This window comes from Sorex fumeus, unplaced genomic scaffold (genome assembly GCF_029834395.1).
Source record: "Sorex fumeus unplaced genomic scaffold, SorFum_2.1 ptg000003l, whole genome shotgun sequence".
NCBI lineage: Eukaryota > Metazoa > Chordata > Mammalia > Eulipotyphla > Soricidae > Sorex > Sorex fumeus.
In genome coordinates this window covers 31,252,548-31,324,636 of record NW_026606060.1, presented here as the reverse complement: position 1 = coordinate 31,324,636, position 72,089 = coordinate 31,252,548, and positions in this window count along the sequence as shown.

Sequence of the window (72,089 nt, the reverse complement as noted above, 5' to 3'; positions counted from 1 at the left end):
AACAACTTCTGATTTTACTGAAATTATAATTGTGTCCACAGTCAAAGTGGGAGCTGCAGGTTAATCCTCATTCATCTATCCAACAATGTAACTGAAATGTTGATGAAATAAACATACAGAACCATGTGAGCTTTCTTTTTACTGAGGTGAAAGAGAGTGTATACCTATCTGATGGGGCCACTGAAATCTCATGGGAAGTGGGGCATTCCCAGATCATCCTTCACGCCCTACCGAGGTCATGAGTTGCCCTTCACGAGCGGCTCTCTGGCATGGCCATGGCTCCAGAAGAAGCACACGGACTTAATGCAGAGCCCCACAGCTTGCAGCAGAAAAGTGGATGGACTATGTACTGATCCACAGTACCATGCCTGCCCGGAAGGAAAAGGCTGTTGCTCCCTTCCGCCTTTTTCCCCTTGGACAGTAAGATGGCGGCCACCTGAGAGCTTTTTGGAAAGCCAGGTATGAGCCGGTGGTGATGGGGCAACTGAAACCTCATGGGAAAGGTGGCGTTCCCGGCTCATCCTTCACGCCCTACCGAGGTCACGAGTTGCCCCCACAAGCAGCTCTCTGGCACGGACATGGCTCCAGAGCTACAGAAACCAATCTCATAATCATCTGGCTTTCAGCAGAAATACTTCCAGGCTTAATAAGTAAAATATCAGAAATCTAAAATCACTACATCATTTGGTTCTTGTAACCAGCTGTAGAAAACAAATTATTTCACAATGCCTTTTCAGCAGGTCTGATTTTGGGGTGTAAACTCTAAACAATAATGGTGCATCTTTTGTCGAAACAATGAATCTAATCAAAGAAGATAGAGTGCTGATTAGAATTCATCCGCCTCACAGGTATTGGGAGGGGTAGGAGGAGGGTATATTGGGGTTCTTGGTGGTGAAAAATAAGTACTGGTGAAGGGAAATGTGTTTGATTATTGTGTGACTGAGACTTAGACCTGAAAGCTTTGTAACTTTTCCCACAGTGTTTTAATAAATAAATGAATAAATAAATGAATAAATAAATGAATAAATAAATAAATAAAAAGAAAAAAATGAAAGAAAGTGTATACCTATCAGTGCTCAGGAATATTGCTCTGGGATTCCAGAACAATATCTGTGCTCAGAAGTATTAAACCTGATCTTGCATGCATGCATTCCAGCCCTTTCACCTATCTCCCTACAGAACCTGTTTGTACAAGGATTTAAATGTGGTTAACTGGCAGCCTTATGAAGAACAAATTATGAAATTGTATTATTGTACTCATGAGGAGAGTTTAGGCATTTGTGAAATATAAGATGCGGTCCTAAGGTGCATTTATCCTGATAGAATTTTTTTCTGTGAGCAATGATTATAAATTAAAACCTAATAGCAAAAAAAAAAAAAAGAAAAAGTAGAAATTAGCATTGGAAATTGTATGAGTGTCTATGTATTGTGGTTGAGCGTCATGAGGAAACAACTTCTATGTAGAAGTGCTCCATATCCATGGTTAATTGTAAGAGACAGGAGAGAATACAGCCCTTTCCACAAAGTGAAAATAATTGATCACAGATGGAAAATAGGAGTTTGGAAGTAGTCAAATAAGCTGGACAGCTATGGTAAGTGGATCATTTCTCTAAGAAACAATATCTCTGCAGTCAACCTTCCTTTCTCCTCACTATTTATCTTTACTCTTCTATTTAGATTGGTCTGACTCTTCTTTAAAACACCCACTTAGAGTTTCCTCATTAATCTATAGTTCCTTTTAAAGTGGATACAATGATAACTTTATGACAAATTTAAGCGTGTGGTTCTTTGCCAAGTCTGGAAGACTTGGCCCTAATGTTTAGCATTACAAAAAGGATATGTGTAATAAAATGTATGAAATCTGGCACCAGAAAATGGAGGCTGTCAAGTTGGTATCTACTTTTAATCTACTTTTAAGTAAACAAAGAAAAGAAATACTGTCTTTGTCTTTGGAGCTTATGGTAGCAATGTTGCTTTTTGCAATTCTTATTAACTTATCCTGTAAGAGAACGAAGCTTAGAATCAGACCAAACGGAGTTAAAAAGTCTCAGCTTTATTTCATGACAGCTTTATAGACATGGTTGAGTTACTAATTCCTTTAACATTTATTTGTTTCATTCATAATATTGGTGATTTAAAGATGTATCTTTGCATTGCTGATGAGATTAAAAGTTTTCATTATTTAAAGAAACTTTTTTATCAGTCAGCTGTGCTCAGGGCTTACTCCTGGCTCTGTGTTCAGGGATCACTCTTGGTGGTACTCAGGGGACCAAATAGGATGCTGCTGATAAAAACCATATTGGCTGCATGAAGACGAGAACCTTACCTGCTGTACTTCATTCTGGCTCTCAAAATAAGTATTGAAATATATTTGAAGAGTATTTAGCATCTGGGACTAAATTCATGATACTATGCATTTTATGTCTAGATTCTTAAATGGTATGTTGTGGTGGCTGTAGGATAACAATTGAGTTGTCTTTTCTCCCTTGCCACAAGGAGCTTAGGTTTATCAGGTTATCATAGTGTTCCTGAGTCACTCCCATCTGTTTGTTTATCTGTAACCACTTCTCTATGCTCTCTTCCCCAGCCAGTAAATCAGCGTTTTCCCCTAATAAGACTCTATTAATTTGTAAGGTCAGATCCTTCTAGGACACTGAACTTGTATTGTAAGTTATATATTGTCTTTCTCCTCTCCTTATGTCTTATGAATAGTTTACTTTAAAGCAATGTACTTTTTGTATAGATATAGGAAGAGTTAATATTATGCTTTAGGAATTTAGGATTTAACTGGTTTTGAATACTATTCACTCCCGGGCATCTGCTTTCTCGACTTAAGACTCAGTTGCCCTTATTTCCTAGCACCCCAAAAGCAGGGTCCTGACGAGGGACTGAATGGACCCAGGACAAGCTGTGAGCTACCCTGGCATCGAAATGGACCAGGCCAAAGTGCTATGATTCTTAACTATAAATTAAGAACTTGATCATGGACAGATGCTCTCATGATCCAAAAGTAACTATGAGACTTGGACCCTGCAGGGATAGGAAAGATTACCTAGCCTGAGCACTGTAGTCTGAGATCGAGATGGCCCTAGGAGAACAATTCTATAAACCTAATGTATCTCTTATTATGTCCATATACTGTCCTCCCATTGTTCATCAATTTGCTCGAGTGGGTCCATTAACTCCAGTCTCCATCATGAGATTTGTTGTTACTGTGTTTTGCATATCAAATACGTCATGGGTAGCTTGCCAGGCTTTGCCATGCAGGTGAGATACTCTCGGTAGCTTGCCAGGCTCTCCAAGAGGGGCGGAGGAATAGAACTCAGGTTGGCCATCTTGGCTGTGTGCAAGGAAAACGCCCTACCTGCTGTGCTATCTCTCCAGCCAGTGTCCATACAAAATGATTAACATTATAAATGCTTATATGTTTGTTGGACAAGGAGAGGAGAAACACACCCAGGGGACTTTGTTCTATGATGGGTTGTCCTGCTGAGAGTTTCTGTCCTAGAAGAAGTACCCCCTGAGGGAAAGAAACCCCTATTGATTGTGACCACACCTATGTGTAAGCCCCAACCCCTCATGGTTTTGGGATTTAAGTAGGCAGTAAGAGGGGGCTGAGGTGTCCAAATCCAGACTTCAGAAGGAGAAGGAGAAAGGGGATCCAGATTCCAGAGCCAGAAGGAGAATGAAGGGGGATCGAGGAGGAGATGAAGTAGCATGGGAGAGGAAGAAGCAGGAGGAGAGTGACAGGAGAATGGAAGTAGGAATGGAACAAACTGCAACTGGCACCAACCAGCCTGGCCCTTGTTCCTTCCCTCGCCTGCCCATCGCCATCGACCTCCCCGAAGTAGGGGAAACGGCGTGAGACTTCTGAACATGGGCAGCGGGAGAGATAGACCTCTGCTGTCTTTTTGAATTTACACAGTGGCTATGGTCAGGAATTAAAGAGACATAAAGGGATCAGGACTGTAGTACTGCAGGTGAAGCACTAGCCTTGCCTGCAACCTGATTGGATTCAATATCCTGCTACACTAATAGCCCATAGGTCACAGGCAGAAATGGTCCCTTAACCAGGACTAAGTATTACCTGAGCACAACCCAGTATGGCACATATACCCGATGTCCATCCCCATCCTAAGAGAGCTGTATTGAATGTCCATAGATATATTTAAATATTCCTGCAAAAATGAGTATTCCTTTTTAGGCTTATTGCATGAAAATGGTTGCATTAGTGCTGACCATATTTTTTATTTGTCCAAATATCTTTGAAATGGTAAATAGTATATGTAAACATATATAAAATATATATGTTAAATAACTAGGTTGTTTAAGTTAACTTGGTAGTGCTTTTTGTATGAATCCATTTGTATGAATTCTTACACATTTAGAGAAACTGATTAATGTAGCTCATATATAACAAAATGTCTGCTAATCATCTTTGTGTTGTTTGAAGATTATTAGGAAATAAATAACATGTTTATTAATGTATTATTTGAAAATATTTATATCAGTGCCAACTAATTTAATTTTTATTATTTTTTAAATTAAATCACTGTGAGATTAACAGTTACGAAGGTGTTCATGATTGGGTTTTAGTCTTACAATGTTTCAACACCTATACCTTCATCAGTGTATACTTCCAACCACCTATACCCCCAATTTCCCTCCTCCCACCCCCCAATCCCCAGGTTGTCTCTACAGCAAACACGTTTCTTCTCTCTCTGTCTCCCTCTCTATCTCTCTTCTCTATATCTCTCTGTTTCTTTTTGGTCATTATGGTTTGCTACAGGTACTGTAATGTTATCATGTATAGCCCTTTAACTACTTTTAGCACTCAGTTCTTCTTCAGAGTGATCATTTTCAACTGTCATTGTCATAACGATCCCTTCTCTGTCCTAACTGCCCTCATTACCTTCACCCCACTTGTGACAAGTTTCCAAATGTGGGACAGTCCTCCTGACCCTCATTTCTATTGTTGATGTGTAATAGTCTCATATTGAGCTTTTGATATCCCACAAATGAGTACAATCATTCTATGTCTGTACTTCTCCTTTGATTCATTTCACTTAACATGATACTCTACATATCTATTTATTTTTAAGCAAATTTCATGATTTCACTTTTCCTAACAGCTGTGTAATATTCCATTGCGTAGAACTACCATTGTTTCTTTATGAATTCTCTGTTTATGCACTCAGGTTGTTTCCAAATTTTGGCTATTGTGAATAGTGCTGCAGTGAACGTACAAGTGCAGATGGTGTCTCTGCTGTGTGCTTTTGGGCAGTATTTCTGGGTCATACATCAGCTCAATTTCTAGGTTGATAAGGATTGCTCATATTGTTTTCCAAAAAGGTGGAACAGTCAGCATTTCTAACAACAATGAATGAGATTTCCTTTCTCCCCACATCCATGCCATCAATTATTGTTCTTGTTCTTTTTGATGTGTGCCCGTTTCTATGGAATGAGATGACATCTCCTTGTTTTGATTTGCATTTCCTGATAATTCACAATGTATAACATGTTTTCAGTGGCTTTTGGCCATTTGTATTTCTTTTTTGATAGAATTTCTGTTCATTTCTTTCAATTTTGATAGGTTTGAATTTTTTTCATGTAAAGTTCCAAGAGTGCCTTATATACCTTTCATCAGATGGGGAAATACTTTTTTTTCCCATTCTGTGGGCTAACTTTGTATCTTGTTCACTGTTTCTTTTGAGGTTCAGAAACTTCTTAGTTTAATGAGTTCCATTCTTTTATTTTTGCTTCCACTTTATTGGTCAGTGTGTCTCATAATTGGTGCAGGTAGTCCATCAACATTGAGAGAGAGGTAATTTTTGTGCCATCTTTTAATAGAAGTTTGTTGTGCTTGTGTTATTTGTCTTGCCTTTTAATAACCTCTTCAGTTTTTCTTTTTAAGTTGGTTTTGAGTCTATGAAGTTCCTAAGCTGCTGTTTACCCATGAAGTTGTGTATTTTGACTTTAAATATTAATGAGTTTCTAGCCAGGTAAATAATTCTTGGTGAGGTGTTCATTTAATTGAGTTTTTTTTTCTCTTTCTGCCACCAGTTTCTTCAGGCCTGAAGGTTTCCATCTGGTAAGTCTACTGTAAATCTAAGTGACACATATTTGTATGTAATTTCCTTCTTTGATCTTGCTGACTCAGTGAAAGTTCTTTGACCTGGTTTGTTATTTTTATATTGGGGTTATATTGTTTCTTAGACTCACCATTATTTTTGTGAGCTTTGTTGGGACTGGAGGAGGGGCAGCAGGATGTTAATTGGAATAGGGACTAATAGGCTATTGGCCTCGTATGTTATATGTTAGGGATATCCAGGCTGCACTGCTGAAAGTTCAGTATAAGAGTCTGAGATGAATGCATGGGCTATGGAAGGGATGATTAACTGGTGGCCATGATAGTGGCAGGGCTTTATTTTTTAAAATCTTTCCAACAGTCCTGCTGCATGGATGCCACCAAGAGGGGTCTTGCACTGAACTAATTTAATTTCTAAAATAAATAAAAATCCTTAGTTTATTACCTAAATATTTGTATCTTTTACTTACTAAAAGCTACAAATACCTAAATATTATGGTTCAACATCAAAGTTACAAATGGAAGTGTACAGAAGATATATCAGAATAGAGATAAAATAATTTTCTTTGTTTTTTATCAAGATGATTATCCATACATTTAGGATCACATTAAAATTTTTATCTTACCAACAAATTCATTATTTTCTAGGCTTTTGGATGTCCTCTATCTATACAACAATAAATCTTGGTCTTTATAAACCTTTCATATATTAAAAAAACACAAAACAGGCTCAGAGATGGAAAAGCAAGCAAAGTGTTTCATTGCAAAAAACCAATCCAGTTCAATACCTGGCACTATATATGACCCACTGAGCTCTACCAGGAGTAATTTCTGAGCACAGAGCCAAAAACATATGTGCAACACATTACTGGGTTCCCCCCACCCCAATAAAAAGAAACAAAATAAAACCCACAAAGGTGGCAGTAGAGATCCTATAGAGGGATAATACTTGCCTTGCATGTGGTTGATGTAGTTCAGTCTTTGACAGTGCATGTCCCTGAGCATCATCAGGAATGATCCTTAGAACAGAGACAAATCCAAAAGCATAGATTAAACTCTTTTTACTTAGTACTATCTGTCCTAGAACATTAAATGTTTTAATGTGTCAAAGACTAGAAAATTTAGAAAAAGGGTTTATTTTATCAATATTTACCATGAGAAGATATGGAAATAACAGCATTAGAAAGGAAAGCTAAAATTCTTGGGAAAAAGAAAATGGGAGGAATCAACCTCCCTAACTTCAAACTCTACTACAAAGCAGTAATTAAATCAGCGTGGTACTGGAACAAGGGCAGAACTGCAGACCAATGGAACAGGGTTGAATACACTGACATCTCCCCTCAATCATATGATCATCTAATCTTTGATAAAGGAGCAAGAAATGTGAAATGGAGTAAGGAAAGCCTCTTTAACAAAGTGTGCTGGCATCACTGGACGGCTACATGCAAAAAAATGGGCTCAGAACTCTGCCTAACACCATGTACAAAAGTAAGATCAAAATGGATTTAAGACCTAAACATCAGACCAGACACCATAAGGTACATTGAAGACAAAGTTGGCAAAACCCTCCATGACATTGAGGCTAATGGTACTTTCAAAGATGCCATGCCACTGGCCGAGCAAGTAAAAACAGAGATAGATAAATGGGACTATCTTAAACTAAGAAGCTTCTGCACCTCCAAAGAAACAGTGACCAAAATACAAAGACAGTCTACAGAATGGGAAAGGATATTCACCGAATACACATCTGACAAGGGGTTGATATCAAGGATATACAAAATACTGGTTGAACTCCACAGGAAGAAAACATCTAACCCCATCAAAAAATGGGGCAATGAAATGAACAGAAACTTTCTCAAAGAAGAAATCTGAATGGCAAAAAAGCACATGAGAAAATACTCTACATTATTAATCATCAGGGAGATGCAGATCAAAACCACAATGAGATACCATCTCACACCTCAGAGACTGGCCCACATTCAAAAGAACAAAAGCAACCGATGCTGGCGTGGATGTGGCGAGAAAGGGACACTCCTTCACTGTTGGTGGGAATGCCGACTAGTTCAGCCCTTTTGGAAAACAGTATGGACGTTCCTCAAAAAATTAGAAATAGAGCTCCCATTTGACCCAGCAATACCACTCCTGGGAATATACCCCAGAGAGGCAAAAATGTGTAGTCGAAGTGACATCTGCACTTGTTTGTTCATTGCAGCCCTCTTTACAATAGCCAGAAACTGGAAGAAATCTGAGTGCCCAAGAACAGATGACTGGTTAAAGAAACTTTGATACATCTACACAATGGAGTACTATGTAGCTCTTAGAAAAGATGAAGTCATGAACTTTACATACAAGTGGTACAATATGGAAAGTATCATGCTAAGCGAAATGAGTCAGAAAGAGAGGGATAGACATAGAAAGATTGCATTCATCTGGGGGATATAAAGCAACAAAATATGAGATTAATACCCAAGAATAGCTGAGATCAACACCAGGAGGATTACTCCATAGCTTAGAGACCAGCCGGGTATTCTAGGAGAAAGGGCAGTTCAGATAGAGAAGGGAGCACCAAATAAAGGGTGTTTGGAGGATCCTCCCAGGAGGGGAAATGCATGTTGAAAGTAGACTATGGACTGAACATGTTTGCCACTCAATGCCTTTTTTGCAGACCACAACACCCAAAAGGAGAGAGAGAACAAAAGGGAATGCCCTGCCACAGAGGCGGGGTGGGGGGTGGGTGGGGGGGGGATATTATCCATGGTGGTGGAAAATGGGCACTGGTGGAGGGATGGGTATTTGATCATTGTATGGCTGAAACCCAAGCACAGAAAATTGTAAATCTACAACTGTACCTCATGGTGCTTCACTAATAAAATAAAATTTAAAAAAAAGAAAGGAAAGCTAAAGCCATCTAAATTACCCTCAGTTTATGCAAATGAGACATCCGATTTTCCATTCATAAAGAAGGAGCAAAGAATTTCTTAATATGAGTTTAATAAAAGTAGAGAATTAAAATATATAACTCACTTTCTTAAGTTATACATTTAGTTTGAGCTAATACCTCGCTCTAATATGTTTTGTTAGGTGAATATTTTAGTCTACATTATACTATCCAAAATTGTATAATGTAAGATTCTTTAAAAAATCTTGCATTTTGAAACAATTATGTAATTTAGAAAATTGTTTTGTTTATTTCTGTACACTAGAGGGCACTAAAATATCCTAGGATTAAATGTATTCACGTTGTTATAGAAGATCTAATTGCAATTTTTAAATACTTTAAAAGAAACAAAAATATAGGATTGATTTATCATTATAGATATTAATTTTGAAAAAAGATAGTAATATTTATTTTTATTTTTTAAATTTTTATTAGTGAAATACCATGAGGTACAGTTGTAGACTTACAAATTTTTTTGCTTGGGTTTCAGTTATACAATTATCGAGTACCCATCTTATTTTTAAAGAAACAGCTCCATCATATATCTTTAGTGTGTTTGGAACCATAATGGGCAGGGCTCAGAGATTGCTCCTAGGGGTGGTAGGGCATCATAGGCAGTGCTGGGGATAAAACGAGGCCAGCTGTATGCTAGGCAGGCATCTTAGCCATTGACTTTATATCTGCATCTCCACATCAAATATATTTTAAATAATTTTCTTTAATCAATCCATATTATGGATTCCTTCGTCCCTCTCGAAGAGACAGCAGGCTATCGAGAGTATCCCAGCTGCACGGCAGAGCCTGGAAAGCTCCCCATGGTGTATTTGTTATGCCCAAAACAGAAACAACAAGTCTTACAATGGAGATGTTACTGGTGACTGCTCAAGCAAATCAATGAACAAGGAGGACAGTGCTAGAGTGCGACAATCCATATTATAGCTTTTCTGCCATACTTGTATAATAATGCCATGTGTTATAATATCACAATGGTGCTAATAATATTATAGAACTATCTGATGCTGGTTGAGCCACTTGTATTATTATTTTCACTCATTTAGCTTTATAGGCTTCTATGCAACTTTCCCATGAAATTTGATGTGCTCCTAACTGACTATGAATATTGTGAAATATAAAGGCAGTTTGTGACTTCCCTATTCCTAAGACCATCTATGGTAACTCACAGTTCCAGAAGGCCAAATCTAAACATTAGACATGGGTGTCTCCGGTGGACAGTTCCACAACAAAACTGATCACATCATATTCAATCCATAGTTTTGCTTGACTGATGTCGCTGTTGTCCGAAAATTCCAAATGGAATAGGACCACCGTCTCCTTCATGCAAAATTCTATTTCACGGAGCAGGGAGAAAGGGCTGCAAAGTTTAAGAAGAGAATTCCCAGAACAACCACCAACTGAGAGCTCTTTGGCACTATTGCGGCAACATAGGAAGATGCCGTCATTGACAACATTGATGAAGAATACGATCAACTGGTTCAGCACCTCCATGATTGTGTAAGGAACGCTGAGGGAGAGGAAGGCACAAAAAGACGCCTGTCTTCAAAAACTCTTGAGCTCATTCGCCAACGTGGCTGGGCACGAGCATTGGGCAACTACAAGCTAAAGTTCAACCTTGCAAAGCAGTGCAGAGAAACGATCATGGAAGACCTCAAAGAGAGAAGAGCAGCAGCGCTGGCAGATGTGGCAGAAGCCGGGAAAAGCATTTGTGATAACCGCCTGTACTTAGCCAACTACAAGACCAAGATGACTACCCTCTGACGTCCTGATGGATCTATCGCATCTTCCAGAAGGGGAATGGAGAAGATTATCCACAACTTCTACCTGGATTGCTTTGATAGCCATGTCCACCTGCCCACATACTAAATTCCGCAGGATGTATATGTCATCCTCAACGTTCTCCCTTCCGAATTTCAACATGTCATTTCATTGGTAAAAAAGTGAACAACACCCAACCCAGACAAGGTCAGACCTGAACATCTGAAGGACCTGCCTTCAGTACTCATCAATACATTGGCTACTTGTCTGAACGCAAGGATCCATCCCATTGAAAAACCAGCAGGGCCATTCTATTGTAAAAGAAGACAAACATCCACGATATTGGCAACTATTACCCTATCTGCCTGTTGTCTGTCGTCTACAAGCTATTCAGTTGAGTAATGCTGAATAGGATTGGCAGAACACTAGATGAAGGACAACCATGCGAGCAAGTCAGATTCTGAAAAGGATTCAGCACAATTGACCATAACCACATGATAACCAAACTCACTGAGGTTTCTCGGGAGTTCAAGATGCCCCTCTGTCTAACGTTCACTGGTTTAAAGAAGGCCTTTGATTCTATTGAGACTGAAGTAGTCATAGAAACCCTAGCCAAACAGGGCGTTCAAACTCAATACATCAGGATCCTCCATGAGCTGTATTATGGATTCACTACCAGGACCTCACCATTCTATAAGGAAGTGATCATCCATGTCAAGAGAGCGATTCAGCAGAGTGATACCATTTCACCAAAACTCTTCAGTGCCACCCTCGAGTATGTCATGCGATGACTGGAATGGGAAGGAATGGAAGTGAAGATAGATGGTTGGCAACTCTCCCACCTCTGTTTTGCTGATGACATCGTTCTAATAACACCAAACATTAGGCAAGCAGCACAATTGCTAACTGACTTTGACCGTGAGTGTGGAAAGGTCAGACTGCAGCTGAATCTCACAAAGACAATATTCATTAGAAACGAACTCATTCCTCACATTCCATTCACTCTCAACAAAACAAACATCTCAGAATGCAGCAGTTATGTGTACCTAGGTCGAGAACACAACATAACGAACAACCTGCCATCTGAGCTGCGCAGTAGGAAGAGAGTGGCATATAAAGCCTTCAAGAGTGTCAAAGAAATAGCTAAGAGGATGAGGAACGTCTGGCTCCAAGCACCTCTCTTTGACTCAATCGTTCTTCTTGCATTAGCATATGCCTCAGAGACCTGTGTCTACGAAAGCAGGACAAGAACATTATTTGGGTATCCCAAAGATGAATTGAAAGATCTATTCTTGGAGTGTCACACTTCACTCAAGTGAGAGAAGTAACCTGGAAGTCAGACCTCCGTCAACGATCAAGAATCAGGGACTGTGTCTTGTTTGCCAAAGTGTAGAAAACCAGATGGGCTGGACATGTAATGAGATTTGCAGATGACTGCTGGACTAGAGCTGTTATAGACTGGATTCCACGGTACGTCAAAAGATCATGTGGCTGTACACCTATGAGATGGTCAGCCTTCTTCATCAAGACCCTGAACGAACGGTTTGAAGTTCTTTGTGTTCCTGGAGCGAGCAGACACCATTGGGCTTCACTAGCACACAGCAAGGATGAATGGAGACATTACTGGTGCCCTCTTGAAGAAATCGATTAGTAATGGGATGTCAAGTGACCAAGTAATAAAGTGAAGATTTTCTCAGTTAATTATAGAATTTTAATATACATACAGGTCATTATTTTATTTAATTTATTTTTTGCAGCATTCCCATATGCATGAGCTGGAGCAATAGCACAGTGGTTGGGCGTTTGCTTTGTGCACAGCCGGCCCTGCTGAGCCGGGTTCAATTCCTATGCTCCTCTTGGAGAACCCGGCAAGCTACCGAGAGTATTTTGCCTGCATGGCAAAGCTTGGCAAGCTACTTGTGACGTATTCAATATGCCAAACACAGTAACAACAAGTCTCACGATGGAGACGTCACTGGGTCTGCTCAAGCAAATCGATGAACAATGGGAGGACTGTGACTGTGACCATGATCCCTTATGCATTAAAAATTTCTTTCAGCACCTTGTTGTTTGTCCTTAGATAGCTCCTTATGATATATTTAGTAGTGCTACAGAACTTTTTCCCTTTACCTTTTACACATGTGCATTGATGAGTTCTCTAATTCCTTGGCCCACAAATATAAAAACATAAGTCCCTTCACTTCTTCTTTATTTTTGAGCTAATAAGTGTCCTTTTACTTTTTTATTAAAATAATGTGAATGCTTTTTCTCTTGCAATCAATGAATACCTCAATCTCTTTGAAAAAAAACTCAAAGAGGGGCCAATGAGATACTACAGCTCCTATGGCACTTGTCTTGCATCTGAATGACTAGGTTCAATCTTGGGCACCACAGATAGTCCCTGAGCCTACCAGAAGAGACCCATGAATGCAGTGGCAGAAAAAACTCTAGTATAACTGAGTGTGGCCCCAAAACCAGAACAACAAAAATTCAAAGAAGGGAGGGGAGCACTCCAAAATTCCACTAAACATGACTAATATTACTTTGATCATAAAATTAGATAAAATAGAGTGCACAAAAACCCTAAAGACTGATATCTTTGATAAACATGAACACAGAATTGATAAGTTCACATCAAATTGAACCAAACAACATATCAAGGGATTCAGTCATCATGATCAAGTGGTAGTCATTCCAGGGATGTGAGAATAGTTAAATGACAAAAATCAAACAAAAATTCAGATTATTACATCAATGGATATTAATTGAATATTTAAAACACTAAAAAGTATTTTATTATAGACAACATTTATTTCTGATTTAAGAATATACTCAATAAATACAGAAAACTGTACAGTGGGCAGTGTGCCTGCCTTGCACACAGATTAACTGGGTTTGTTTCCAGCACCTTGCAAGGAATCTGAGCTATCAGTGATGTCAGAGTTCAGAATCAGTAGTCAGACCTGAACACAGCTGAGAATGATCCAAAAAAGGGAAAGCAACAAAAATACATAATTAGCAATATAAATTATACAGTTAGATTGCACTCAATAGCGAAAAAAATGAAAGCTTTTCCATTAAGATTTGCCTGAAGAGGCATTCATAACTTCCAGAATGATGATGATGACCATTGGCAGATTTGTGGATTAGACTTATATTTACTATATTTAGAAGCTAGTATTGCTTTTAATGAAATAATTTTATTTGACAAGTCTGGATAACTTCACGAAGATTGAGCATGATAGACAATAGTCCATCTTTGAAACTATTGTCAAATTTGCAATTCTAAGGGAGACTTTTTACTACTGCTTCAAGTTCTTGCAGTTGGTCTTTACAAGTCATCAATTCATTCAAGATTCACTTTCGAATAATTAGATGATTCTTTAGCATTTTCCCCTAGACTTTCAATTTGTTCTCATACAGTGGTTCATAGTTGTCTATAATGATCCTTGTATACCAACAGTCCTACATGTAACTTCTCCTTTTTAAAAAATTATTTGCTCTTCATCTTTTTTCTTAGGGAGTCTTATGAGGGATTTATTAATATCTGTGTTTGTTTTGAGCCCACACTCAACAGTGCAAAGGGCTTACTCCTGGGTCTGTGTTCAGGGGCCTTGCCTACTATAGTATGTTTTCAACGCCTGGGATTTATCAAAGAGTGAGTTCTTGACTTTGCTGCTATTTTGTGTCATCTTTCGGTTCTTATTATATTTTCTGCTTTAATTTTATGTCTTTCTTGTGCTTTATTTATTTTTATTCTTTTCCTTTTTCTTTGTGCATAAGGTTCTATCATTTCTTGAGACTTCATTAGTTTATTAATATGGACTTATGGAATATTGAAATTTCCTCTTAATACTGATTTTTGTTGTACTCTGTAGGATCTAATGCTTCATCTATTTCTTTATATCCAGATTCCTTTTTATTTCTACTTTGACTTTAGTTTTGAACTCAAATATTATTCAGAAATATGGTGTTTATTCTCCACAGACTAGAGATTATTCCTGTTATCTTTTTGTTGATTTCTAGACTCCTTCCATTGTAATAAAAAAAAACTGAGGCTAATATGAACTGCTTCCTGTGTTCTAACATATGATTTATCCTTCAGAATGTTATACATGCACTTGGGAAGAATGTGTGTTCATTTTGGGGGCGTGGGTAATGAACATTTCTATAATTCTATTATTTATCAGGTCCTTGGACTGAAGCCAAATCACTGAGCTATTCCCTAAAGGAGAGGGTTGAGAGAGCTGGCGCAGCTGCCACTAGACAAAAATGCGAGGGATTAATTTTAGTTTCTTTCTGTATGTGCATGAGTGCGTGTGTGTGTGTGTATGTGTGTGTATGTGTGTGCATATGTGTAAACACAAGAGCCAAGTGTGCCTAAGAGCTCAGTTTCAGGGTTTCTGCCAACTCAGAAACTGTGTCTTTCACAGCTGGAAGGCCTGAAAGGTCACTGATTTTATGGACTGTTATTGAAACAGTCTCTGTCCTCTTCCAGCTTGATCTGGTTGGCCAATAGAAGTGGTGTTGCCTTCCACGCATAGATTCTTTCATTAATTGGTTTGCCCTTCTATGTTGTGCTACAGTTGCCCTCTTTCCAATATGTGGAAGCATTTGTCTCTGAGGCAACCTGGAGTTTCAGCTGTTTGTGTTTCCCTATGCACGGAAGCCAACTATAGATATACAGGACAGGAATTAAAACAATCATCTTTTGTTGACCTTGAGATTTCTCGTAAATTGCAAAATTTAGAATTTGGAAAATATATTTCTTTTAAAAGTTATGTAGATTATGGATGATATTTGGTGAATTTAATAAGCATGCAGCCCTTAACTTAATGTGAGAAACATGACTTTGTAAAGTTTTGATCTATAAACTCATTGAAGTTAAAAGTAATCTTGCACTGCCAGTCTAATAGTAGGTTGTTTTGACTGCCAAAATAATTCAGGACTATTCTAATTCAAGTGAATAATTTAAGCAACTGCAACTATAAATATAAAATTATATCTTAATAAAATTAAAGGTTGAACACAAATGGAGCATTTTGTTCTAATTTTCAATTCAGAATTATTCGTGTTACTCTCAAGAAATTTATGAAGGATACAATGGCTATGGATAATAGCTATGTATCATATCTTTATTGTTTCTAATTATGTAACCTCTAATACTGTTTGCTGATGACACTTAAATATTTATGAAACAATGCTTTCAATAAAATAAGATAATTCAACAAATATTATATTCAAAATTATGCACTAAATGCATATTCTGTCAATTCCAGGATGTGGCAATGTATTAGCCAGCAAAGCAAACTTTCTGATCGATGGAGTAGAAAAATTCTTAGCATTAGCCACAAACTGAGCTAAATATTTTTTTTACATTTCAACATCAAAACAGTAAGTGGTGGAATTTCTTTAGTACTTTCATGTTGGTGGTAGGATGCAATAACTGTAAATCAAAACCATAACCATTAATATCATCATGACCATTTTGTCTAAACTTTAAAATACAATATAATACCTAGATAACACAATAGTGCAGTTTCCAAATAGAAAACAGTATTGTTAGGGGAAACTAATTTTAGTAATAGACAAAGCCTAAAAATTGTCTCTGAAGGCCAATGGTAATATACATGTAATATAAGTAATATAATATACCAGAGATTATAATATAAGTAATATCGTGTACCGTAAGATAATATAGGTGTAAGGTATTGTCTTACACATGTTAAACATGATTTTGATCCCCGGCACCACATGTGTTCTAGTAAGCCCCTTATGGAATGATCCCTGAGTGCAGCTAAGTATGGCCCATTCTTCCTCCCAAAGCGAAAGTAGGTTAGGGCAAAACCTGGTCACAGAATCATATTTTAAAATATTATTATTTAACTAAGAAAATTTGTGTCAGAAATAGTAAATGATATAAACGATTTAAATATTAATATATCAATTTTTATGTAGTAGAATTAGAACTTTTTCTAGATTTGAGATTGAATAGAATTCTTTTTATTACTTTAGAGGATAAATAACTACTATCAATAAAATTGTATGTAAAGAGATGATAATATCTGTTTGTACTTACTATTTTTTCATATATTTTATGAACTTCCATCTGATAAATAATATTTTCATCCAATTATATACCTGATCTACTTTCCATTATAAGGATATATATCTAAATATTAAGGTTCTAGCTATTTACTTTTTTGTTGATAAAAATTGTAAATGATCCAATAGGATATTAAAGTTTAATTTTTTGATGTTTAGCTTATTGCTCTAATCCTGATAACATGGTCGAATTAGTTAAAAAATATTTTTTTAGTCAAAAAATAGTAAGTAAATCTACCTCATTATTTAGTAATGCAACACAAATATGTTTGTTAGTCTTTTACCATAACATGACCTCTACATGTAGATTTTTTTTTTGGCTAATAAATATCAAAGAATTTAATCACAGATTGTATAATAAAACATTTTTTCTAATATATTTACCTCTATCAGTACCTCTATCCAGTGGTATATGAATTGGCCAATTTTTTCCTATCAATGGCCAAGACTATAAAACACAGCTTCCAGAAGAGAACAGCACAGAGTCTCCTGCCCCCGCGCCTGGCTGTCCTCACCAGGGTGCCTTGGAGGGGAGCGGGTTGAGTTTCCTTCCCAGCCCTGAGCAGAGCTCCGGAAGCTGAAGACCTCCGGAACCAGCCACAGCCATGCTGAGACCACTCTCCAAACGCATGAAGGAACCGGCAGAGGAACACAGGCATGCAGGTCGCGGGGCTGAGATCTCCAAGCCTGCTTTTATCGGTACTGGGCCTCCTCCACCCAGATCCCCTATCTTCCAGTAGGTAGGCATCACACCCACCAACTGCCTCCAGCACCAGGCAATCCCATCAACGGCCATGACCCAGACAGTATAAAACCCAGCTCCTGGCAGCACACGGTCGCATTCACAGCGTGCGACATCTTATTATCTAGTTCTTACTCTGGAGAACCTGGCAGGCTACCGAGAGCATCCTGCCCGCACGGCAGACTCTGGCAAACTCCCTGTGTCATACTCAATATGCCAAAAACCAGTAACAATAATGGGCCTCATTCTCCTGACCCTGAAAGAACCGTGAATATCTAAAACTTTCTAAAATCTCAAAAGATAGGACGAAAATCGATGATCAACAGGATGATCATGATTGTGATAGTGATGAATTGGCAGTCTTTATGTTAAAAAAATAGTTTTCCCCACACTTTGAAACAACCCAGAATTATTATTTGTTTGGCCAATGCCTAGAATACTGTGGAGATGATGCTCTTCATGTGGATTACACCTTAGGTCTTAAAGGTTATGATTGTTTCCTTTGATTCCCTTCTCTCTGACCATTGTTACCATGAGAACTTGGCTAGATTAGTCCGCTAGAGGACAAGAGACATATGGAGCAAATCTGACTTATTCCAGACACCCGTGCAGATTTCAACAGCTAGATAACATATTAAAACGAATTGGCACTGTTGACATCACTTGTTCCATCTAGCTAATGACCACAGAAAAATTACTAATGTGCACTTGCAATATAACACTAGAAATTTGTGCTCTTTGAAAATTGGTAAAGAAAAAGTATTTAAAAGATTTTCAAAATCTACTTTAAAGGTGGAAATAGTGAGCCTAATTGGAGAATATTTAAGTTTCTGAATAATAAGAGCTTTAATCATACTGTTACTTACTTGTGATTTAAAGATTTGCAGGAAAAATTTTACAATAATATTGAAGAGGTGAAATAAGATTTCATATGAGAAAATATAAATAAATTTATACGATTATGAATTATGTTCTATCACTAGGACTGCCTCTGAATAAAATAATTTCCTTTAGTGGAACAAAGCCTAGTGATTTGAATTTGCACTTGCTTTTAGTGAAATATTTTAAAATTTATAGACAGAACTGTGTGTTAATACATGTGAATATGCTTTAATAAAAATTATTCTAGGAAAGAAAACCCAGTTGTAACTTAGCAATCTCCTAGGATTCTTTTTTTGCTTTTTGGGTCACACCCAGTGATGCACAGGGGTTACTCCTGGTTCATGCACTCAGGCATTACTCCTGGCCATGCTCAGGGAACCATATGGGATGCTGGGAATCAAACCTGGGTTGGGCCGCGTGCAAAGCAAACGCCCTACCCGCTGTGCTATCATTCCAGCCCCCAATCTACTAAGATTCTTTTTTTTTTTTTTGCTTTTTTTGGGTCACACCCAGCAATGCTCAGGGGTTACTCCTGGCTTTGCACTTAGGAATTATTCCTGGCAGTGCTTGGGAGACCATATGGGATACCAGGGATCGAACCCAGGTCGATTGCATGCAAGGCAAACACCCTACCCGCTGTGCTATAACTCTGACCCCTTCTACTAAGATTCTTGACAAAAAAATCCCAAGTTTAACTGATATAAAAATAAATTGAATTTTACTTAATTTTATCCATATATATTTTTTATTTTTAAATTTTTTTTTTATTTTTGGGTAACACTTGGCAATGGTCAGGGTTTACTTCTGGTTCTGCACTCAGAAATTACTCCTGGTGGTGCTCTGGGGACCATATGGGATGCCGAGGATAAAATTCTGGTTGGTCATGTGAAATGAAAATGCCTTACCCATTATATATTGCTCCAGATCCTATGTCATTCATATTTGAATAAGATAAAGCATAATCATAGAAATTTCCAGATAATAGACTTAAATGGCATAAAATCTACTGCAGTTCTTTGAAACAATAATTATAAAGGTGTTACAAAAGTAATTTCCTTCTTTTTTTTTTGCTTATGATTTTACTTTTGTTTATTTGTTTCGGATTCATATCAAGGTATTCCCAGGGCTTCCTCCTGCCTATATGAGCAGGAGTCACTATTTGTGGCTCTTGGGGAATACAGGCTATTCCAAGTGGTATAACTCCTGTACTATCTCACTGGCACCAACTCCTCTTAATTTTGGATTCAGCCTGCTTGAAGCTATGTTAAATCCGTAATTATAGACAATGTTCTTGTAATATTTCAATAACATAGTCACAATTAACTTATTGGAGTTTCTTTCATAAAACACGACCAAAAACTGATGGCAGAGTTAATCAATGTTAACTCCTATAATTCTATGGTAGTGAGGTTAAGTGCTTGATTTTCATTTAATTCAACTGATTACATCACAATAGTCAATCAGAAATATATATTAACGCACTGGAGGAGCTTTTCCTCTGTATAATTAAAAATCTTTTCCCACTTCTTATTTTGGTAAGAAGCCTGATGCTTAAGGGTTGATATTCGGTACTAAAAATAGTAGATGATAAAAAATGTTTTACTTTCAGAGACATACAAATAAAAAATAAATTTTATCTCCAGACTCTTTAATTTATCTTATTCTTTAACTTTTGGCTTCAAAATTGTTTTCATTTTTCTCTTTTTAAAAATAGCCATCTCATATGTATTTGTTTTCCAGCACTTTCAAGGCATTTGCCAGTTTCTACATTTCTTTGTGATTACCCCCTCTGACAATTTCTTATTTTCCCATTTGAGTATGCTGGAATGTCATGCTTTACTCTACTGCCTTAAGCATAGTGTGGACTAATTAAAAGACTATGCTATTTTTGTATATTAGAAAAAAATAGAAAACTGAATATGAATCATAATGCCTTGGCATTTAGAGAAACAATTAATTTTATTGATCACTTAAGTTGTTAGTTTAAGTAAGGAACTATTTCAATACTTATGTTAGTTTCAATGATGTCCTAGAGGGCATTTAATTCTATAAAGATAGTCAATAATAATAGTTAACATTTACTATTTTCTTAATCTATTCCAAGGAGAGTGGTAAAGCTGTTATCCAATAAAGCTGATCCAATGGAATTCGCTTTATTTTATGAATGTGACAGTCAAAATTTTGAAAAGAAAATGAAAAATTTTACAAAAGTTGTGGAGCTAATCACTATGGGAACTAGAATGTCATTAAACTGATTTTGATTCTAGAACCAATTTGCAATGCAGTCAGTAGCATTTAATTTCCAAATACTTTTCTGATAATGTTCAGCATTTTATGACCTTGAAACATCAGCATGTATGTTCCTTTTTTTGGGGGGGGGTCAAACCTGGCGATGCACAGGGGTTACTCCTGGCTCTGCACTCAGGAGTTACTCCTGGCGGTGCTCAGGGGACCATATGGGATGCCGGGAATCGGACCTGGGTCGGCCATGTGCAAGGCAAACACCCCACCTGCTGTGCTATCTCTCCAGCCCCAGCATGGATGTTTTTCTAATGAATTTTTATCTTATAAATTATAGCAGACTTTATTTTTGTTGTACCTTTCATATAATATCACAATAGAAATCTCAATTTTAGATTAGGGCTGAGAGTTTCTGTTTTATTTCAAGATGGCACTATTCAATGGAAAGAAGTCAACTGGACCTTGTGAAATGGTGCTTATTAAGAAAATGTTTAAATAATGCTTATTGCCCATATTCAAGAATATCTTTGAATGTTAACATTCAGTCAGCCCAGGTTCAATTCCTTTGCCCCTCTCGAAGAGCCCAGCAAGCTACCTACAAAGAGTATCTCACTCACATGGCAAAGACTGGCAAGCTACCCGTGACATATTTCATATGCCAAACACAGTAACAAGTCTCACAATGTTACTGGGCCCACTCGAACAAATAGATGAACAACGGGAGGACAGTGCTACAGTGCAGTGCAGTTAACATTAAAAAAAAAATGGGTGTATGGTGCCACTCAACCTGGACCTGTGGATGAGTGCATGAGCAGCGCGATGGTGCTTTCAGGAATCCTGCTACCTCAGAATTGAAGCTGTACCTTTGGCCAATCACCAACAACTTGGGATCGAGTTTACCAAGAAACCTAAAGGCCAAAAATTAGATATGTGGAACAGATACCCATAAAATATACAAGCTCATTTATCAGCCTTATTTCAGAGACCCATAAATAGATCTCGAAATAGATCAAAGGCCACAATTAACCTCGGATTCATGCATGGCTGAACAGACCTGGGTTAATAGAGGGGGGGTGGGTGAGTCTGGAGCCCACCCAAGCAGAGCCCCAGGAAGCCTCTTGCTTCCACAACCCAAAATCACCACCATACTCCATTCTGACTCCACTGTCTCAGCATGGACCTCATACAATCTTCTGAAAATTTAGGTATTTGGGTTTTGTGACTAAAATCTCTGGGCTTTTTCAGAGGTGGAATGGGCTACCTCTCCCCACTCCCAATACTCCTGGAAGCACTAGCAGTAACCCCCATGAACCAACTCCAGTGCAGTGCCGCCATGTAAGCTCTACTACTGGCCTTGTTTCAGAGATCAATAAATAAATATTGAAAGAGATCAAAAGCTGGGGACCAGAGAGATCGTACAGCAGGAGATCGTACACATGCCTTGTATGTGGCCAACGTGGATTCAATCCCCAACATCCCAGACCGCAAGGACCGCAAGGAGTAATTCCTGAGTGCAGAGGCAGAAATAACCCCTGTGCATTGCTGAGTCTGACCTAAATAAAAAAAAAAAAAGAAAAGAGAGAGGTCAAAAGCTGCAATTAATCTTGGAGCCACACAAGGCTGAACAGACTTTGGTCAATCAGAGGGTTGTAGGTCAGCTGGTGCCCACCCAAGTAGAGCCCCCTGCAATTTCTTGCTTCCACAATCCAAAATTGCGGTCATGCCTTGGCCTGACTCCGCTGTCTCAGGACAGACCTCACTAAGGCATAATCTGCTGAAAATTCTGGTATGTGGGTTTCGTGACTGAAATCTCCAGGCTTTCTAGGGGTCAGGATAGGCTACCACACCCCAACTGCCTGTACTTCTGGAAGCCTTGGCAATCACATCCATACCCCAAAGCTATCACCCAAATAAAATGCTACTCTAGCCTTACTGTCCTGATAAAAATACTGAATGTCCTGAACAAACACCATGACCCTTAGTATCTGTATTGCAAACCATAATGCACAAAAAGAAAAGGACAGAGAAAGTAAGAAGGAAAGTGCCCTCTGTAGAGGGAGGCTGGAAGTGGGGAGTAGGTTGTGGGGGGATGGTGGTAGAAAAACATTGATGGTGGGAAATGTACACTGGTGGAAGATTAGGTGCTGGGTCATTGTATGACTGAAATCCAATCATGGACAATCTTGTAATTGTCTATCTCATGGATATTCAATTAAAAACATTTTTAAAAAGACGAAACCCCACACAATCAACACAGTATCAAAGTGACAGTGTTTTAGGTTTTTAAATTATTGATTTCCATACCCAATTTATTTTTGAATTTCAAAAATAAAATTAAATAAGAACTCAAGAAAGATTTCTCTACTCTTAACTTTGTTATGAACAAGTTATGGTGAAAATAATTTGATTTTGTTAGATCTTCAAGAATCCCATCAATAAAATAGATGCTTTTGTCATTTCTGTACTCAATTATGGCCAATAATGCCATCTAATCAACTCAGTAGCATAAATGCTCATCTACCACGTGCAAGGTTTAGGGCATATATAGATGAATTTACCTCTACTCTTAAGTCTCTTACTTGAAGTAGATTTTAGTGTTTTGCATGGTGTCATAATTTCAGCACTATTTTTTATATTCAAGGTATATCAAGTAAACTGACTGTATTTGGCAAGGTAACCTGAAAATGAGTGATGTTTTAATAAACTACCAATTGTAACCCAAAATGTTTTATTAATCCTAATGATATGGTCTCCAAACTGCTGCAATGGATCCAAGAACCTATTGTATGAGTAGCAGTATTAGTATGAACAGTTTCCTAACACCGCTAAACTGCTTCCTTAAATTTTTCTATCTTCTCTTTCTTCATATTGGATTGTGAATTATCTGCAAATCAGGATGGGCCTCATAGAACAGATTGAGGGCTAATGAATGGTAGAGAGAATAAAGATTCAGATACCTCATTCCATGGGGTATAACTGTCTCAGTAGCTTAAACAAGCTGGGCTATTGTTACATGAAAAGAAATTTACTTATTTATGTCTGTTATGATTATATAACTCAGTCTTTCCCTCAACTGACAGAACATGTGAGTTAGATCTATTCTTACTAGAGGATGAAGAGCAGGGTAACTGGAAGATTAAAAAGGTAATAAGAAACCAAATCTGTAATAGGCATAAATTTCATAAAAAGATATTCAAAGTGATAAAAATAAGATAATGCCAAAAGCTAGAAAATAATTTTCCTATAAAAATATATTTTTCTTTCATTGTAATTTACTTAAGTTGCATAAAGTCATCTGCTAGGTCAGACAATTGTTTAGAAACTTAACAAGATAGCAGCTCCTTAAATCAGGCCTGGGCACACCATCCAATCAGAAAGTAGGTTCTCACAGAAAGCAGGAGTATTTTATATTGAGATTCTCTAGCTGAGCTTAGGAATCAAATATATTTCAATAAGCACACCTATCCACTCGTGGTTAATGTGGTAATCAGAGTGCTTTCCATTGGCACCGATAATTCCATTATCAATCTGTTTCACAACCTGTAATATCAGTTTCAGAAAGCTCTCAAAGCTTTAGTATATAGTAACAGTCAGTGTATGACTTTTTTTCTGGGTGAAGAAATCAGGCAGGGGGTGACAATTTGCAATTTCATTTATTTGAGAGCAGAGTTAAAACTATTTTCTTAGTATTTTTTCCTAAAGTGTCAGTTTTGTTTTTGTCCTTTTGCAAATAATCATAGTAAAACAAAAACAAAAATAAAAGCACGCAGGGTTGAGGATATTCCTAACTTAATTATACACTGGTTTATTTATACAAACATGTCTTCCTATTTCCAATCTGGCAAGTATCCCTTTCTCCTTATAAAATCAAGTATATGAGGAGTTTTCTAAGTTCTAGAGAGACAGGACAGTTACTGAAAAAGTGGGAAAAGTGGGAGGCATTGTTTACATAAGTCTATAGGACTGAGGGGAGAGAGAGAAAGAAAAGGCAGGGGGAGGGAGAGACAATGGTAGCGGGAGATAATTTTATACAGAAAAAGGATGGCCCATCAGCAATAGAGATGGAGTCAGAATTATGCTAAACTGTTAAAGTTTTTGTTACTTTCCTAGTTTTATCTTTATAACACCAAGGCTAGGTCTCTGAAAATTACATTCCAGTTTTATCCACTATCTTCTTTTTCTGCTGGAGCAATAGCACAGCAGGTAGGGCGTTTGCCTTGCATGTGGCTGACTTGGCTTCAATTCTCCTGCCCCTCTCAGAGAGCCTACACAGCTACCCAGAATATCTCACCCGCACGGAAAAGTCTGGCAAGCTACCCGTGATGTATTTTAAATGCCAAAAATAGTAACAACAAGTCTCACAATTTGTTGTGAGATGTTACTGATGCCCTCTGGAGCAAATTGATGAACAACAGAAAGAGAGTGCTACAGTGCTTCTTTTTCTGCTAGCAAGACTAGAGGAACAGACATCCAGGAACAGGAAACGAGAAAGGAAAGGAGAATCCTCCTCCGTTTTTTCTCTTTTCTATTATCTTATACCAAACAGCAAGGCTTCAGCAGGTTGAAGCACCTGATTTTGTGTTTTATGACACTTAGTGTGAGCCTTTTCTTGTCTTCTCACAGGCCTTTACATTAGGGGGACATAGTTCAACCCTTCAGGGACTCCATCCTCAGAGATCTGAATGCAACTCTGGATGGTCCCTCCCTCAGGTTTCTAAATTTTGATAATTTTACTTTCCACAGTTGGTCATTGTTTCATATTATTACTATTTTCATGTTACTGCAGTGTTTTCTTCTGTTTTATTTGGAGGGGTTTAGGTCCACACCCAGAGGTATTCAAAGCTTACTCCTGGCTCTGCACTCAGAACTCACTCCTGGGAGATGGATTATTGGCCAACTATATAGGTTGCTGGGGATCCAACTGGCCATGTGGGAAGGAAGTGTCCTTCCTGTTGTTCTATCATCAGTCCTTTTGTTTTTCTAGTCTTCTAAACAAAGAACTAAATTACTACACTAAATACTCTCTCAAAATATGTAATATAATTTCCATGTCTCTGTCCAAATCTTGACTCATATAGGCAGTAATTCAAAACTGAAAAAAAAACTTCCAGTTTTTTCATTCCAAAAGAAATGTTATTAAATAGACTCGATAATCAAGAAATCAGTTAAAAAAGATAGCACCTCCCATACAAAAGTGTCTCAAGTGGAAGAACCTGTGCTCTACATGTCTAAGGATCTATCGACTTAGATCCTTAGGACTGCATAACTCTGCTGGAAAGCCTGGCCTCTTTGAACTGCTGGCAAGTAGCTCCTCCTGAGAAAAAAATGCTGGTAAGTAGATCCTCTTTGAATTGCTGATAAGTAGTTCCTAACACCAAAACACAGCTACATGACCAATCAATTTTGGCAAAGACTAGTAGTTTTTTTCTAATACATACATGAATTCATAATAAATAGTCAACAAAGAAGTTCAAATCTAGTTGTCACTATTAATAATTCTGTCATTTTGGGGCCAGAGAGATAGTACAACAAGTATGCCTTGCATACATCTGACCCAGTTCGATTTCTGGCATCACATGATTCCCCACGCCTGCCAGGAGAAATCCCTGAGTAAGAACCAGGAGTAGACCCTGAGCACAGCTGGTGTGGTTCCCAATCAGAACAAAACAAAAATATCATGTGTTTGTATGATGACTAAGCACACATTTTTAAAATACTTTTGTTTGATATAGAATTGTGCTTTACTATTTTTTTCTTTGTATAACAAAGCACATAGGCTTTTGGTTCTTTATAAAGATGAACAAGTTCTATAGTGCACACTGTAGTTTATTATTTGCCGTATTATTATGAGAGACACTAAAATGGAAAATTACAAAATCCATTGTTTCATTTCCATATTCCTGAAATCAAATCATGATTCTTATGCTATCTATTAAAAATATATAGTTTGCACTCAAGGGTAGTATTTCATACTTTTTATTATGTTTCTATATGGTTATGGCTAAATGAAAGACTTAATATCCTAAACACAGCTGTACATCATTTCGTTACAAATTAATTTGTAATTTAATTATTCTTCTCAGAGTTATCATTATACTATCATAAAAATAGAAAATTTGTGGAATGTGGAGGAATTATTTATTTAAACTCATGTAGGTTTTTGCAATGAGTAGTCAAACCGAGGCTGACTTGCACTGTTCATGTATGCTCTAAACAAGGAATTCTTAAACTTTTCACCTCAGTACACAGAAGACAGGGATCTCCTTATCAGTGCTCAGGAAGCTCCAGGTATTCCTCCAGGTGATTTTCAGCCAAACCTAGGCTGCTGTCAAAGCAAAGATACCAGCCTGAGTATCCAGTGCTACTCAGTCCTGCAGTGTCAAGCATCACTGCACCACATTAATGGTGCTTGTGTCCGTCTAGGGTTGAATCCAGACATTCTTGCCAACTGAGAATTTTTATGTGACCCCGAGCATATAAAATAGGTATGTGAATCTCAATATTATGATAATAAATTATAAATTTATTTTAAACAGTTGTTGTAACCTCCCACTTTTAGTATTCCTACCCCATATGAGGATGCAGCCCACAGTTTATGAAACTAGGCTCCAACACACTTTGATATGCCGCTATTCACCCAAGTTGATGCTATGAAAATTTGTCTATTGTTGTGAGAACTTGATTCTGACTTCATATTAGAGAGCAATACTCTAAGTAAGAAGAAATAAACAGAACAAAATGGTATTAATCTTTTGTAAGATATAGAAAATTAATTTTGTGTTTTAAAATTACTCTGTGAGATGCAGAAAGATCTTATTTCTTATCCCTATTTTGTTTTGCAAAAAAAAATAAATAAAAAATGCCCACCAACTGGTATAAATGTATGCCTATGAATATATTATGTATTATAGTTTGAAATTAAAAATATGTTTTCAAGTAATTGCTTCAATAAGTAACTAATTCATTAGGATTAAACTCATTTTAAGGATAATTGTTAGTAACATGAAAAAAATACCTTTTTTTGGTCTCCATTACTAATAAGAGGAATGCATATGTCATAAACATAAATTCCAGCTCTTCCTCTTTGCCCCCAATGCTGCTCTGCCGGTCTTCTCCCTCACCCAGGTCAGTCTGCCCACCAGCATTCGAATCCGGGACTTGGCTTTTGCCTTGCAAAGCCCCAGGCATCCTCTCGGGCCCTGGGAGAAAAGCAGACCTAGCCTCTTCCTCTTTGCCCCCAAGGCTGCTCTGCTGGTCTTCTTCCCCACTCAGTCTTTACCCCCCCAATACACTAGGTTCCTGTGGGGGTGTGGCCTCTTCAGAATTGGGGTGGCTTCTGCAGAAGTGGGCATGGCCTAATTCAGGGCCAGCCAACACTGACACTGCCGCAGGTAGTTTAGTATACCAAGAAATCTAGCGTAACATCACAGTTTCTATACCTACACACCAACATGAAGGAAAAATGCAAATTCCCACCAAAGGGTGGGGAACGATGAAAATAGTCCAGAAGCCTCAGTAGGTGCTACTCACCTAAGGGAGCTGTCTGTGAAAAAATTCAGATATGAAGTCATGAAGATGTCCAATGAACTTAATGAAACAGTCAGACAGATATCCAGTAAATTGAAAGAAGACATGAAAGAAACAATGGATCGCACAATCGAGAAAATACAGGAGGAAATGAGAGCAGAAATTGGAAAGCTACATACAAAAATGTCACGAATAAAAGTTTCAGTAGATAAAATAAAAAAAAAAACTCTGTACCCTCAACAGTAGAATGACCACAGCTGAAGACAGAATCAGTGAGTTGGAAGTTCAGCTGCATCAAGCCAACAAGCAACAACAAAAAATGGCAAGAGATCTCAAAATAGCTCTAGAGTGAATCAGAGTTCTAGAAGATAATTCCAAGAGGAATAACATTAGAATCATAGGAGTACCAGAAGTTAAGGGAAACAATATCAATGAAAAACCCTTGGTCAAATAAATCATTGCTGAAAAATTCCCAGAGCTCAACAATTCAGATTCAAGGAGCCCGAAGGGTGCTAAAAGAAACCCTAACAAAAACCCTCCAAGATATATCATAGTTAGAATGATTGATGCCGCCAATAGAGACACAATACTGCAAGCAGCAAGGTCAAAGAAGGAAATCACATACAAAGGAGCACCCCTTAGATTAACAGCAGACCTATCAGAGGAAACCCTCCAAGCCCAAAGGCAATGATGGGATAGAGTGAAAAAACTCACTGAAATGAATGCTTCACCAAGAATACTCTATCCGACTAAACTTTTGCTCAAACTCGAAGGAACAGTACACTATTTTCTAGATAAACAGCAGCTCAGGAACTTCATAGACTCAAAACCAAACCTAAAACAAGGCCTAAAGGGGCTACTATAAGATAAGACAAACCCTACGAGCATAACAGACCCTTACAGAAAGATGACACAAACCCCATAGCAATAATATCTCTCAATGTCAATAGTCTAAATTCAATAATTAAGAGACACAGAGTAGCAAAATGGATTAAGAGACAGAACCCAACATTCTGCTGCCTACAAGAAACTCATCTCAACAGTCAGAGAAAACACAGACTCAAAGTTAAAGGATGGAAAACAATCCTGCAAGCAAACAGATCTCTCAAAAAAGTTGGGGTGGCCATACTAGTATCCAACAACATCAATTTCACATTGAAAAAGATTAGAAGGGACGGCGAAGGCTATTTTCTATTCATCAAGGGATACTTACAAAAGGAAGAAATCACACTCTTTAATGTATACACACCTAATGAGGGAATAGCTAAATATCTAAAACAACTGCTAACAGATTCTACAGAGGACATTGCTAGCAACACAATAGTAGCCAGTGATTTCAACATCGCCTTATCACATCTGGATAGATCAACAAGAACAAAACTCAGAAAGGATACATTGGCTTTGAAAGAAGAAATAGAAAAGAGAGGGCTCATAGACCTATACAGGGCTTTACACCTCCTAAATAAAGAGTACACATTCTTCTCCAGTGCACATGGAACATTTTTGAAAAGAGACTATATGCTAGGACACAAAGCATACCTCAATAGAATCAAGAAGATAGAAATAGTTATCAACAATCTTTTCAGACCATGATGCACTGAGAATAGAAGTGAATCACACACAGACACGGAGAACCAAATCAAACATCTGGAAATTAAACAACTCAATGTTGAAAAATTAGTGAGTCAGGAAGGAAGTCAAGGACAAAATCAAAAGATACCTGGAAACAAATGAGAATGAAGACACGAGCTACCAGAACCTATGGGATGTAGCAAGATGTAGCAAGCCATGTTAGGGGAAAGTTTATAGCTCTGCAAGCATTTCTCAGGAAGGAAGAGAGGGCCCACATAAACAACTTGACTTTAAGTCTCAAGATCTTAGAAAAGGATCAACAAAAGGAGCCCAAATCAGGCAGAATGAAAGAGATTATAAAACTTAGAGCAGAGGTCAATGACATGGAAACCACAAAAACAATCCGAAAGATCAATGAAACCAAGAGCCGGTTCTTTGAGGAAATAAATAAGATAGATAAACCACTAGCAACACTCACAAAGAAAGAGAGAGAGAGAACCCTAATAAACCTAATCAGAAATGAGAAGGGGGATGTCACAAAAGAAACCAAAGAAATTCAAAAGATCATCAGAGACTACTTTGAAAGTCTGTATGCCACAAAACAAGAGAACCTAGAAGAAATGGATAAATTCCTGGAGTCCTATAATCTCCCAAGGCTGAATCAAGAAGATATAGAGTACTTGAATAGACCTATTAACATCAAGGAAATTGAAACTGTAATTAAATATTTTACCAAAAACAAAAGCCCAGGTCCAGATGGATTCACTAGCGAATTTTTCCAAACATTTAAAGCAGACCTAGTCCCAGTACTTCTCAAACTTTTCCAGGAAATAGAAGAAAAGAAACTCTCCCAAACAGTTTCTGTGGAATCTGTATCTCTCTAATACCAAAAGGAAACAAATACACTGCAAGAAAAGAAAACTACAGGCCAATATCACTGATGAACACAGACGTGAAGATCCTCAACAAAATACAAGCAAATAAAATTCAACAACTCATCAAAAAGATCAAACACCATGACCAAATGGGATTCATCCCGGGGTGCATGGAGGGTTTAACATTTGGAAATCAATCAACGTAATCCATCGTATCAAAAAAAGAAAAGATAAAAACCATATAAGCGTATCAATAGATGCAGAGAAAGCATTTGACAAGGTCCAGCACCCATTTATGATGAAAACACTCACCAAAATGGGAATGGAGGGGACTTTCCTCAATATAGTTAAAGCCATCTACCACAAGCCTACAGAAAGCATCATCCTCCATGGGGAAAACTGAGTGCCTTTCCCCTAATATCAGGGACGAGACAAGGATGCTCACTCTCTCCACTGCTGTTCAATATAGTACTGCAAGTACTTGCAATAGCGATTAGGCAAGAAAAAGATATTAGGGGCATCCAGGTAGGAAAGGAAGAAATCAAGCTCTCACTATTCGCAGATGATATGATATTATACTTAGAGAACGCTAAAACCTCTACCAAGGAACTCCTAGAAACAATAGACTTATATAGTAAAGTTGCAGGCTATAAAATCAATACCCAAAAGTCCGTGACTTTCTTATATACAAATAGAGAGAAGAAAGTGACATGAAAAGAACAATTCCGTTCACAATTGCTCTGCAGAAAATAAAGTACCTAGGAATCAGCTTAACTAAGGAAGTAAAGGACCTGTACAAAGAAAACTACAAAACACTACTTCAGGAAATAAAAGAGGACACGAAGAAATGGAAAGATATCCCCTGCTCATGGATCAGGAGAATTAACATTGACAAAATGGCAATTCTTCCCAAACCATTGTAAAAATTCAATGCGATCCCTATAATGATACCCATACCATTCTTCAAAGAAATGGAGCAAACACTTCTGAAATTCATATGGAACAATAAGCAACCACGAATAGATAAGGCAATTCTTGGGAAAACGAAAATGGGAGGAATCATCCTCCCTAACTTCAAACTGTACTACAAAGCAGTAATAATTAAAACAGCATGGTACTGGAATCAAGGCAGAGCTGCAGACCAATGGAACAGTGTTGAATATACTGACATATTCACCCAAACATATTATCATCTAAACTTTGATAAGGGGACAAGAAATGTGAAGTGGAGCAAGAAAGCCTCTTTAACAAATTGTGCTGGCAAAACTGGACAGCTACATGCAAATATGTGGGTTCAGATCTCTCCCTAACACCATGTACGAAAGTAAGATAAAAATGGATTAAAGACCTCAACATTTGTCCAGAATCCATAAGGTACATTGAAGACAAAGTTGGCAAAACCATGACATTGAAGCTAATGGTATCTTCAAACATGTTACGCCACTGGCTGATCAAGTGAAAACAGAGATAGACAAGTGGGACTATCTAAACTAAGAAGCTTCTGCACCTCCAAAGAAATAGTGACCAAAATACAAAGACAGTCTAGAGAATGGGAAAGTATATTCGCCATAAACACATCCAACACAGGGTTGATATCAAGGGTACACAAAGCACTGGTTGAACTCCGCCAAAAGAAAATATCCAACCCCATCAAAATATGGGGCGATAAAATGAACAGAAAATTTCCCAAAGAAGAAATCCGAATGGCTAAAAGGCACATGAGAAAATGCTCTACATCATTAATCATCAGGGAGATGCAGATCAAAACAACAATGAGATATAATTTCACACCACAGAGACTGGCCCACATTCAAAAGACCAAAAGCATCCAGGGTTGGCGCAGATGTGACAAGAAAGGGACCCTCCTTCACTGCTGGTGGGAATGCCAACTGGTTCAGCCCTTTTGGAAAACAGTATGGACGATTCTCAAAAAATTAGAAATAGAGCTTCCATTTGACCCAGCAATACCACTCCTGAGAATATATCCCAGAGAGGCAAAAAAGTATAGTCGAAGTGACATCTGCACTTGTTTGTTCATTGCACCACTCTTTACAATAGCTAGAATTTGGAAAAAACCTGAGTGCCCGAGAAAAGATGACTGGTTAAAGAAACATGGTACATCTACACAATAGAGTACTATGTAGCTGTTAGAAAGGATGAAGTCATGAAATTTATATACAAGTGGTACTACATGGAAATTATCATGCTAAGCGAAATGAGTCAGAAAGAGAGGGATAGGCATAGGAAGAATGCATTCATCTGGGGAACATAAAGTGACAAAATAGGAGACTACCTCCCAAGAATAGCTGAGATAAATACCAGGAGGATTTCTCCTTGGCTTTGAGGCAAGCCACACATGCTAAGGAAAAAGGGGGCTCAGATAGAGAAGGGAGCACCAAATAAAGGGTGTTCGGTGGATCGTCCCAGGATTGGAGAAGGGTGATGACAGTACACTATAGACCGACCATGATTGCCACTCAATGACTCTTTTGCAAACCACAGCACTCAAAAGGAGAGAGATAACAAAAGGGAATTCTCTGCCACAGAGGTAGGGTGGGATGGAGGGGATGGGGGATGGGAGGGATACTGGGATCAGTGGTGGTGGAGAATGGGCACTGGTGGATGGATTGGTATTAGATCATTGTATAACTGAAACCCAAGCACAAAAATTTGTAAGTCTACAACTGTACCTCATGGTATTTCACTAATAAAATTTAAAAAGATATAAATTTCATAGTTAAAATCATATGGCTATATCCTAAAGATAGGTTCAATTATATAACTATTATAATAAACATAAAATATTCAACTGAAAATGGATAAACAAATAAAAAGATTTTATTTAATAAATATGGAAAATTATATTTCAGTAGCAACTAGTATACATTGATATTTTCTTCATTAGTTTGACATCATGGTTTATTATTAGATATATCAGGTTTCTTTTATTAATTTTCAAACAGCTGTCATTCAGGGTAAATAAGAAAAGTTATAAGCTGCAGGAAAGTCTCTTATATAATATTTGGTCTGTTCGAAGAGTGAGTGGGAGTAAATAATTATACATATAGGGGCCAGAGAAATAATGAAATGTGTTGAAATACATGTGCTAATGGCCTGGGTTCACTATCTAGCACTGCTTGGCTCCTAGAACACTTCCAGAAGCAACTGTTAAGTATACAGAGTTAGTAGGTTCCCTTCATCAATGCCAAGCCTGAGCCCAAACAAAAACACGTCATTGATCATCTTGTTGGTTTTTTTACATATATCTTTCATTATTACACTAAAACAGGTGTAAAAATGGGAATCAATTATATATTTTCTCAATTGGTCACTGTCCTCCCGTTGTTCATCGATTTTCTCGAGCAGGCCCAGTAATGTCTCCATTGTGAGACTTTGTTGTTACTGTGTTTGGCATATCGAATACGTCACGGGGAGCTTGCCAGGCTTTGCTGTGCAGGCGAGATACTCTCGGTAGCTTGTCGAGCTCTCCGAGAGGGGCGGAGGAATCGAACTCGGGTCAGCCATGTTGGCTGTGTGCAAGGCAAATACCCTACCCACTATGCTATCGCTCCAGCCCTTTGCAATTGGTGAATATTTAAAATTAATTTAGGATCATTTATGTCAAAAGTCATTCTAAATTATAATGATTATTTTATTACTATAGATGCTGAAGCTAGAGATAGTAGAGAGAGCAATATGAAATATTCTCACATTATAACCTTACAACATTAACTTTGAGTTAAGTGGAAAAATTAGTATATGAAAGATGTGATTTAGATGAAATATCCCACTAACTATTCCCCCATAGATTGGGATTTTTTAAATGTATATACTTAGGAGATCTTTAGTATCTCATAAATAATTTTAGAGCAGCACTATAAAATAGTCCTGTCATGGTGGAAACTTTTTCATCCTCTAATATGACTCTAGAGCACTAGATATGTGATGTGCACATGTTAAGTTCTCAGTATTTCTCCATCTTTTTTTCAAAATTTTATTTTATTAAAGTACTGTGAGTTACAAAGTTAGTCACAGTTGGGATTTTGACACACAATGTTCTATCCTCACCAATGCCACCATCAGTGCCAAGTTCCCTCCACAGATTTTCCCAGATTCCCTTTCCTTACCCCTCACCAAAGCCCCAGATTGCCATCTTCATCAGCATTTTTATCTGATTATTAAAGTTTTTGTCTGGTGATGTCAGGGTTGTTGACTCTGTGGTTTGGATATTTAGCTCTATCATTCCTTCGCTATCACTATCACTATCACCCTGTTGTTCATTGATTTGCTCGAGTGGGTGCCAGTAACATCTCCATTCATCCCTGTCATGTGCTAGTGTAGCCTGATGGCATACTGGGGCCTCTTTTAGGGTCAGTGGAATGAGGACCATCGTTGTTATTGTTTTTGGCATATTGAGTACGCCACGGGTAGCTTGCTAGGCTCTGCTGTGCGGGTGGGATACTGGGATACTCTCAGTAGCTTGCCGGGCTCTCCGAGAGGGATGGAGGCTTTTGGGGAAGCCTCTAATCACCTTTACAGGTGTTCCCAGTCAGGCATATATGCGGGCACGATACTTTCGGTAGCCTGCCAGGTTCTCTGAGAGCGAGAACTAGACAATAAGAGGTCTCGTGGCTGCAAATGCGGCTGTGCACTTCTGGGGGCTTGGTTTTATAGTCTCTGGATCTTGACTGTTTATGAGGTTACACAGCAGTTGTTGGGTGTAACTGTCTAGCTACTGGAAAATGGGGGATCTGGGTGGAGGAGGCCTAGTCCCTATCTGAGCAGGCTTGAAGTTTTCAGCCCCGGGTCCTGCACACCTGGGTTTCTCTGCCAGTTCCTTCACGCATGGGGTTCGTTCTAGCATGTGGAGAGTGGTCACAGCATGGCTGTGGCTGGATCCTGGAGGTCTTCAGCTGCTGGAGCTCTGCTCAGGAAGGATAGCGAAAGTCAACCCAGCCCCTCCAAGGGACCCCAGTGAGATCAGCCAGGCAGGAGACTTTGCCTTATTATTCCTTAACACCACCAATGTAGCTGACTCCCCTTGACCTCATTTTTGTTGCTTCTCTTTCTTCACCTCTTCCCCTTCATTCTTTCCTTCTCTTCCCTATACGCTGAGGTCAAGGGTGATCTAAGCATCCCCTTCTTTAAACCATTGCATTTCCTTAACCAGTTACTCTGAATACCATCTATAAACGAATCATCCAGTTTGTTGTTCTTCTTCTTGCTTACTTCAATTTTTAATTTATTTAATTGTAGAAGTTAAAAAAAACACCTATGACAATTGGCTTTCATGTTGTCTATTTCAGCTTAGAACTTTACTTGTGGGTGGAAAATGCAAATAACACTGAGAAAGATAGAACATTTGGGCAACTCGTAAACATCAAACAATGCATTTTATGCACTTCTACCTCTACATATGAAATCTCTTTTCAGCAAAGAAAAAAAACACTATAGATTGACTCCAGAAACTGAACTAGGACATTAGAAATCACAGAATGCATATAGTTTGAGGGGTAACTTATATAAAATTTTATTAAATATTTAAATTAGATTTTCATTAACTCATCCAATATACCCAGAAACAGAATGGCAAAGAGAATTACTGATTTGTATAAATTATAAATAAACAATAACAATGACTAAAATTAGCTAATATTTATAACATAATAATCTTAAATGGTTAGCATTGTTATTGTCCTGTTATACAGAAAATGCAGAGAGGTTATGTAATGTTTCAGTATAATAATTTTGTTCATTTCATTTTATGTGGGGGGCATCCCCAGTGATATTGAGGGATTGCCCTATGTTTGTTACTCAGGGGTTATTCTTGGAGCTGCTCAGGAGACAATGTCCAGTGCTGTGGATTGACCCCAGGCCTCTTTATATGAATCATGTGCTTTTTCCAGTTGAGCCATCTCTTTTATCTAGTTGTAATATTTTGGTATTCATCAACAGGTTCTATACAAAGTTTCAAAAGTTACTACTATATCTCAGTAATGATAATATACCTACTAATATGTAATTAATAAGAATATATATGTATATATATAGAGAGAGAGACATAGAGAGACAGAGAGTGGGGGAGAAGAAAGGGAGAGTGGGAAAGTGACCCTGGTTCCTGAGACAGTTCTGGGTTTATAGTTGAAATTGGTGTTTTTTTGCTTTGTTTTGTTTTGTTTTTGTTAGACATACATTTCACTTTTAAAAGAAATTATATTATTGTTGCCAAAGCAACAATATGATTACATGTTTGGAATTTTGAATTATACTTTCTGATTTCAAAACAGGAAGCTAGAAGGCTACAGTTTGATTTCCTACCTCATGGCAATGATCCACTCATCCTTGTTTTACTTGCTCCCTCCATAAACACCAAATCCAAGGGTTTAGAGAGCTTCTTGGTTGATGAACATATTCCTGTTCTGGAGGAAACACCACATCGTAACTCCAGGACAGAAATTATTCTTCTGAGTAGTCTTCTGGTTCTTGCTCTATATATTTCTTCATCTCATTCATTCATTCATTCATTCATTCATACCCTTTGTAGTAACTTTTGTCATAAACTGGCAATGCTAAGTAATGTTTCCCTGTGTTCCATTAAGTTCTCCTAGGAAATTATTAAACCTAAAAAGGAATTTGTTTAAACCCCTGATTGGTAGCAAAATTTGATAGAAGGAGCCCTACTGGTAAAGATTCACACAAAACTAAATTGTGGAGCTGGGTCTTTACTCTGTGGAATTTATTCTTTACTCTGTGGATATGTAGTGATCAAAAATGTTAGTATCCTATCCAAGTTAAACAATAGGACACCCAATCTATGTCTTCCCCAAACTGAAGAAATATTTAGGAAAAAACAACCCTCACAATTGGGGTCAGAAGTATTGCAAGAATGGAAGCAGATGATTTATTTTAAAAGCTCATAGAGAAGATTAATGGAAGAACTCATGAACAGTCTACAGTCTGATCCAGAATTGACTTCATTCCCTACAAACTGCTTCTTGGGATACTGACATTCTTCTATTTGGAATAGTTGGGGTCAACATGATGTCTTCCCTATAGATCTGTGCACCACTGTTGTGAACTCTGAAAAACTAGTTCACAAAAGAACTAAACAAATTGACGTTCTACAGTGCACAGAACTAAAAATTAGGAGTTTTGCCTCCAAACAATAAAAAAGTCACCTATAACATTCAAGTACTTAAACTTAACTTTTAGAAATATTCTTGAGTTGAACTAAAGCTACATATTTCAAGGAGATCTGCAGACCCTAGTATCTTAGGATGCAGTATTCTCAAAGTAACATAGATTTTAACGCATTAGCTGTAAATAAGTGTAACAGTTCTGGTGAGCATTTACTGGCTTGCAAGACATGACTTTAATTTTCAGGAATTTTGCAAGCCAGTTGACCTACTTGTAGCTTGAAATTGGCAATGGAGGCAGAATTTACACCATGACAACAGCCAATGTTACAGGTAACTGGTTTCCCTACTCTTTGGAAAGATGGTTATTCAGTATTTATCTATTTCATGTACCATAATCCTTGAGAATCTGGGACTGGGTGACAGTTACAAAAGGGTAGTCTAATAATTAGCATTAATTACATCCTCCCTCTCTCTCTCTCTTTGAAAAGTAGAAAAATTTACTGGAAATTAGTAGGGGAAATAGGCAAAAAAACTCCCCAAGTGGGAAGGATCTTAGTATAGGACTAAATTCACCTCAAGTATCTCTTGCATCAGGTTATCAATCCATTCTTTCAAGTTTCTTCTATGGCTGATCTGAACGTCCTTTGATACTTCTTTCTTTTCTAGCAATAAAAATACTACATGCCATTTTCCATAAATTTTTCCAGCTGCTATAATATGTACTTTTGCTATCCAGTTATTTCTCTAATCTTAGAGTATTATGTGTTTTAAAATTTTAGTCTATTTAAGTTGGTTTCATATTTGTTATCTATTTGAAAATAATTATGGAAATTACACCGTGTTTATTTGTATTTTGTATACATAAACCAATATAGGTTTGTGTGTGCTAATTATTCTTTGATTAGAAAACTTAAAAATGAAGGTATATAACTAAAAACTCTGAAAATTTTTAATTTTTTCCCAGTTTTAGGTACTCTGTTCTAACTGTTCCTCAAAATAATTTCAAATTCCCATTTAGATAATTTTTGCATTCTTTCTTCACAAGTCTTTCGACCAAATCTCCACAATCTACTCCCACATTTTTTGTGCTTTTTCATATAAAATTGACAGTAATTATTTAGATTTTTTGGAGTAATTTCAAATTGCAACATCTAACTTCATGTAATTTTTAAAAGAAAATTGCTACTTTAACTACATTTATTTTGCTTATCTACTTTGTTCTCTATCTACTAAAAATAATGAGTTCTATGATTCTAAAATTAGTAATTATTTGTCAACAATAGTATTATGAGTTTCCAGTGTATTTCAGGCATACATTAACAAATTTAAAACAAATGCTTAAATGACTGGTGAATGATAAAATTACTATGAAGTGACAGAAACTGTCCTTAGAATAAAGAGTGAAAAAGTGAATAGCAGACTAAGTTCCTGATGTCCTCTGTTTCTAAGAGAAATATATTCCTTATGGTCGTATTACTTGCAGTATATATACAACTTGGGAGTTATTATTTATTCTTCAATTCATTTCAAGTTTGGCCATGTTATTGACTATGACATAAGCATAAGTGATAAAAGCCATTGCCAAGATTGAATTTAAAATCTGTGTTGTTTTCTTTCATTCTCTTTCCTCTCTTCCATAAAAATTGTATGACTCAACTAGTGGATACTTGAATCTGTATTTCAGAATGAACCAGACTCAGCTGATGTTCATTCTGACATACTATGTGAATTAACATAAGCTTTGCAATTTTTTAAAGGCAATGAAGTTAGGTATTTATGACAACACAATGATTTAGGAAATGCAAATATGGTTTCTGGCACACAATGGAAAAGTGCATCACATTTCAAGATTATTTAATATATTTTAGTTAATTACCTTTAAGTCACAAGAGAATTAATTGAGCGTGGAAACTTTCCATTCTGTGAAGAAATCAGAATTCAGGTGTCTTTGAGGATTGCTGGGCCTCTTGCCCATATTGCTTATGATATGTCTTTATTCTGGCCAAATTCACACTTTCTCACATCTGTTTATTTGGTGTCTTTCAATTCTATAGAGACATTTTATGCAGAAGTAAGTCACTGTGATGAGAAGGAAGATGTAAATTTGTCCAACTTGTCACAGTTCAATGTGGTTCAGAATTCCTATTACATGGAATCATTTAGAACCTTTAAAATAACCTTTGATTTTTATAGATTTGATGCAAGTAGCTTATTGTGGGAAAAGTGCAGCTTTACACATATGAAACAGTCATGTTTTGAGCCTACTAGCCAACTGAATTTCAATGAATATGGTCCCACAATGATTCTAGTGTATGAACAAGCATAGGGAATAAAACAGCAGGGGGGAATGCATACAACTTTCATCCAAAAAAGAATTTATATAAGCTTATACCTCAAATGTTATCCTTAGAGTCCAATGCACAACTGATTCCAACAATGTGGTTATTTATTTTTATTTGTCTGTGCATGCCAAGTTTTACATTTAAACCAAAAACAACGTGCAGCATATTTTGGTAAAACAAACAAACAAAAAGTTATTTTTAGGGTCACCTTTTTTTCTCAAGTAATTATGTTACTAAATATCATGTAAAGAAGTATAATTATGTTTCTTTTTTTGTAGGAGTACTGCTATTTTTTTTTATCTATTTCGAATACCCATCCCCCCACCAGTGTGCATTTCCCACCACCACAGATCCCAGTATCCCTCCCACTCCCCATACCCCCTATCCCACCCTGCCTCTGTGGCAGGGAATTCCCCTCTGTTCTCTCTCTCCTTTTGGGTGTTGTGGTTTGCAGAAGAGTTAAGTCTGATTTTCAGGGAGAAATGCTGGATGATTTACTTTCCATTGATCACTTTGTATATAAGGAGATGTCGCATTGGAAAAAATGTCCTGGTTCCTGCTTGCAGGCTCATAGTTTCCCGGGTTCCATCTGGAGAAGGTGGGATGCAGCACCTACCCCATCTGGGTCTTCCCGGTGATATCGGCTCTGTTTCGGACCTGGAGCATTCTCCAGGAGTTGTCGGGCCTGTCAGCCGGATGTTTTTTGTTGTTGCTGTGTGCTGTAAGATGGCATTGGGGAGCGGGTTGTGAGTGTGACTTCTGAAATCAGAGGTTGCCTGGGAGCAGGGGCAGCCCCATTGCAGTTTCAAAAAAATGTCCTGGTACCCACTTGCAGGCTCATGGTCATCGGGGTTCCATCTGGAGAAGGCGGGATGCAGCACCTACCCCATCTGTGATCTCCTGGTGATATTGGCTCTGTTTGGGACCTGGAGCATTCTCCGGGAGCTGTGGGGCTCTCCAGCTGTTTTTCTTTTTTGTTGCTGTGTAGTACTGCTATTTATTCAGCCACTGATTAGCTGATTGAACCGGGCATGAACTCCACCTTACTTTTTTTTTTCATTTTTTTAATAATTTTATTTTTTGAATCCCCATGAGAGCAGTTACAAAGCTTTTGGGTTTAAGTCTCGGTCATACAATGAAACACCCATACTTTCACCAGTGCCCAGTCCCCATCCCCAAAAACTCCAGTATACCCCCATCCCACACCCTCCCCCTACCTGTGGTGTGGGTGATTTCCACATTACTCTCTCTCTACTTTGATCACATTCAATATTTTGACACCAGACCTACCATTATTATTTGGGATTTTACCCCAATACTCAGATTTTCTGAAAAGGCAACAGTAGAAAATTTGTTTTCTATTACTGGTTAAGAATAACATATGATGTCGCGTGGCTGCATTAGTGGCCGCATATTTTGAAATTCCGAAATTTTAACACTTAAATCTGTAGGGATTTCTGCCAAAACCTGCTGGGTGCTGATATTTGTTCCTGAGTCTCTCTGAGATCATGGCTGTTAAGCAGCTTGATCAAGAGCCAGAAAGGCCATTCATGAGTGGTGACTCGGGGTCTCGTTGGGATGGGAGGAAAGGGCCGGCTCTACTTCCAACCCGTGAGGCTCCACGTGTCTTGTCACTGATGGTCCAAACTTGTCTGTCCAGTGGCTCCTGGAGGATGGTGGCCACCGAGCTGCCTAGGGGGAGCAGGCGAAGGGACAACACCCTTTCCCCCCCTGGGGTGGCCTGGTGACAGTAACCTACTACGGGTTCTGGATGCATTTCTGTCAAAAGCCACTGAGTTCCGAGATTTGTTTCTGAGTCTCTTGGATCATGGCCATTAAGCAGCTTGATCAGGAGCCATAGAGGCCATTCGTGGTGGCGACTCGGGGTGTCATTGGGGTGGGGAGGAAAGGGCCGGCTCCAGCCCCATCCCATGAGGCCCCGTATGTCTTGTCACTGTGGGCCCAAACCTGATTGTCCAGTGGCCTCTGGCAAATGGCAGACCAGGAACAAGCCAAAGCATGAAACCTATTTCCACCTGGGGTGGGCCAGCTCCGGTAACCTACTGCAGGGACTGGATGAATTTCTGCCAAAAGGTGTTGGGTTTCGAGATTTGTTTCTTAGTCTCTGGTATCATGGCCATTAAATGGCTTCATCAGGAAGGTTGAGGTTGTTTGTGGGCGGCGACTCAGGGTCTCATTGGGATGGAGAGGAAAGGGCCAGCTCCACCCACATCCTGTGAGGCCCCGCGTGTCTCATCACTGTGGGCCCAAATCTGACTGTTCAATGGCCTCTGGTGGATGGCGTCCACTGAGGTGCCAAGGGGGAGCAGGTGGAGGGACAGCATCCTTTCCCCCCGGAGTGGACTGGTGACAGTAACCTACTGTGGGGTCCGGACACATTTCTTCCAAAAGCCTCTGGGTTTTGAGATTTGTTGCTGAGTCTCTGGGATCACGGCCATTAAGCAGCTTGATTAGGAGTCAGAGAGGCCATTCATGAGTGGCAACTCGGGGTTTTGTTGGGGTGGGGTGGAAAGGGCCAGTTTCACCCACATCCTCTGAGGCCCCGCGTGTCTCATCACTGCGGGCCCAACTCTGACTGTCCATTGGCCTCTGGTGGAAGGCTGCCACCGGTCCGCCAGCAGGAACAGGCCAAAACACAAAACCTATTCCCACCTGGGGTTGCCCAACACCGTAATCTACTGCAAAGACCAGACACATTTCTGCCAAAAGCCATTGGGTTTCAATATTTGTTTCTGAGTCTCTGGGATCATGGCCATTAAGCAGTTTGATCAGGAAAGAGAGAGGCCATGCCTCCAATTATGTAGCTAAGCCCAAGTTGGTTTGTGGGTGTGTCTCTCACATACCTAACTTTTGGCCATTTACTTTCTTGGTAAGCTTTGCCCCAAGTTTTTGGGGTCTGGCCAAAGGCACAGCAGCAATTTTGGGGTATCTGGAAGTCTGAAGGCGCCATCAGGCTGCTGTTGCACTAGCAGGTACAGATTGACCTGCTGGTGGCACCATACCCCCCTAATCACGTTTCTTTAGGTGGACAAGAAAATAAATGAGTAAGAGTAATATAAATAAATATATAATAGAAGATAGTTACAAAATTCAGTTTCTTATGTTATCCAAATTGAAAAGGAGTGTGTAGATGTCATGAATTTTATTCCACATGGTTCTCATATTGACTTCTTTATTTCTCTGGAGGCACACCCAGAGGTGTTCTGGGCTGACTCCTTTGTCTACACTTAGGGATCTTGCCTAGTTGGGCTTCAGGGACCATTTGTCATGCAGATCATTTGAAAGCAGGTCAAATGCATGCAAAGCAAGTGCCTTATCCACTCTGCTACCTTTCCAATCTAGTCATATTAATTTTATGAGTCACTCACAAACAATTGCTTACAGATAAAACTTTTCAGGAAAAAATTAAAAAATATTTAATTAATTATTATTATTATTATTATTATTACTATTTAGGTTTTTTGGGTTACACCTGGTTCTGCTCAGGGATAACTCCTGGATCTGCACTAAGGAATTACTCCTGACATATGGGATGCCAGGGATTGAACCTGATCTGTTCAGTGCAAGGCAAACTTCTTACCAGCTTTATTCTTGCTCCAGACCCAGGAAAAACAATTTTAGAATTAATCTTACCATTCCTCAAATGTAAAAGTGTTATAGTTAACATATATTACCGGGAAATAACGCTTAATCAGTAACTATGTTTTAAAATTTATTATTTAATATTTGAAACTTGATACATGTAACATACATGTAGATTATAAAGTAGAATAGTAAAATTAATCTTTGGGAATTCATTTGATATATTCATTAATTCATTTAAAATAAATCAGTATTTCAAGATAATCCTATCTTTTATGCTTTTTTACTTACTTAAAAAAATCACAGCTTATGAATCCCTACAGGAAAGAATAGTTCTGCATTTCAGTTTGTTATTTCCTTATAACTAGATCTTATGGAACACCTGCTATTTATTCCCCTGCTATTCTGAGAGAATAATATATGAAAACACTTTATACAAGGACCTTATCTTTTTCATCTTGTTTCACCTTACTCTGGTTTAATGCATTTGACTTAGTTGATTTGGCTCACTAAATCAAATTACCATGGATAAAGATTTAAACAACACAAATTCATTCCTCTAAGTTCTCCTCACTTGGTGCCAGCATGTTCATATTCTGGTGAAGATGATACCTAATTCTAAGATATTTGTGTCTTTCTTCATATATCAGAAATGAGAGAGAATTGTCTTATTTAAGGTGAAATTCAACCCTTCATAAAATTATTATGATTATTTAATTACTTTCTGGAACCTAATTCCAAATGTCCTTACATAGGGGTTTAGGGTTTGTACAAACAAATTTTGGAGAACCACTGTCATTTAGTCTAAACAATATCCAAATTACCAAATTATTATAGAGAAAACATATGTGAAGATAAATTATAATAACATTTGAATTAAATCACAGGTTTTCAATCTTCAATACTCTTAGAAATGTTATATTAGCCATACTGAAAATATGCTTAATTTACTTACAATTTACAATTGATGGCATGTATCTCAGAGAGGATAAGTGATCGTTCAAAGTCTTGCTGCTAGAGGCATACATTTTGTCTAGGTACCAAAGTACCTGATTCATGTGCAGGTTGACAATTATTTCCTGTTATCTACCAAGAGCTATATTTTTGCAAACATATATAATATAGAAGACATATGCAGGGGCTAGAGCGATAGTACAGTGGGTAGGGTGTTTGCTCTGTATGCAGCCCACACAGGTTAGGTTCCCAGCATCCCATATGGTAATTCCTGAGTGCAGAGCAGAAGAACCCCTGAGCATCACTGGTTGTGACCAAAAAGAAAAAAAAAAGACATGCAATTACCCTCCTCAGATTTATAAGGAGAAATCAGACTGAGAAATTTTATCCAATTTTAGACAGAAGGAAAAATGACAATAATGCAACAAAATGTAAATCACTTAAAAGTTTCTTTTTTTAGTCACCTATTTTTGTGACTTTCAAGCTCATTCTTTTTTACTAAACTAGGTGACCATTTAATATAAGTTAATGTAATAGGAAAAGTATTCCAGGAGAATGTGTAAGGTTTATAGAAGCTGAAAATAATTATAAATATGTAGGTACACCAAGTTAATAAAATGATGAAATATAGAGTGATTAAGAACATTAGAGTGATTAAGAACATTAGAGTGAGCAAGTCATATGAAGCAATAATTGAATACTTGGTTTAGTTTTTTTTTAATTTATTTTTTATTTTTAGTGAAACACCATGAGGTACAGTTGTAGAGTTACAATTTTTTGTGCATGGATTTCGATTATACAATGATCAAATACTCATCCTTCCACCAGTGCCCATTTTCCACCACCATGGATAATATCCCTCCAACCCCCATCCCTCCCATCTCACCCTGCCTCTGTGGCAGGGCAATCCCTTGTGTTCTCTCTCTCCTTTTGAGTGTTGTGGTCTGCAAAAGAGGCTTTGAGTGGCAAACATGTTCAGTCCACAGTCTACTTTCAACATGCATCTCCCCTCCTGGGAGGATCCTCCAAACACCCTTTATTTGGTGCTCCCTTCTCTATCTGAGCTGCCCTTTCCCCTAGAATGCCTGGCTGACATCTAAGCTATGGAGTAATCCTCCTGGTGATGATCTCAGCTATTCTTGGGTATTAATCTCATATTTTGTTTCTTTATATTCCCCAGATGAATGCAATCTTTCTATGTCTATCCCTCTCTTTCTGACTCATTTCGCTTAGCATGATACATTCCACGTTGTGCTTGGTTTAGTTTTTACCTTTTAATTCCAGTGTCATGGCTTCAGATGAAGGTCAAACAACTCTGAAGAATTTGACCCTTTGTTTTATTACTTCTCTGAAAGTATTAAAAATTAGATCTTTTTCCTATTCTAACTAACTATTCAAAACTCAACCACAATCATAATTGTTGGTAATTCCTATTGCCACCTATCATCATCTTGATTGATTAAAAGTCATGGTGAATTGCTTTAGAATTCACATAGCTGAATAAAGAGATATTTTTCAATTTCATTTTCTCTTCATAAACAAAGTTGTAAATATGTCTTATATTGGTATTGCTTCACTCATAAAACTTCATGTTAAAAGTTTTGAGCTGTAATAACAAAGTATGATACGATTTAATGTTTTGTAATTTATAGAAGTAGTAGTTTATGCTAATAACAATAGAATGTAGAGTTGCAAAGAAGTACTACAAAGGATATTATGGATGATGAATACTGACACAAATAAAGTTATAATTTATCTATCATTTATTATGAGACTGGAATAAAGGATTAAATCCTTACATGTAGACGAGGATATAAAATTGCTAATGTCTGCATTAGCTAGAAATTTTGTTAACAAGAGAGGGCTGGAGACACAGTATAGAGGTTAAGGCAAATAATTTGCACATGCTAGCCTGGGTTCAATCCCAAGTACCTGGGCACCACATATGCTCCCTTGAGCCTGATCAGGAGTGATTCCTGAACACAGAGAGAAGAGTATGTCGTGTGCACTGCTAGGAGATCCTAAACACCTTCCTTGAAAATAAAGAAAAATAAAGAAATTTTCAACAAGTGAAAAACCTCAGAACAATGGAATATTAAATCACAAATTATCTTGAAAACTAGAAAATAACTTTTGATCAAATAGTACTATATAATTGATGAGTACATTTCATGTATTTCCTTGCCACAGTAAAAAAAACTATAGTTTTCTACTCCACAAGAAAGGCCACATACGGGAAGCTAAAGAAATAGTATAGAAGGTAAGGTGCTTGTTTCTAGTTTAGCTAACGCAGATTCTATCCCCAGGATCCCATATGGTCTCCAGAGGACTGTCAGGAGTGATTCCCTACTGCAGAGCAAGGGGTAACCTCTGAGCATTGCCAGATGTGTTCCCGGCCCAAGTAAAAGAAAGTCCACAGTATAGTCAAAAGAAAACAGAAAATAAAAATAAAAATAATAATAAAAGTTTAAGTTGTGTTTTTAAAAAGGTTCATAAACTTACAGAATATAGAACAAAGTGACATCTCCTTATTTGAAATTCATGAAACTGCTCAGTATTAAATATCTCATGAATCATTACAGTCATGATTTCTGGAGCTTCTGACAATATAATCATTTGTAGTTTTATTGCAAATATTAATTTACTACTTTGTGAAAGTAAGTTTTGAAGAATCAATTACTAAATCAGTAAAGCTTAAGTTTTTGTTCATCAGATATAGGTATTTAGACATAATTTGAAAGCTGATATGCTGAAATAGGTAAAATAAATGTTCTAAGTGACTAATTTGGGTACTCTGCCTCAACCCCATTGAGAAAATTATCATTCTTTCTAGAGTAAATCTTGTCAACACACACACCTGAGATTTCAATAAAGGAGAAAATCACTGACAGGATTGAATAAGCTAGGGAGGATGATGACATTTATGAAATGAGTCAACATTTTATTTCTTGAGTTTTAAAAAATTACTGAAGAGAATAAGCTTTAAACTTTTGCTGGGCACACACATTTGAGCCTAGTGCCTTGGTTTTTCTTTTTTTCTTATTTATGCCCAATTCTTCATTTACTTCTACCTTTAAGTTAGTATTCTATTATCAATATGGACTGATAATTGACTTAAATAATACTGTGTTCTTTGCATTTTTCATCACTACCTAACAAAAGGAACCCTTAATATGATCATTTCATAGATACGAAAACAGAAACCTGAAACACTTGTCGAAACTCAATAAATAAATAAATGGCAGAGCTAGAACTATCACAAATTCATCCCTCTCCTCACCCTTCTAATTCCTTTTCCAACTATAGATTTCACTTCTTTTATTTTCCCTATTTAGCTTGAATTCCCTTCATCTGTTTTTAGTACAAAGCATCTTGTTCTCTAAATACTGCCATGATCCATAAATGTCTTGTATACTGAAAAGTTATATTCCCTATTTACTATTATTATTATCTTATGTAACTAAACTAAGTATTATGGTATCTTATATGTTACTTTATTATATATAGCAACTTATGTATGGTATCTTATACCTTATTTGAGATCTTGACAGCAGCATAATTTTTGTATTGCTAATTTATTAAAATACTGACTGCATTTTATATATCATGGACCATTATATTATTTTTTTACTCTGCTAGCTCTGAAAGTGAGAACATTTTAATGTTGAATATATTTTCATTATGAATTCATTGGAAATCTATATAAAAAATTTCACACAATCTTGTGTGAATGTTTAAGATAGGCAATAATATTATCACCTTCATGGTTTATATTTATTATTAAGTATTTTCAGGAAAAGTTTGTATCCAATAAAGTTATAAAATTCTCTCTATTGGATAAGTAGGTTTTGCTTGTTTGTTTTGGGTTTGCTTTATTTTGTTTTGGTTTTTGACAACACTCAGAGATGCTCAGGAACGACTTCTGGCTCTTCCCTCGTGTATCACTCTCATCAGTGTTTGGGGTACCACACTTGGTGATGGGGACAGAACAGAGTCAGTCTACTGTATGCAGTACAAGTTCCTGGACCACTCTACTATATCTTTTCCAAAGCTTTAATATATATTTTATCTTGCCCATGGAATAAAAAATAAGAATAGGGAGTAAAATATAACTGTGTATGATTTCATCAATTCTTTTCAAGTTACGTGGTTCATAGTGAACCTTTGTGTATTTGTATCTATATGCATGCATGTTTTAAACATATTTTTAATATGCAAGCTACAAAAAAAGAGTTCTATGTCTTTTTGTTGTTGTTCTGAAAAAATCTCTATTCAGATACTTCACATGGAATTTAAATATTAAGGTCAGTGTTAGGACAAGCATATGGGAAACTCAATTTGACCAAATGCACTTGGAATATACACTTGCGCACAGTATTGGCCACGTGCTGAGTACCAAATGAAATCACTGAAGTACAATATGATGGTTTCTTGGGTCATTAAAAGAGAAGCTAAGACTCTACCCTTCAGGTCCCAAACCTGAAAAGCTTCGAGCTGTGAACAAATGCAGCATAGTATATTTAGAGCCAAGACATGTAGAGAAAGTAAGTCCTGTTGACAGCTTTTGGGTCTCTGGATCAAGCTGCACCTGAAAACTTACAGCTGGACATTTCAGTTACATGAGGCAATAAATTTTTTTGCGTTGTTGTTTAAGCCAGTTCAAATTGCATTTCCTGTCATCTGTAAAAAATAATATTAACCAATACAAAACAGATGACTTGGATACAACCAAGCAGAACCCGGTTTTTATTAGGAGTTTTAAAAACTCTGAGTTTTCTAAGAAAAGTTATGTTTTGTATAGAAGATAAAAAGCAGTTTAGAGATGCAGATATATAGGAATAAAATAAAATCTGTATCTGTATGTACATGAAAACATTAATAGCAATAATATTTTAAAAGTTGATTGCTACTTAAAGTGACAAGCTGGTCAAATGTGGTCCCCAGTTAAAACAATATATTGAGAAAATTAAAATAAGCAGTACATTGACAAATATGGATTCTTATGATTTTGTTCAGCATAATTTTAGCTTTGAGAGTGTTATACTATGCCATGAATCACATTAATGGCTTATCTAAAAAATGTGTTCAAAGTGATTCCAGAGAATTTGAGGAGTGAACTTAGGGAAATAAGTTCTAAATATTGTATTTTGAGTAAAGTAAGTATAGAGGAGTCTGTGTCAAGAAGAACAGGCAAGCGTTATGAATGCTTTTCCCAGCTTCTGCTGCATCTACCAGCATTGACTGCTCTTCTCTCTTTGAGGTCTTCCGTTATCACATCTCTGCACTGCTTTGTGAGCTCGGACATTTGCTTGTGGTTGCCTGTGGCTTGCGCCAAGCCACATTGGTGAATAAGCTCAAGAGTTTTCCAAGACAGGCTCTTTTTTATGGCTATCTCTCTCTTGGCGTTCCTTGCACAATCATGGAGGTGCTGAATCAGTTGATAGTATTCCTCGTCAATGTTGTCAATGACGGCATCTTCCCATGTTGTAGCAATAGTGCCAATTAGCTCCCAGTTGGTGGGCATTCTGGGAGTTCTCTTCTTAAACTTTGCAGCCATTTCCCCCGCTCCGTGAAGTAGAATTTTGCATGATGGAGATGGTGGTCCCATCCCATTTGGAATTTTGGAACAACAGCGACATCAATCTGGCAAAACCTTTAATTTAATATGATATGGTCAATTTCCTTGTGGAACAGTCCACCGGGAGACTCTCATGTCCAACATTTAGATTTGGCCTTCTGGAACTGTGAGTTACCATGGATGGTCTTGGTCGACGTGATGAACTCAGAAAGTCTCTCACCCTGTTTGTTCCGTTCTAGGTGATGTGAAGTTCTTTGACTGATCTTCTCGATCCTATCTTGGCATTAAAATCACCGACAATGATCTTGTAGAAGGTGTGGTCTTCTTTATAGTATTTCTCCAGTTCCATGTAAAACTTCTCAATTTCTTCTACATCATAATTGGATGTTGGTGCATAGACAATGAAGATAGAAACTGGCAGCAGTGAGCCACACCTATTCAAATGTAATTGTCCAATTCAGGATGTTAGGCATTCGAATGAATCAAAGCTTCATGGCCAAGTTTATGTTGACAAGGACACCGACACCTCTGGTGCCTCTTTTGTTGCATGTTCCGAGGAACAGTTCTTCTCCAGTGTCAAAAATGGTGTGATGTGATTGATGCTTTCTTGTCTCAGTGAGGCCAATGTTGTACTTGATCTTTTGCGCTTCTACCATCAGGTCCTCGATGGATGCATCTGATGCCAGTGTAAGTGCATTGAAAGTACAGACAAGCATTTTTGTCTTTCTTGGTCTTGGCAGCCTAGTTCTGTCTTGGGATTTTATCACCCTCTCATTGCACATCCTTCTAAACGCTTCTGTATTGCTGACTCCTTCAGGGTCAGGGGAATGAGGCCCATTGTATTTACTGGTTTTCGCGTATTGAATACACCAAGGATAGCTTGCCAGGCTCTGCCATGCAGACAGGATACTTTTGGTAGCTTGCCAGGCTCTCTGAGAGGGATAGAGGCTTTTGGGGGAGTCTCTAATCACCCTTGTAAGTGTCCCCCTGGTTCAAACCATATTTGAGCCCTATCAAATATGGTGCAGCAATCTTAGAAGATGGGTATTAAGTGTCTTATGATGTGTCTGGAAAGCATCCTGGAGCGTGGTGGTGGCTGAGTAGTCGAGTTAGTGGAGGTAGTGGAGTTCTTTTAGTGAGGTGTTTATCTCATGCTGGTAGAGTGGTTCTTTGTGCATAATCCAGTCTCTGGGTCACAGGCAGTTGGTGTAAACCGACAGGGCAGGGTAGGGAGGGGCTCTTAGTTTTAATCCCTTCTTCACCTGTGGTTAGTGGGAGCAGGCAGAATATCTCTGTCCCCAGGTCCATTGAGCCTGCCTTGTTTGCCAAGGTGTCGAAAATCAGATGGCTGGACACGTAATGAGATTTGGAGATGACCCCAGGACTAGAGCCGTTACTGACTGGATTCCATGGGACATCAGAAGACCACATGGCTGCCCACCTACAAGATGGTCAGATTTCTTCATCAAGACCCTGAATGATGGTTTGAGGTTCTTAATGTTCCTGAACGAACAGACGCCATTGGGTAAGACTTGCACACGACTGGGATGAATGGAGACGTTACTGATGCCTGCTGGAGCAAATCGATGAGTAATGGGAAGTCAAGTGATCAAATGATCAAGTGTATCAAGAAAAAAGTAAAGGTCACATTTAAAGGATTAAATTCAGGTTAGTTGTGTTGTTGTGAAAAAGTAAATGAAAGAGACTTATAAAGAAGTCAGGAGGCTGCTGGTGGCCAAACAGGGTAAGACAATATAAAAGAAAGTGATTCCCAATGGAATTAGAGGAAAAAATGTCATATATAATTGTATATGCATATATAGTTTAATTTGTCTTTATATATATGTAAATATATAAATATATTTGATTTTTTGGTTACACGCAGGGATGCAAAGGGGTTATTCCTCTCTCTGCTCTCAGGAATCACTCCCAGTGATGCTCAGGGAACCATATGGGATGCTGGGAATTGAACCCAGGTTGACTGTGTGCAAGGCAAATGTCTACCTGCTGCGTCATCGCTCCAGCCCCTCTCTTTATATTTTTGATTTTCCTGCATTTGATTTACGGTTAAGAAAATTAAAGAGTGGAATCATTTATAACTTGCCCAAAATCTTATAGTTATGATTTGGAAAGAACATTTCAAATATATCACATATATTGTTCATGTTAAGTATTCATTGCATAAAGATTATTTAGTAGAGAAAGTAATGCAAAAGAGAATAGCTTGGATAGCAGCAGGAGTTTTCCAGATGTATTAGGAAATAATACAGCGGAGGGGGAGGCTAGAGAAATAGTAAAATAGATAGGATGCTTGTCTGGCAAGCTGGTATCACCCAGATGTGATTACTGGCACCTGAGTTCTACCAGGAATGATCCTTGAGTACAGAGGTAGTAGTAAGTAGTGAACACAGCCAGGTATGACACAAAAACCAAAAGAAAAAAATATAGTAGCAGAATATGCTTGAGAATTTGAGAGTATTTACAAAATTAATTAATGGAGCGATAGCACAGCGGTAGGGCGTTTGCCTTGCACGCAGCCAACATGGCCGACCCGAGTTCGATTCCTCCGCCCCTCTTGGAGAGCCCGGCAAGCTACTGAGAGTATCTCGCCCGCATGGCAGAGCCTGGCAAGCCACCTGTGATGTATTCGATATGCCAAACACAGTAACAACAAAATCTACAATGGAGACGTTACTGGGCCCGCTCGAGCAAATCGATGAACAACGGGAGAGCCTTTACAAAATTAATATAATCTTTGTCTTCTGATAGCCATAACTTTGGTAGATGTTTTTCATTTTATGTTCTTAAGTGAATTTTGATTCATAACATGATTGAAAGGTAATTTTATTAGTCAAAGAGTGACTTTAAAATATTTGGCATAGAATTGATGATTCTTGTGGTTTATGAACTCGGCAGCTTCCACCACATGAAGAGTCCATGCAAGTCAGAAAAATGAGGAAAAGCATAAATATTAATTATTAATGGATATTTCTAAGATTTTTATATTTTATTTGTTTCTCTGAATTTTAAAGATCTACTGAAATATATCTCCTTCTAAGATGCTAGAAGTAATAAACTGGTTTATGTTTTTCCCACTCAAGCTTTTATTTACCTCAATATTTTTGTCATTCCTCCATTTCAAGCTATTTGAAAATTGCTGCTCATGTTTGCAAGCATAATCCCATTGTGACTTTAAAATGAACAAATACATTTATCAACATAGTATTGGATATATAAATAGTAAAGTAAAAGTAAAGGCCCACCCGTTGATCATCGATTTGCTCGAGCGGGCCCAGTAACGTCTCCATTGGAGACCTTGTTGTTACTGTGTTTGGCATATCGAATACGTCATGGGGAGCTTGCCAGGCTCTGCCTTGCGGGCTAGATACTCTCGGTAGCTTGCTGGGCTCTCCGAGAGGGGCGGAGGAATCGAACTCGGGTTGGCCATGTTGGCTGCGTGCAAGGCAAATGCCCTACCGCAGCGGTAGGGCATTTGCGCAGCCAGCCCTACCAAGCAGGGTTCGATTCCTCCGCCCCTCTTGGAGAGCCTGGCAAGCTACCAAGAGTATTCAATATGCCAAACACAGTAACAAGAAGTCTAAAAAAGGAGACGTTACTGGGATATATAAATGTGCTAAAATAGTATAGGCTTATAAATACGACTAGAGTTTGAAAGTTTCTCCATTCTTTGAATACTTAAACTGTTCCATATGGGTTATAATAAGATTTTATAAAATTATTTCTTTTCTCTAATTTTTGGAGTTAAAATTTTAAAGAAATTTTTGATATTAAGAGGAAGAAGTTAGCTGCCTCTGCATCTGCCTCATTTCAACACTGTGTGCAGTGCTTATATTCTGCAGCCATGACCACCTGTCCATGAGCAAGGGTGAAGAGGAATTTAAAGTTTTTAAAATAAAGGTAGAGAACTATGGAGAAGATGTGCAAGATTATCTCTTAAACCTTCTCCAAATCCAGAGCTTCAGTCTAAAATGGCCCCTGAAGAGTAGGGAGAGAAGGTACACAAAAGGAAAAAGGAGAGAGTTTATAGTGACAAGATAGGAATAATCATACAGAAACAGACAACAAAGAAGCCCCACACAGAAAACTGAATGAACTAGAAATGCCAGGTGAAGTGTGTGCACTTATGTTAACTCTGCACTCCTGAGGACTGTACAGTTTGAACAACTATTTTAATATCAAGTTCTGTCAAAAAGCAAAATTTGTTTTGCCTTAGTATAAAAATGTACTGTTATCACATGTACTAATTTATTGGTATTTTTTTTGAAAAAGGGTATATGTCATTGAGAGAATGTCTCCAAAGTTGAATTGACCAGGGGGATAGATGCCTTTCCCTACTAGTTTTGAGAAACTTACCGTTGGTTCCCAGAAGGAGGGATTCCTGAATGCTAATGCATCTTAGCCACTTTGGTACAAATATTATTGTGGTGGAAATAATCTAAAATTAGTTTTATGCCCTGATCATTTTCTTTCTTTAAGATAGACTTGACTCCCTTAAACTCAGAGAGATATGCTGAACCAGGACTTCCAAAATGTGGTCACCAGGATTTCAGTGACTTTTCTGTGCCTTCATTTGCAGTGACATTTTTTCAAAGAGCAGCAGTTCCTTTTTGAGTGACTCTTCGGATTGATAACTGTCATTTTCACATTTTCTGAATTTCAGGGTTGGCTTTTGAAAAGTTGCTAAACCACATACCAAATGTGAAATGTCACATCCTAAACTATCTCATTCTAAACTTGCCATTTTGTGAGCATAAAACGGAGAATTCATTGAGTTTTAGAACGTCTTCCTTATTTGCATTGAAGAGGGGAAGTTGAAAGTTGCTGTATACTTTTATCAATTACCTGCTTATGCCCTGCCTGAAAAGTATCTTCATTTTTGTTTGTTTTTTGAGCCACACCCAACACTGCTGAGAATTACTCCTGCCTTTGCACACAAAAAATTACTCGTGGCAGTGGTTGGGGGACCATACGGGAACTGGGAACCGGGAACTGGATTGGTTGCATAAAAGGCAAATGCCCAGTACAATGCACTATCACTCCAGTACTCTTAAAAAATATCTTTAATGAACCGGGGCTAGAGAGATAGTATAGTGTGTGGAGGCTCTTGCCTTGCACATAGCCAATAGGAGTTTGATCCTCATAATTCTGTATAGTCCTCTGAACCCACAAGGAATGATTCCTGAATGCAAATCCAAGAGTACTGCCTGGTACTTTATTTTTTAAATAAATAATTTAAAAATATGGTGTATTCGATGTGCTAAACACAGTAACAACAAGTCTCACAATGGAGGTATTACTGGGCCCACTCGAGCAAATCGATGAACAATGGGAGGACAGTGCTACAGTGCAGTAGCTTAACGAAGCTTAATGAAGCTTAATGAAGCTTGGCTTAGGAAAAACAAAGTTTTGGGACTGGAGAGATAGCACAGCATGTAGAGTGTTTCTCTTGCATGCGGCCTGCTCAGGTTCGATTCCCAGCATCCCATATGGTCCCCTGAGCACCGCCAGGAGTAACTCCTGAGTGCAGACTCAGGAGTAACCACTGTGCATCGCTAGTTGTGACCTAAAAAGCAAAATAAAAAAAAAAGAGGAAAAACAAAGTCTTAAAATTGATATTGTTGACACAATATTAAATTGAAGGTATCATGCAACAGATGGTTGGATATTTTAAGTTCCATTTAGAGCATCTCAACGTTTTATATTTATTCAAAATGACATGTTAATTTTATAGGCCTTAATATACTCTAGTTTTGTTTGTTTGCTTGTTTAAGGGCCACACCTAGAAGTACTCAGGGCTTATTTCTGGTACTAAGGAATTACCCCTGGTGATGCTTGAGGACAAGATGCAGTGCTGGGGATCGAACCTGGGTCAACTTTGTGCAAGGCAAATGCCTTACCTCTTGTACTATCACTCCAGCCCACTCTTCAAATATTTTTTTATCTAGGTGCATAAGTAAGAACATGGGGCAATATTTGGTCAATATAAACCAGAACATAGTTCATTTTTGTTAAATACTTGAGTTTGTTTCCACTTGCATAGCCACTAGCTTTGTTTCATACTCCAGATAAGAGTGAGCTCATCTTTTTCTTCTGACTCAATTTAGTTAGTATGACACCTTTTAATTTCGTGTAAGTTGCATCAAACCTCAAGATTTCATCTTACCTTATACATGAGTAGAGTTCGAATTTGTGCAAATCTTACAGTTCTGTTATGTTTTAGTGCTCCTGGGAATTCTGTTTCAGGTTTTGTCAAGAAAGTAGACAGTTAACGATGGCAAACAAGTGGAAATCCAAGACATTGCCCTCTGCGTTTTTGACAGAATGATCCACAAAGTGAAATATAGGCTCTAAAAAAAAGACCATATGACTTAAAATGGCTTCAAAGTCAGAATGGTGAAAAGCATTGGAGAAATTAGGAACAGTTGTTAATAAAATTAACCAATGATACTTGGACCTAGTAACAAGAGAGAGGGGAAGAAATGGAGAAATGTGAGAGCTGTGATTCAGATCATGTCCTTGTACAAATTGGAAACACCTTTCTCCACTGAGCACAGGTGGCATTGTGAACCAGAGTTCCGCTGCTAAATATTAGGATAACAGAAACAGATGATGGTAACTGCAAATATCAGGCAGTCACAAGAACTTTGGAAATCATGACTGAAAAAAAAAGACACATTGAATCCCTCTCTCCAGCCCTGGAGCGATAGCACAGCGGTAGGGCATTTGCCTTGCGTTCAGCCAACATGGCTGACCCGAGTTTGATTCCTCTGCCCCTCTCGGAGAGCCCGGCAAGCTACCGAGAGTATCTCGCCTGCACGGCAGAGCCTGGCAAGCTACCCGTGATTTATTCGATATGCCAAACACAGTAACAACAAGTCTCATGATGGAGATGTTACTGGGCCCGCTCGAGCAAATTGATGAATAATGGGAGGACCGTGACCGGGACCATGAATCCCTCTCTCTGATCCATCAGTGACACCTATGACTTCCAGTATGGTCTGTGCAGTCAGGCAGATGGGCACTGGGATGTTAGTCTATCCTCTCCCTTTTCCCAGCCTGCCTATAGTAAGACAGAGGCAGGGTGGGAGAAATTAGCCGTGGAGTTTTGGTGAACTGAACATGCTTCTTTTACAGCCTCCTCATAAGAGAGGCTTCTCTCTGTATCTGGATTAAGATTATGATTCACATATTGTCACCAGCACTGAATTCACTTGAAATTTTTTTCATGTTAATAGGCAGAGTCTAGAATACCTGAAAAGAATGAGGGCATGGAAATGCTTCGCATAATCATTCTCTGTATATCTGTGACTCTTAGAAAGAATGCATGCTGGAGTCAGAGAGGTAGTACAGTGGGTAAAGCCCTTGTCTTGCAAGTGGCTGACCTGATTCAATCTCTGGCACCAGATATTGTTCCCCCTGCATCCCTGCAGGAGTGATTCCTGAGCACAGAGTCAGGAATTATTCCCAAGCACTCCTGATAGTAACTTCAAAACAAACAACAAAAAAATAAAACTCACATTTGATTAATTCTTACATAACACTTATGGACTAAATGTAAAGGTTTATTATTATTGATGCTTTGGATATTTAAATAATCATTCAGGGAGGAGGTTAGCTTTTGAGCTCTCAAGGGCTGGAGCGATAGCACAGCGGTAGGGCGTTTGCCTTGCACGCAGACAACATGGCCGACCCGAGTTCGATTCCTCCGCCCCTCTCAGAGAGCCCGGCAAGCTACCGAGAGTATCTCGCCCGCACGGCAAAGCCTGGCAAGCTCCCCATGACGTATTGGATATGCCAAACACAGTAACAACAAAGTCTCCAATGGAGACGTTACTGGGCCCGCTCGAGCAACTCGATGATCAATGGGAGGGCCCTTATTTTACTTTACTTTTAATGCTATGCCTGAGCACTTATTTGTAGTATTTCAATACATTTATATGCCATCTCTTTACATTTTTAAAGTAGAAAGTCAAGGTGTAGTGTTCTCTAGGTTTTCCAGGTACTGATCAGAAGAAATAAAAAACCTGACAAATAACAAAAGTTGTTTGTTTAATAAAAGTTAAATCCTCAAAGAGCTATCAAAGCTTAAATAACTTAATATTTTTAAAATATAGAACTGGAAGAAATTTAGGGACATTTTTTCTCGCCTATAATTCACAACACATTGTGTTGTTGTGATAAAATCAAAAGAAAAATAACAATGTTGCCAAGGAAAATAGGATGACAGACCAAGATTAATTATAGAAAAGTACACATCTTTATTATGAAATTAATTCAATTAGATAGAGAACTGTACCAACTATGAACAACAGATAATTTTTCATTTTCTGCCTTTCCTCTACAGATTTTACTATGAATGCAGAACTAATATAAGCAAGACACTTTAGACTTGATAAGTCTTTCGTACTGTTTAAAAATTAATACCCATGTTCAAATTAAAGCTATGATATTACCTGCAATGACCAGAATTTCAAAAGAAATCATTTACTCAATGCCCCACTGTGTGAACGCTGCATTTAACTGTTTCTTAAATTTTATGCTTTATAGAGCACAGGTCCTGGGATATGTTCCAGATTCAAAGGTTCAGAGTGGAGAAGGCAGCTGAAGGGAGACTGGTTGATAGAAGATGGTTCTCTCTCTCTCTCTCTCTCTCTGTCTCTCTCTCTCCCCCCCTCCTACTTGCTCGCACTTTCTCTAACACTCCTATTCTCTTCACAATATTACCTGAAAGTAAATTATATTGTAATGTCAGGAATTCCTTAGTAATATGGAATCTGGAGAGATATTACAGAAGTTAGGGAAATTACCTTGCATGTGGCTGACTCAGGTTCAATTCCCAGAACCCATATGGTTACCTGAGATCCCACCAGGAATGATCCCTGAGAGCAGAGTAAGAAGTAAAACCTGAGCATGGCACTCTGTGCAACTCCCTCCCCTACACCAGAAAAGAGTACCTGTGTTTAGACTTTGGCTCTGCTACACAAAATAATCTAAGACAAGTTATCTAGCATTATATTTAATTGTTTTTCTTTTAAAAACCCTTTTAGATGTTCTAATTTTTTAATTATACATATTTTCCTACATAATATGCACTAAAATTATGTTAATCTTTTATATTAGAATTTTCTACAATTTTTTTTACAATTAATGAAGCAATATTGATGCATTATTATTGACTAAACTTACACTTTATATAGATATGTGTTCATTTTGTATTTTAGGAGTCTATCCAGATTCTCGTGTTATGTGTTTTCTTAAAGCTTCCCAGTTATTTTGGGAAGTTTTTCTAATTTTATTTTTCATTCTATTTTGGAAGCTCTAAAAATTACCAGTGATATATATTTAGAATGTTTCTCTGTTGTATATGTTAAATATTTTGTTTCCCATAATCAGATTAGTTTATGGAATTTTGAGGAAAAATGTCAGAAATAAAATGCATTCTTATCACATCGTTTTAAGGGTACATAGTATCAACACAATCTATCACTGTTGGCATTGACTGATCACCCAGTTTGAAATAGTTTATATATTTTAAAAGGAAATTACTATGTGACTCTCAAATTTAAGGAGTAGAATGTTATGCTTCACTTGTCTGATGACAGAATCCCTAGATAAATCACTTGGAATTCTGCATAGTAAATTTCCCTCATCAAATTATTAACTTATATAAGGATTTTGAACCTTTGTTTAACAGGAAAAAGTCCAATGTGTACAGCACAGTGTTTAAGTATAGTTAAGTTGAGTTTAGTCTAATAGAGTTCACTCTTTTCCAAACTTACCTAGAGCAATACCTATTGCCCAATATCTTTTAGAGTGATTATATCCTTCATGCATACTGCAGTTGAATTGTTTTGTCACCTTCTGCATTCCACACTGCATTACTTGGCCTTCTCATTTAATTCACATACAGTGATTTTTTTCAATTCTTTGTGATGTAAAAGATTAAGTTTGCTAAGTACATAGCTATATGTATATATCACTGTATCACTGTATCACTGTCATCCTGTTGTTCATTGATTTACTCGAGAAAGTGCCAGTAATGTCTCCATTAGTCCCAGTCCTGAGATTTTGGCAGTGTCTCCTTACTTGTCTTTCCCAACAAAACTGCTATATTGGAGGCTCTTTCAGGGTCAAGGAATGAGATCCATTATTGTTACTGTTTTGGCATATTGAATACACCATGGGGAGTATATATAATTTGATGCCTACTGTCTGAACCCCAGCAAATATGGTGTGGCAATTATGGAAAATGGGGAGGGTGTGTCTTATGTTGTGGCTTTCACAATCACACCGTCCAGGACTATGTAAACTCATATGTGAGGCTCAGCCTGAGTGTGTGTAGGAGCAGCTTGGCATGTGTATATATGTACATATATGTACGTATGTAGACATATGTATGTATATGCAATATGGAGTATAGCACTGTAGTGCCGTCCTCCAGTTGTTCATCGATTTGCTCGAGCAGACACCTGTGATGTCTCCATTGTGAGACTTGTTATTACTGTTTTTGGCATATGGAATATACCACGGGGACTTTGCCCGGCTCTGCCATGCGAGCAGGATACTCTCGGTAGCTCGGCAGCCTCTCCAAGAGGGGTGGAGGAATCAAATCTGGGTCGGTTGTGTGCAAGGCAAGCACCCAACCTGCTGTGTGATGGGTTCTTTACTCTAATATTTTAGGTCAATTTTTGCCCCTTCTTTTTCCTCTACCGTCTCACTTCTCTCAGTATTTTCACTGTCTGCTTTTTGCCTCCTCCAGAATTCCATATAAGTATAACTAAATTAATTCAACTAAGATTGACTGGTTATACTTAGTGTTATAAATTAATAATCTAATAACCTTTTGGGAGGATGGCGGTTCACATCTTGTTATGTTCAGTACTTAATTCTGGTTCTGCACTCAGGAATCACTCCTAGCACTGCTGTGAGGAATACATGTGGCGCCAGGATTCACATTGAGGTCTGAACTGTGGGAGGTCTGAAGTGTGAAAGTGCAAATACCTGTACTGTCTCTTTAACATATATTAATTTTTAAAGTATAACTCGACAGCTTCTTTCTCTCTCTTTTCTTACCAGATGTATTTTAGCATTTGCCTACTGAGGAACAACTTAGTTGCGTCCATATTTTTTGAATGTTAATAAAGTCTCTGTTTATGTGCAGGAACAAGATCAGTATAGTAGTTATGGTAGGTCTATATTTAGCTTTTCAAGAAAATATCAAACTATCTGTTTAATACTGTACTTGTAACATGGTATTTTGTAATTTTACATTAAGTGGTTATTAATAAGAAAATTAAATTTATTTTAGAGATAAAGATGTGGCTCAAGTAAAAGAGCATGTGCTTAGCTTGTTCAAAGACCTGAGTTCTATCCCAGACCCACAAAACACCCTGAACAATGCTTATGGCAGCCTCAGAAGTCTCCGAAAGATTGCTGTGTGCTTCCCACATCATAACAAAATACAATTGCTGTTGAAATATTGTTCTCTGTTAGTAAACTACAAAATAGTAATTATTTGAGTTTTTTTCATATGGCGTATATAATTTTTTTTTTTTTACTTTTTTAACTGAATCACTGTGAGATTGACCCTTACAAAACTATTCATGATTGGGTTTCAGTCATACAGTGTTCCAACACACAAATGTACATCCCTTTACTAATATACGTTTTCTAGTACCTGTGTCCCTAGGATCTCTCTCTTCATCTGAATTATTAGAGTTTAAGCTTTAAGTTTAAATTTTTTTTAATGTGAAGGAATCAGATTATTATGGATGATTACCTAATTATATTTCATTGTGTGTTGGTCTGACTATTGATAACAATCTGATTGCATGATTGGCTTAAGCTTCCTGATGTAGAATGCAGTCTATAAAAAATAAACTTTTATTTATATGTTTAGTAAAGGAATACATTTTAAAAAATATAAGCAAGTTGAATGTTGAAGAAGAATTTTTGAAAACTAGACTTTCAAAATCTGTGTTAAATGGGAGGCCATGGCATATTCACTACAAAGTTATACTTCATAAAGATTATGGTCTCTTATCAAATATTCCTTAACAGTTGAAAGAGATTTTGAAAAATGTTGGCCTTTTGGGACTACTAAAGGTATGGCATTTCATATTCTGCAAAGCAATATTGGCCTTAAATTGAACCATTTATTTTGTCCTTGTTAAATGTCACAGTTGTCCTTTCACTTGAGTTATTAGTTTTATCACCTACAATTTCTTTCAAGAAAACTGGTGAATATAATAATAGACCTAAAAGAGAACTGATTTAATTGAAGATCTGAACAACTTATAATTGGACCCTCAAAGATCTATTTAAATACAGGATTCTGGAGCTGTAAGAAAAAAAGATACTGGAAATCTTGTGTCAGGAAATATACTGTACTAAGAAATAAAAAAATAGGATTCTCTCTTCCTTAGATTAAAAGCTGACACATGCATGACACTTGCATTTTCCAAAATTATGGCTTGTGATCTTCTTATTTCTTAATGACTTATAAAATAAGACTTTTTATAGAAATAAAAAGATTTATCTTTCTATGAAACAAATGTCTCAATCTCAGCACAATATACATTACTTTTTAAAAGCTTTTTCCTTTGACTCAGCTTCTTATGTTTAAATGCAAATCATTATTTTGCTTAATTTTTCATAATAGATTTTAAAAAGTGATAACAAACTATGTAGTCTCTAAGTTCCTGTGAGACAGTGCAATGATTAATGTGATTTCCTTGCATATGTCTGACTTTGTTTAGATCGTCAGCACTGCATACAGGCCCCAAACGTTGCTAGAAATGTTCACTAAATATAGTGGGGTATGGTCCTAAAACCAAAACACAGAAGAAAATAAAGTGAAACTGTAGTTTCTTGAGCAAGAAAGAAAAAGGAGGAAGTAAAGGCACAGGATTGTGATATTGAAGAACCACGACTGTAAGTACCAGAGAGGAAATCTACACAGAATAAAGAATACAAAATAAATTTAAAAAAACTCAGTATATCTGCAGTTTTCAACAGATTTTTTTTTCAGGGAAACAAATTGGTAAAAGGAAAAAAATGACATAAACTGAGACTTTTCATTTTGAAATTTAAAGTAAAGGAATTTTCCTATAAATGAAAGTGAAGTGAAACCAAAAGTCTCTACTACTTACAAAAGGTAACATGTTGTTCAACTTGTGCTTGATAGACTGTATACCAGAAGTAGTTTGACTCTGAACAAAAGTTCTGGCAGAGATTACATGGCATCAGCATCCTGAGCGAAGAGTTGAGAGAAATCTCAGTAGAAAATTGGGGAGATTGAATCCTAGTAATTTAACCAACAGAATAATATACTTGAGAGCTAGCTGGGGAAGCTGCAACTTAATGCTTCTAAGTAGCTGAAGAAAATAAATTTATTTTATATCTCATGGAATCCCACCAGATACCAGGAGGGAATTTGAAATATAGTTTCAAATCTCACTTTATTCCAGTGGACCAATGGGAGAACAACTCTTAATATACCATTAAGCGATACATAGTATTTTTAGGACTGGCATTGTGAACTGAAGAAACAGAGCTTTTAGTACGCACGGATAACGAAAAAGCAAAACTAAGAAATCGTTTGAATTCTATCACCTCCCATTTGTTCCTGAGAAACTATCAATACTGTCAGGGTTTACATGACCTTCAACAAAATAAAGAGGATCTAGAGAAATGGGTAATTAAAATATATAATGTATATGAAAAATGTCCCTTAAGATTAAATAGAAAATAATCTAAGTTATTATAAGGCTCTCTATATTAAGATATAAACTAAGATTAGAGATAATAAATAGCCACAGAAAATAAAAACATTGTATTTGGAATTTCAAATATATTTTATAGAAAAACGTCACTTTATTTATAAATATTGCTTTAAAGATATAGACTGTTCAATTTTCCTATTTTAAAGCATTCACAAAATTATTTCATTCACATTATCAAATGTGTTTCCTTTTTATAAAATACTACTTATATTTTTATAACTTTGAGAAAATTTATGCATCTTAAAAAGAAAAAAATCTAGTTCCCACTAGGGATTTAAAATTAGAGAAATAAATTAAAACCATAGTATAAAGTCAGATTATGTTCATTAATATAGAAGAATTATTAGGAATTTGTTAGATACTTAGAAAAATTTCTTAAGGTTCTGAAGAGAGTAGGTTGCAAAAAATATTCAGATTTTAAAGTCAAGCACCTATGTAACCTTTGTTGATTTGAACTGCTTATTATTTCAACCACTCACTTCCTTCTTTAGTGTAAATGAGGAAAGTATTTTACATGCATCTACATGCAAGTAATTTAGTTTTTAAAAGAAATAATAAAATGCACCCTGGAAGTTGAGCTATATTTGATAAAACCCAGATGTTTTTGAAGTATTGGGCTAAAGCTCACTAAAAGAATAGTTGCATGAGATACCATCTCACACCTCAGAGACTGGCCCACATTCAAAAGAACAAAAGCAACCATTGCTGGCGTGGATGTGGTGAGAAAGGGACACTCCTTCACTGTTGATGGGAATGCGGACTGGTTCAGCCCTTTTGGAAAACAGTATGGACGTTCCTCAAAAAATTAGAAATTGAGCTCCCATTTGACCCAGCGATACCACTCCTGGGAATTTATCCCAGAGAGGCAAAAATGTGTAGCCAAAGTGACATCTGCACTTGTTTGTTTATTGCAGCACTCTTTACAATAGCCAGAAACTGGAAGAAACCTGAATGCCCAAGAACAGATGACTGCTTAAAGAAACTTTGGTACATCTACACAATGGAGTACTATGTAGCTCTTAGAAAAGATGAAGTCATGAACTTTACATACAAGTGGTACAATATGGAAAGTATCATGCTAAGTGAAATGAGTCAGAAAGAGAGGGATAGACATAGAAAGATTGCATTCATCTGGGGGATATAAAGTAACAAAATATGAGATTAATACCCAAGAATAGCTGAGATCAGCACCAGGAGAATTACTCCATAACTTAGAGGCCAGCCGGGTATTCTAGGGGAAAGGACAATTCAGATAGAAAGGGCAACACCAAGTGGAGGGTGTTTGGAGGATCCTCCCAGGAGGGGAGATGCAGGTTGAAAGTAGACTGGACTGAACATGTTCACCACTCAATGCCTCTTTTGCTGATCACAACACCCAAAAGGAGAGAGAGAACAAGGGGGAATGCCCTGCCACAGTGGCAGGGGGGATGGGGGGATGGGAGGGAGGGATATTATCCTGGTGGTGGAAAATGGGCACTGGTGAAGGGATGGGTATTTGATCGTGGTATGACCGAGATCCAAGCACAAAAATTTGTAAATCTACAACTGTACCTCATGGTGTTTCACAAAAAAAAAAAAAGAATAGTTGCATGAAAACCTTCCAAGTGTAGATGTCATCATGAAGAAGGAAGCACAAAGATTTAATATGAAAACTATTTCAGACACTAATTTTATTTTCTTCTAAATTGAACATTAGCTGTTATAGTCTCAGAGAAAGGAATGAGTTTAGAAATCTTTGCTAAAAAGAAGCTTTCTGAAAGGATTCTGTACTGATATCTGTCACTCCAGTAAATAAGTGATCCAGAAGAAGCCAGAATCATAGAAATGATTCAAAAGTTTGCTAGGAGGGAAAGAACAAAGCTTCCTGTCTGTATTAGGGAAACAGTGAGAAAAGTTGAGAGGTAAACTTTTGAGAATGAAGAGGTGAAACCTTTGTCATGAAGAACAAGGATCAGTCTCAATATGTGTTCCATCTTCCTTTTGTAAATATACTGTAAATAAAGCTAGAACATTTTTTTCTTCTTTAGATTCCTTTTTGCATTTTATTACTGATAAAATTTATGTTTGACCAAGCAGATGTGTTTTTGTGAGATTGTGAAGGTAGAAACAAGGTGGTCCATACAAATGTCTCCTGAATCTGTGTTTTCTTCTACCATGCACAACACATTCAGGTTTGGATCATGTGATTCTTGATTTTAGACATAGCACTATCAGCATTCTCTACTGATAAAAAAGAAATAATGTGGTGTCTGATTCTGATTTATAGGAGATAGTTCCCAAAAGCTAGTTAAAGAGTTTACTCCTTTTGCTTCTGTTTTCCTTAAATAATCATAAGACTATTACTTGTGGAGGTGGATTGTGGAGGAAGGCTTCAAAGGATGCCTAAGAATTCTGGGAGCCTCCACCCCAGTGATGATTCTTGGCCATCCTGGCCAATTGATTAATTCAGGTGTCTAAGGAAGTGATGATGCTCTAGCCCTAGAGCTCAGGGGGTACCTGAGCCACTCTGCCTTTGCCAGGAGGTAGGAAGGATCTGCAGGGTCACAGTGATGCTAAGGTGGCTTTCAGGGCTGCAAATATTATCTTCTGGAACAGTAAGAATATTTCAATGTCATAAAACATTTTGTAATTATATATTGATCTGTTTTAAACACCTACTCCACTAGAATCAAAGCCTATCACCCCGGTGTGAATGCATAAAATGTATCAAGTAAAACAAAGGTAAAATTCCCTGTGATACTGTTTTAGTGGTACCCTCAGTGATCCAACCACAAAGGAAATGAAAGCAAGCACCCAAGTAAACTACAATGATTAAGTCAAACTAAAGAATTTTCTTTATTATGAATAATATCTATGACCAGAAGAAAAATGCAACCTATTGAACGGTATTTATATGTGTATATGTATATATAAATATCTATGTATATATGTAGATAATAAACATTCCATAAAGGGCTACTAATCATGATACATAAAGCACTGATAATATTCAATAATAAAGTAACATAAAATTACAACCCCATCATAAATTGAAAGAACTGAGTAGATACTTTTACAAAGAAATACAAATGATCAACAAAAACATGAAAAAAATGTGTATCATCATTGATTGTTAATGAAACCTGAAAAAAAATGACAATGATATACAATGTCATGCGAAGATGGTCTTTATCAAAAATTTAGAATCAACCAATACTGATGGACATGCTATAAAACAAATTCTCATTCACTATTGGTAGGGATTTAAATTAATTCAGCCTCTATAGAAAACAATATGGAGGATTCTTCAAAAAATGAACAGCTATCATTTGAGCTAGTTCCAAGAAAGCAGCAGCAGTAATTCTAATGATAGGAGCTGGAGTGAGAACTATGAGTAGGGCATTTGCCTTGCATGCAGTAAGCCTGAATTCAATCCCACATATTTTCCTGAAAAGAGCCCTAATAATTCCCCAGTGCAGAGCCTGGAGTAATCCTTGTACATTCGTGCATGTAACCAAACAAAACAAGATAATTGTATACCTGTGCTAATTAAAGTTCTATTTACAATACAAAAATTCCAAAAATTTTAATACAACCTAATTGACCCAAAATAAATGAAAGAAAAAAATGTGTTATATATTCTATGGAATATTATATAGCTGTAAACAAATGATAAATTTTTGACTTTCGCTAAAACTTAGACATCCAGATAGTATTATGTTAAAATTAATTCACACAGAGAAAGATAAATATTGGACATTATCACTGATATGAGGAAATATTCATATAAAGAAATAGCACAAGGAATCGATAATGGCCATAAAATCAAACCTAGAGTCTGCAACAGAACTGAGTATTACAAGTGGAGGTGGGGGTGATGGTGTTGGGGATGATGAGGTTGATGAGGATCCTAGGGTCTCTGGTGAAGAGAGAGTCTCACTTTTGTAGTGTAAAAAATTTTTATGCCTAATGTCTAAATATTATTGTAAAGCAGGTTACATAAAACATAAATTAACTGGCTCGTCCTTCACGCCCTACCGAGGTCACGAGTTGCCCCCAACAAGTGGCTCTCCCGCACGGACATGGCTCCAGAGGCAAAAGGACTTAGTTTAGAGCCCGGCAGCTTGCGGCAGAAAAGTGAATGGACCATGTGTTAAACTACAGCACTGTGCCTCCCCAGGAGAAAAAGGGTGTTGCTCTCTTCCACCTTTCCCAGCCCCCCCCTCCCCCCAGCAGCAAGGTGGCCACCGCCTCAGAGCTTATTGCAAAGCCAGGTATGAGCTGGCGGTGACCGGGCAACTGTAGTCTCATGGGAAAGGGGGTGGTACTGGCTCGTCCTTCACGCCCTACCAAAGTCACGAGTTGCCCCCCATGAGCGACTCTCCAGCACAGCCATGATACTAGACACACAGAAACCAATCTCGTAATTATCTGGCTCTTTGCAGAAATCCAAAATTGCGCAGCTGCGATCGCGGTCGTGTGACATTATATGATTCTCATAACCAGCTATAGAAAACAAAGTATTTCACAATGCCTTTTCAGAGATTCTGATTGTTGGGTGGGGGGGATTCTAAACAATAATGGTGCATCTTTTGTCAAAATAATGAATGTAATCAATGTAGAAAAGACTTAAGTAGAAATAAATCTGCCTCAGGCATTGGGAGTGGTTGGAGTGGGATATAGTGGGGTTCTTGGTGGTGAAAAATGAGTACTGGTGAAGAGAAAGGTGTTTGATCATTGTATGACTGAAAACCTGAAAGCTTTTTAACTTTTCCCACAGTGATTCAATAAATAAATATAAGAAGAAAAAATAAATAAAATTATAAAAAAATGTAAGGTGGAGTTCATGTCCAATTCAATCAGCTAATCAGTAGCTGAAAAATAGCAGTACTCTTACATTAAAAATATAAATAAATAATAAATTAATTAATTAAATTCCAAGATTTTACACTCCTCTCTAGAATAGAATACTAACTGCAATTTGGAAGTGCATTTGATACTGGATGTGGTCAGCAAACATCGGTTGAAGTCCTTACCTCATCTCTGAAAACATGAGTGGCTATTGTAATGAAGATACTTCTTATTTCACATGTGATAATTTGGACACTGGGAAAGAAATAACTTTACTGATTATTTTGGGTGTAAACTTTAACTCCAAATTATCTCTGAACCTTTCAGAATTGAAGTAGTAGTTTTCTGTCAAAGATAATGATCCTGTCTAACTTTTAAAAATCATAATGACCACATTTTATTTAGATGCGTCTTATGCAAATGAAAGTTATTTTTATTTTAAAATAAACCTATTTTGTAGACTAGAATCTTCACTTTGTCACTGAAATCCTATCAACCAGCACGTTACAGAATTAAAATCTGTGAGAATGATGATAAAAAAGAGAATTGCAGTTACATTGTATAGCAAAATATGAAAAATGATTTTTATAAAAATAACATGGTTGTAATAAATTCGATGTTAAATCTGGGACAATTCTGTATACGGGAGAATTTAATAGCTTTAAAAGTTGATACTTTCACTTCACTCTAGTGCTATAAAGTTGTAATTTTATAATACTTCTCACTTTTTAAAAAAAATGCAATGTACAGAATGGAAAAGAAGTCTTACTACTTCATTGACTCAAAATAGGTTTTCATAGAAGATGGATCAGTTACATTGCTATCAATATCATAAACTTTAGGGAATAAATAGTGAACTCATTTGATCTTTGTAATAAGAAGCTCTATCATTTGACTTTTGTAACACACTGATTCCCAAGTTGCTGAAACAACTTTATAAGAGTGTGGAAAAACTTGATAAGAGAACTATTACAAAATTTCATGTGTTTTGGAACAAATCCACGCTATGCACTATTTCTAAACATCTAATCCTTTGAGAGCTCCTAGTTTCACAGGAATATTAAATATTATTACTAAAACTAACTATGCACCATATTTCTAGTTCAAAAACCTGTATAATGGTAAAAATAAAAGTCTCTTCAACATTTGATGCTAGGGAAACTGGGGAACCCCAAGTAAATGAATGAAACTGATTCACTATTTCCCTTTAGAGATAACCCATAAGATGTATTGAAGAAACAGTCAAATTATCCAGATATAAACTTCAGTGGTAACACTGTAGTACTGTCCTCCCATTGTTCATCAATTTGCCTGAGCAGGTACCAGTAACATCTCCACTGTGAGACTTGTTATTATTTTTGGCATATCGAATACACCATGGGTAGCTTGCCAGGCTTTGCCATGCAGGAAAGATACTCTTGGTAGCTTGCCAGGCTCTGGGAGAGGGACAGAGGAATTGAACCCTGGTTGGGCATGTGAACGTCAAACACCCTACCTGCTGTGCTATCGCTCCAGTGGTCATTTAAACTTCAGTGGTAAATTTGGTAATTTAACTTCATTGTCATAGATAACATAAGCAAAAATAAATGAATTAAATCTAAGAGTTCCTTCATAACTATAAAACATATACTAAAAATAAAAGAAAGTATATCAAATGGAATAAATTATCTGCATACCATATGTTTAACAGCTAATATCAAAGGTTGTTACACCATTCAGAAAACTCAACAATAAAATAGCAAACAAACCCATGAAAAATGGACAGAAGAGCTAAACAGATATTTTCCCAAATAAGACATACAGATGGCCAACAGACATATGAAAAGTATTCATCATCATTTATTCGTAGAGAAATGCAAATCCAAACAACAATGTGATAGAACCACACACAGTGACCATCACCTGTATTTTAGTAAAGTAAGTAAAGTAAATGCCCTCCCATTGATCATCGATTTGCTCGAGCGGGCCCAGTAACGTCTCCATTGGAGACTTTGTTGTTACTGTGTCTAGCATATCAAATACTTTCGGTAGCTTGCCGGGGTCTCCGAAAGGGGCGGAGGAATAGAACTCGGGTCGGACATGTTGGCTGCGTGCAAGATAGACGCCCTACCCGCTGTGCTATCACTCCACCTGTATTTTAAGACCAGATAAATTTTTTAGTGGAAATGTGGAGTAGAAGGAATCCTCATTCACTGTTGATGGTAATGTATGTTGTTAGCCTCTATGGAAAACAATACAAATTTCTCAAAAAAATAAAATATAGCTACACTTCGACTCTTAGTTACTGATTCACAAAACACCAAATCACAAATTAAAAAAGATGAATGTGTACATATGTTCATTGCAATGATATTTTCAGTAACCAGGATCTGGAAATGGCCCACCTGACATAGGACAAATGAGCAGATAAAGAAAATTAGGCGTATGGAATACTGCATTCAATAATAAGATGAAAATATTCCATTTTCTATACCATAAATGGAAGCATAGGTGGTCAGGGCAAGCAAAATATTTCAGGAAAAGAAAGATAAATACTAAATTAGCTCACTTATCTTTAGAAAGAAAAGAAAGAAAACAAATCATCTGAATAGACAAGCCATAGAAGACAATTTCTTGCACTCTGACCACAAAAATCAGGTTACTGTGGGTGCAGAAGGGAGTGAGGATGAAAACTGTGAAAATCAAAGTATTGTTTTCTAGGTCTATTTTCTCTCACATGGTTGTATAGGACTTTCAGTTAAATAACGTGAGTATATATTTTTTAACTTATTAATTTAAATAATATGTCTGGCTAGTCCACTAGAAATATACAATGTAAAATATCTGATAATCTTTCCAAAAATCAAAGAATGCAAATGGGAATATGATTTTAATTTTTGATCCAAATGACATGGTTCATAGCATTATGTTTTTCTTGCAATGTTACTTCCCCACACCAATCATCAAAATGTCAATAACACTCCACCTTAGTTTAGTTCCTTTATAATCCACCCCGTCATCCTCCCTTCCTTCTTCCCAACTTGATAAACTCAGTTATGTTGACAGATTCTTAGAATTTATACTTCCTGGTTATTTTAGCTCCTTGATTTATAATT